This window comes from Papaver somniferum, chromosome 11, assembly GCF_003573695.1.
Source record: "Papaver somniferum cultivar HN1 chromosome 11, ASM357369v1, whole genome shotgun sequence".
Classification (NCBI taxonomy): Eukaryota; Viridiplantae; Streptophyta; class Magnoliopsida; order Ranunculales; family Papaveraceae; genus Papaver; species Papaver somniferum.
This window is the reverse complement of record NC_039368.1, coordinates 39,256,633-39,328,721: the sequence shown is the minus strand read 5'-3', so window position 1 is coordinate 39,328,721 and position 72,089 is coordinate 39,256,633. Positions and strand designations below refer to the sequence as shown.

The 72,089-nt window shown below is 37.8% G+C and overlaps 2 protein-coding genes and 1 pseudogene across 3 annotated transcripts; 1 reads left to right on the top strand and 2 right to left on the bottom strand.

Moving 5' to 3' along the window:
- The first annotated feature begins 20,747 nt into the window (after positions 1–20,747).
- Positions 20,748–30,275, top strand: LOC113322148 (chromatin-remodeling ATPase INO80-like). Of its 2 annotated transcripts, XM_026570184.1 has the most exons (21): positions 20,765–21,075; positions 21,288–21,375; positions 21,619–22,484; positions 22,578–22,778; positions 22,909–23,019; positions 23,622–24,049; positions 24,145–24,253; positions 24,339–24,419; positions 24,498–24,670; positions 24,930–25,055; positions 25,260–25,421; positions 25,535–25,592; positions 25,955–26,185; positions 26,337–27,047; positions 27,164–27,421; positions 27,520–27,627; positions 27,793–27,887; positions 28,022–28,178; positions 28,545–28,736; positions 28,896–29,054; positions 29,536–30,275. In XM_026570184.1, the coding sequence occupies exons 1-21, from the start codon at positions 21,016–21,018 to the stop codon at positions 29,857–29,859; spliced, it is 4,698 nt and encodes a 1,565-aa protein (XP_026425969.1). In that variant the 5' UTR covers positions 20,765–21,015; the 3' UTR covers positions 29,860–30,275. The 2 variants fall into 2 exon arrangements, with proteins under 2 accessions (XP_026425970.1, XP_026425969.1); XM_026570185.1 differs by lacking the exon at positions 21,288–21,375 and having other exon boundaries at positions 20,748–21,075.
- An 8,097-nt stretch (positions 30,276–38,372) lies between these two features.
- LOC113321274 (style cell-cycle inhibitor 1-like) lies at positions 38,373–41,684 on the bottom strand. Its single transcript, XM_026569174.1, has 4 exons — positions 41,542–41,684; positions 41,360–41,458; positions 39,902–39,957; positions 38,373–38,983 (listed from the first exon to the last, which is right to left on the bottom strand). Exons 1-4 carry the CDS (start codon positions 41,594–41,596, stop codon positions 38,747–38,749), a joined length of 447 nt encoding a protein of 148 aa, XP_026424959.1. The 5' UTR covers positions 41,597–41,684; the 3' UTR covers positions 38,373–38,746.
- Positions 41,685–41,893: 209 nt separating this feature from the next.
- LOC113320560 lies at positions 41,894–47,399 on the bottom strand (annotated as a pseudogene).
- Positions 47,400–72,089: the final 24,690 nt, after the last annotated feature.

Here is a 72,089-nt window from a genome sequence, read left to right as displayed (position 1 = left end):
AAGGCAGATGGTGAAGTACTAAGTGACGAGGACATGGAGGATATCGAGGATACTGGACTCAACCCTCATTTGGATGATATTGAGGAGGATTTTGCCAAAGATAACCCTAGTCCGGTCCGAGCTTCCTCAGTTGAGGGTGAGAACCTTCTTGTTAGCACTAGTGCTCAGTTGGTCAAGCTTGTTAGTGTTCAAGCCCCTGCTTCTACCTTGTCTTTGAAGATGCCTTCGTTTTCTGCTCCTAGCAAAGCTTTTACCGCTATTTCTGCCACTGCTGGAGCTGCTGTTGTGGCTTCTAAGAGTCTCCCTTCGTCTCCTGCTACCTCCCTTCAATAAAGTGGTTCGTTTGCTAAGGTTGTTACCCTCACGGTGAGGGCTGGTAGCTCATATTCGCAGCAGAAGAAGAATGTTGTGATTTCACTAGCTAGATTCTCCTTCAATGCTGCTCCTGCTTCACTAGGGAATGCTCAGTCTGTTTTTACTGCCCTTGTTAGCAAAGATACTGGACCCCCACCTTCGTCACCAGACTGGACCGTACTGGGTAATCTTCCTTCTGCTGGTGACATGGATTTAGGCGGTACTCAAACTCTTCCTTCTGTTCCTAGCTCATCCACCATGCCGTCTTTTCGTCGTGGTGAGGGTTCAGTAGTCGTGCCCCATGTTCGTGCTCAAACGAACGAGGGAGTTGTTGCTAAATCTAGCCAAGGTAAGCTGCTGGAGAGCTTGAGCTTAGGTAGTTCTGATGATGCTATTCTTGAAGCCACCCTGCGGGACTCCAAGGGTCCCTTTTATGTTGGAGTTGATCATCATCATCTTGGTAGTTCTTTCAAGATAGCTTCGCAGCTGGATGTGTTATCTTCCTAGTATCGTGCAGCTAAAGACTTGTTCTTCGACCCTGATTGTCTTCGCTCTAGTCAGAGCTTTGGTGAGATCCGCAGGGGTAGCATCCAAGATATGGAGGCTTTCATGGACACCTACGCCAATTTCCTCCCTCGTCTTTCAGAATTCTCAGTAAGTGATTCTCACCTTATTGCTTTTCTGCTTAATTCGATCCTTAGTCTGCTCATACACTCCTTCGTTTTGCAGCTTTACAAGCAGATCGATGTTGACTATACCTTATTCAAGGTTTATAGAGCTAAGTGTACTCATTTGAGTGCCTTGTTGGAACGTGCTCGTCAAGAATATGCACTTGCTACCGCACAACGGCCTTCGTCGAGTGATGCTGCTTCTGTTGCTAAGATATCTTCGTTGGAAGATTATCTGAGGAAGACTCAGAGATCTCTAAAATCTTGTTTATTGGCTCTTGAGAGGGCCAATAATGCTGCCAAGGTTGCTGAGGATGGTCGCAAAGCTACCGATTCTGCCTTAGCTGCTAAGTCCTCTAAAGCCATAGGATTGTTTCTTCTTCTCCTTAGCTTTTTCTTCATTTTTGGTTGTATAGTCCTAAGAAAACCTTCATCTGCCAGCCGGTAGCTCTAGTGAACTTAGATATATCCAAGATCAAGTGTCCAATTTAACCTCCGACGTTTGGTATTATCCAAAGAAATCTGATAGGCTGATGAACGTAATCGTCCATAATGAAGCCCAACTTTCCCTCGAGTCTGCCCATAATGCTGACTTAGTGAAGCAGATGGCTTTGCTTCGTAAGGAGTGTCATGAAGCCCTTATCTAGAAGGAGAGTCTCATTTTAAAGCAAAAGGAGGACATTGCCTTAGTCGAGAAACGTCTCTCAGCTCAAGAAATTATTCGCAAGAAGTATCATGCCGATTTTGAAGATGCCTGTGTTTCCTTAGATAAGGTTACTGCGGAGGGTAATGTCTTAACTTCTGAGGTATGTTCTCTTAAGAACAAACTTGTCGATGCCAGCTCCGTGCCTTCTTGCATGTCTCGTGCATCCTTAGTAAAAAGGTTTGAAGAGTTAGAGAGTGTGTACCAATCTTTATCCTCTGAGAATGCTTCGTTATGGATAGATGTTGATGATCTCCGGATGGAAAGGGATACCCTTGTGGAAGATCTCGCTGCTGCTGAGGTGGATCTTGCTGAGGCTCAACATAGTTTAGAAGAATCCCTTAGCCATGCCGGAGGTAGCTTAGGATAATTATTTTTCCATAGCATCCTTTGTGTCTTCAACTGTTTTTTCTTATTGCCGATACCCTTCGTATGCGCAGGTCTCGAGGAGCAGTTGGTGGGTGAAAACGCCAAGATTAGCCTCCTTGAGGGTCAGATATCTGCGTTAGAAATATCTCGCCAGTTTGATGATGCTGCTAAGTTTAAAGCTGAGGCACTTCGGAAAGCTAATGATCAGCTTAGTGCTCAGATCACGGAGCTCCGTCAGAAGTCGGCTTCGGATCTAGAGGCTCAAGCTTCTCAGATAAAGGTGCATCTCGAGCGTTCTGCCATTGACTACATTAACGATGCTTTTAAGGAGGCTGAGCTTCAAGTTGATGGTGTTGTATTCCCTCGTCTTCCTTATCCATGATCATGTTATGCTGACTTTGTTTTCAACTGAACTTCTTTGTTGTATTATGCCCCCAGCTGAGGGGCCTTTTTTGTCTCCTTTCCTTGAAACAACTCTTTGTTATGTTCTGAACCTTTGTTATCTGCAACTTTTGAGACGTGTTAGTCGTATTTTGGTAGCACTATTATAGTACCTTTATTATTATATGTAGACGTGTTGTGTCTAATTATCTGCACATTCGAGTCATCACAAGGTGCTAAGGTATGTTTAACCTTTGGTGGAACATTCATCATCCTACCCAAAGTATCCTTTGGCCAGAAGGTACCGTGGTGGCGAGGGCTCTTACGTGGGTAATAATTTTCCTGTAACCCTATGTGTCAGCGTGATGGCTGCTTTACTTCGACAAGGTATCTCTCTTTGTGGGATATATTGCTTATTATTTGCATTTTAGTGGGATTCATTTGCCCTAAGGATCCGAGATTGACATATGCGCAGTTATGCCGTGCCTTGCCTCATCATCAATTCTAACGGCGGGTGTCTATTCTAACCTAGTTTGTATTTAATCAACGTGCACTTTTTCTTAGCAAAAAGTTTCTTTCATTGATTAGTTAGGTTTATAATACCTTTGATCAGGGATAGAACATGGTGGGCCATTGCCCCTTCCCTTCTTCTCCTGAGTAATAACCATTCACTTACGAGTAGTACTTCTTTAGGTACATTGCATTCCAAGGGTGTTGCAATACTTCTCCTTTGAGGTTCCTTAGGTAGTATGAACCCTTCCCGGAAATATCGTGTATGATGTAGGGTCCGTCCCATGTCGGAGCTAATTTTCCCCACTCTTTCTTCCTTTGATATGGTGGTATTTGACGTGGTACGTACTCTTCAACCACAAAGTTTCTAGGAATTACCCGTTGTTGGTATTCACGAGCCAGCCTTCGTTGGTAGTTCACCATCCTTTGGAAAGCCACTTCCCGCCTTTCTTCAAGGTCATCAAGATTTTCTAGCATAAGATCCGTTGTCAGGTTCTTTTCCCATGCCTCTGTTTTTGTTGTTGGCAGTATTATCTCCGTCGGATGACTGCTTCGGCTCCGTAGGTTAACAAGAGCGGAGTTTCTCCCATGGCCGTCCTTCTCGTAGTACGGTGGGCCCATAGGACATTGTACAGCTGCTCGCACCATCTTTTCTTGTATTCCCCCAGCTTCTTCTTTAAGTTCATTGCTATCGTCTTGTTAATGGCCTCCGCTTGTCCACTGCTCTTAGGATATATTGGAGTAGACTTGTTTTTCTGAATGTTGAAAGCGTTAAATAGCATGTCTATGTTTTTTCCTTCCAACTGTTTGCCATTGTCAGAGACTATGGCGGCTGGTATCCCGAACCTATAGATGATTTGCTCAAACAAGAATTTAAAGACATCCGTGTCCCTAATTCTGGCCAAAGCCCTTGCTTCCACCCATTTGGTGAAATAATCTGTATCTACTATAAGGTATCTTCTTTTCGATGTCCCCTCTATCAAGGGTCCAACAATGTCAACTCCCCATTTGGAGAATGGTCATGGGCTGATGACCGAGTTAAGCTCCGTTGCTGGTGCTTTAATATTCCTGGCAAAGCGTTGGCATCTTTCGCAACGCCTTGCTACGTTCTTTGCATCTTCGTCCATGCTTAGCCAATATTATCCTTACATTTTTGGCCTTGATCGCCAAAGACCTTCTTCCGCTATGATTTCCAGCTTCTCCGCTGTGTATATCATGCAGTATTTTTCTTCCTTCGGTTTGTGAGAGGCATCGCATCAGAGGTCCAAAAAATGACCTTCTATACAGTATTCCATCTCGTAGGCTATACATTGCTGCATTTGACTCGAGTTTTCGAGCTTCTTTGACATCCGCGGGTAGAGTACCTTTGTCAAGATACTGGTGAATTGGGATTCTCCAATCGTCTTCCCCTTCATCTTCGTTGCTTCCATCTGACATGGATTGACATTTGTAAGACCCGTATGCTTCGTTATCTGGTTCTTATATTCCTTCATCTTCTTTCTCTTTCTCTGATTCTCTCATGGCCCTGGTCTGGAAGGCTAGGGTTTCTTCAACTGCTGAGGTTAGTCCTTCTATCGAAGGTTCATAAATTCTCCCAATTTGGACCGAGGTGGTATTCCTGTCTCTCAGCATTGATGATATGAATGCTAAGGCATCTGCGTGTCTGTTGTCTTTTCGACAGACATGTCTGAATGTGACCTTGTTGATCTTTGATGCATGCTCATGTGTTAACTTTAGGTACGAAGACAGTATTGGATCCAGAGTTTGATATTTGATCTTGATTTTTCTAATGACCAATTGTGAGTCACTGGTTAAACAAACATCCGATAAGCCCAACTCATGTACTAAGCGTAGACCATGTATGACCGCCTCATACTCCGTGATGTTGTTAGTGTATTGTTCGAATTTTAATCTGAATGCATAGATAAGTCGGTCTCCGGTAAGGGTTGTTATCACAATACCTATGCCTGCTCCTTCTCCGTTTGAGGAGCCATTTACGAAGATTTCCCACCTTCGTGAATTTTGCGGTTCGAGGAGATCTTCTGATTCTGGATTATCTTCCTCCATTCCTGGGACGTCATCTATCTCCGCTTCGTCGTTCATAGGTAGGTCTGCTAGGAAGTCTGCTGAGATTTGTGATTTCTCAGCTTTCCTTGTTTCGAAGATTATGTGAAATTGTTTGATCATGACGTTCCATTTTGCCACTCTCCCAATTTTCTCCGTGTTGTCGAGGATTTGACTTATTTGAGCTTTTGTGAAAACTCGAATGGTGTGCGCATCGAAAAATATCCTTAGTTTCTATGTTTCCACTACTAAGGCATATATGAGTTGCTCCACCATGGTGTAATCACGCTCCGCTGAACTGAGTGTCTTGCTGATGTAATATACGGTTTTTTCTCCCTGCCATTGGTCTCGTACCAACACTGCGCTCACAGCGTAGCTTGTTGCTGCTAGGTATAAGGTGAGTATCTCACCTGGCTCCAGCTTATGCATAATGGGTATTGATGCTAAGTATTTTTTGATTTTGTGAAAGGCTTGTTCGCACTCTGCGGTTCCACATGAAACTGTTTCTTTTCCTTAGCGTGTCGAAAAATGCTTTGCATTTATCGGACGATCTTGCTATGAATCTTCCCATGGAAGCTAAAATTCCATTTAGCTTTTGTACTCCTTTTAGGGTTTGTGGAGATGTCATCTCCATTATTGCTCTGACCCTTTCGGGGTCTATTTCAATTCCTCAAATAGTCACCAGATATCCCAAGAATTTTCCTGAGGTAACTCCGAACGTGCATTTCTCCGGGTTCACCTTCATGTGAAAGTTCCTCATGGATTCGAATATCTCCCTTAGGTCTGAGAGATGGTTTTTTGCTGCTTTGATTTTGACGAGCATGTCGTCCATGTAGACCTCCAGTATTTTGCCTATCCATGGTTTAAAGATTTTGTCTACTAATCGTTGGTATGTTGCCCCCGCGTTCTTTAGTCCAAAAGGCATCCTTGTATAGCAGTATAGGCCTCGTGGGGTAAAGAATGCAGTATGCTCCTGATCTTCTTCCGCAAGGGCCATTTGGTTGTAGCCTGAGTATCCATCCATGAAGGATAGTCTTTGGTGGCCTTCGGTTGCGTTGACCAGTTGGTCAATGTTTGGCAGTGGATAGCTGTCTTTGGGGCACGCTTTGTTAAGATTGCTAAAGTCGATGCAAATGCGTACGCCTCCGTTCTTCTTAGGAACAATGACCATGTTGGATATACACGTGGGATATTTGACTTCTCGTATGAATCCAGCTGTAAGTAGCTTTTGCAACTCTTTTTCTACCCCTTCGTGGTAGATGTCCGCCACTTTACGTATCCGTTGCTTGAACGGTGGTATTTCCGTTATGAGCCGAAGGTGGTGTGAGACCAAATTTGGATCAATTCTTGGCATGTCCTCCATTGACCATGCAAAGACGTCCGCGTACTCTTTTAGTAACCTTTGTAGTTGCACCTCCTCTTCCTCTTCAAGTAGAGTTCCGATGTTGAGCATCTTTGGTTCTGCCTTCCTCCCGATGTTGATTTTCTTCGTTGGTTCCACCGGTGAGCAGATTTGTTGCTGAAGTCGTTGAGGAGTGCTTTTATGTAATTGTCATTTGGCGGAGACATTTGCGCCTGGAGTGGCGGAGGTACTTGTCTCCGGTGCTGAGACAGCTTTCGGTACTAAGGAGGATACATCCTGTACTTCCTTGGTGTTTACCTTGCGTCTTTGTCTTTCGCGTTGTTGAGCAGCAGTTATCTCTTCGTTGAGTCTGATTTCCACTAGATTGCATAGACTTGCGTCTTGCTGGTCACCTTTGATTTCAATTTCACCCATAGGTGTGAGAAAGCGTGGGTATTGGTGTTATGTCGAAGTTGTTCCTCACAATCTATGGACCCATATCCTGCCCATGATGACATTGTAGGGCGAAGGTGCTTCCACTATGCATAACCGTGTATTGGTTACTAAAGGTCCTGCATGTACCTGCAAGACAATTTCTCCTTTTGGTCTAGAGACTGCTCCATTGAAACCGTACATTGTGTAAGTGGAAGAATCCATTTGCTCCGCTGTCAAACCCATGCGTAGGTAGGGTTCGTAAAATAACACATTTAGCGAACTGCCCCCATCAACGAGGACCTTCGTAACATTCCATCCATGTATTGGAAGAGTGATTACTAATGTATCATTGTGCATTTCAACCTCCTGGTTGACGTCCTTTGTTGAGAAAGTTAATGGCGTGGACATCCATTCCTCCCAAGTGCTGGTAGGTGGTCCACTTAGCTTGAACACCTCATGGGATTCTATCTTCTTTCTATTTAGAGCTAACTCGAGGATATCTTCGAGCATTTCTTCTTGGCCTCCGTTGGAGGGTGATCATGTTGATGTATTTTCCATCCTGAGGTAGTTCTACCCTTTTCTTTGGGGTCTCCTCAGTTTCCGCTGGTTGTAGATGTACATACTCCATGAATGTGCCTTCGTCGATGAATTTTTGGATCACATTACGTAAGTGGTAGAACGTATCATTTGTGTTCCCATAGTATTGGTGGTATGCACAATACTCCTTGGCCTCCTTCGTTTTTTCTGGTTGCTTTCCCCTAGTATTAGGGTAAGAAAAGCCTGGCTTTGCTCCCTCCTTGCTTAAGATGTGAGAGAAAGTTGTCTTTAGCTTCGTATAGATTTTATCCATAAATTCTTCTCTTCCTTTGCCTCTTTTTCCGTCTCCGTATTTGGATCGTTTGTCCCGAGAGCTAGTTCTTCCCCCGGCTTCATTTTGTCGCTTAGGTATCTTCGGGATTGGTTCCAGAGAGTAGGTTCGTTGCGGAGATGTTGTCGTCTTTGCTTGTGCCCTGGGGTTGTCCTTCTGGATTTCTTCGAGTCTGATGTAGCGGTCTTGGACAATCCTGAGCTCGCCTTCGTAATCGAGGGATCTGTTGTGAAGCTCCATGAAGATGGTTGAGGTTCTATCAAGTCCATACTTATAACAGTTAATGCTAATTTCTGGATTGACTTTGCCGATTGCTTGGCACGTCTTTTGCCACCTGTCTGTGTACTGCATCAATGTCTCCCAGGGTACGATAGCTAAATCAAATAACCTATATAACCCTGCCTTTGTTGATTTGTTGTACATGTATGTCTTCAAAAACACCGTAGTCAATTGCTCGAAGGAGTCAATTGAGTTTGCTGGTAAGTTGTCATACTAGGCTAGTGCTAATCCCGTCAAGCTTGCAAGGAAGTACATACAGAGTACTACCTCATCTCTTTCTCAATGGGAAAAGACACAAGTGTAATACCGTAGGTGGGCCGCGGGATCTGAGGTACCGTTGTATGCTTGTTACGCAGGTACCGGGCATTTCAGAGGGATGGGTTCCCTTAAAATGCGAAAAGATAGTGGGGACGTGGTTGCTTCTTGGAGCACTTCTTCTAGTCTTGCGCCCGCGTGGCCAGTTTTTAGGCCTTGTATCTCCTTCCACATTTTCTCCATTTGCTCCATAACCATGTTCACATTGTGAGTATCTTTGGAAAATGCTTCGTCATAGTAGGATTGAGAGGGCTTGTATGTCGAGTCCATCTCGTCTGGATCGTGGTGCGCTCTCCTTGTTTCCTTAGGTTGATTGACCTTTGGTGGGTTGAGATCCACCCTTAGTCTTCCTGAGGTAGATCCGTTATCACGCCTCTTTGGTGGAGGGTAAGTTTGGGAACCTTCGATCTGTATGTCTAGCATACCTTTGAGGTTCTGGTTCTCTTGGGCCATTTCGTGTATTACATCCTCGATCTCCTTGTTACGGAGTAACAAAGCTTCTATTTGTGCCGCCATTTGATCTTCAATGTGGTCTCCACCTCCTTGAGGGGTGTTGTCGGCTGGATCTTCAGAGTTTTCCACTCCTTCATCTACGATTGGTGCGTCTGGATCTATCTGAATTGGGGTTAAGTTTCTCAACCCTCGTCCCATAGGAGCTAAGGTTCTGGGTAACTCTGCGTTGACCGCGGGTGGCTTTGTAGTGGTAGGATGCTCTGGTAACGTCATGCCGTAAAGTGGTTGAGCTCCCGATGTTTGCCCCATCCCTTCAGTCAGAATAGGTGATTTGTTAACAATTATTCTTCTTGCTATTTCGCTTTGTCCGTCCTTTGCTTCATTCCTTTGATTTACTTGAGACGGCTTTTGGGATCTTCCTCTGGTGATTGCTGGTCGTGAGCTTTTTGGTATGTCATTTGGTTTCTGCATGCCTTTGGCTTTTGTTACCTGCGGTCACAGAAAAAGCGAAAAAATCTGCTACTTGGGTACCTTTGTCAAAAGTAGCAATTAATGCTCTGACACAGAAGACAGCTAAGCAGTTTTTTCAGAGAAAGGACTGAAATAATGTCTTTGAAAGACAAGTATTAAATGTTTATGACACCCTTGGAAAAGACAACCTTAGACATTGAAAACCAATAAAAAAAGGGTGTCATATCTCGTGAAAAACAAGGTTATTAAATGCTTTAGAAGATCTTTCTTCCTTAAAATCTCACTGAGATTCCTCTGTCAGTCAAAGGTTCTCAGATCTGAAGTATGCTTTGTTAAAAAGGGGTTGTTTTAGTATAAAACAAAGATTTTTGCGTTTTGTGAGCACGCTTTTTTGTGAAATTTTTGTAGATTTGTAACAAGATGCGTTTTTAGAGGCTATGAACTCAAAAAACATACACACATAACGGATGAACAAATCGCTAAAGAGTGAGATTCATCGTTAAAAAATAGATCCCTTCGTTACAGAAGATATGTAAAACTTACATAAGATAAGTTAAAGTTAAAACTATGTCTAAACTCAAGCTCGTGAGCCAAACACGGTGGGCGGAAAACTGTGACTACTCGTTTTCCCGTAGTCTACGTAATGTATGCAGCTCAGAGGATATGATGCTAAGTAGTATCGATACCTCTGTTGAACTGATAATGCTAAGTAATAAAAGATATTCAAGATCACAATAATAACGAAGAACACAAATATAATGTAAAAGCTTCTAAGTTATCATGAGACACAAGAGATTACGTGGTTCGACATTTGTCTACGTCCACGGGGTAATGAGTGATTGTTTTGTATTATGTTGTGGTGGTTACAAGAGATCTTAATTGTTTCCCAAATTAATAGAGAGAACTCAAGTTGAAGTAAATCCTTAAGTTATAAACATTAAAGAGGTATAAGCTTAATACTATATCTTCTCTCCTAGATATTGAATATCTTTAGTTTGTTGGTAAGGCTTGGTATTTATAGCCCCTTCTGCTCCAGGTATCTCTTTGCTGCCTCTGGGTTCATCGTCTGCTGATATACCTTTCTTACCAATGGTACCTTCGTCCACCGCGTACCTTCTCCAGTCGTATTCCGCCACCTCAGATGGACCACATTCATTCGGGAACCACCCAACCTTAGTACAGGTTGTACCTTCGCTCACCGCCAGCTTCTGCCAATCGGGTTCTGCCATACCTCCTCTCTCCACGTGCCTTGGTTCATGCATGTAGATAAGAGATTTGTGCATTTAATGCTGATTAGATGCGTCATCTACCTTTGTCCCTTCGCCTGCCTCTTTGTAGACTAGGATTTTACTCTTCTCATCTTAACCGTTTAGGCCTTCTTTCTTGGGATGAGATAAAGTAGATTTGTGGAGGTATCCTTTGCTACTCGGGCTCCTCTGTTAGCGAAGGCTGCACAGTTGAATTTGTATGCATCTACTAAGATCGTGACACGTTCTCCACAGAATATTGGTATTCACACTACTGTTGAACCAATGGATGTACATGTTTGGGTACGGTTACACAAACCTAAAATCGTGCATTTCATTTGTGTGTAACAAGATAAGTTTTCGATCTAACGGCTGAAGGATATTAGCTTGAATCTAATCAGGTTTTCATCTAACGGTGAATATTGAATGCTTTGTTGCTAAGATAACATTGATTGCAAACCCTGATTTGAAAGACTATATAGGGGAGAACTCTAGCAACTGGGAAACCTAATCCCCACATCTCCTGTGTGATAATAGTTGTATTAGCTAGATTCGATTCTCCTTTAACCTTAGGTTTCTACCGAGACCCTGTAGGTTAATGACTCGAAGATTTCATTGGGATTGTGAAGCCAGGCCGATACTACTGTCTTGTAGTTGTGTGAGCTGATCTTGTTGTTTCTATCGTATTGAGTACAATCGTAACGATTGGCTTGAGATTGATATATCCGATAGGCAAGATATAAAAGTAATCACAAACATCTTCGTCTCATCGTTTGTGATTCCACAATATCTTCTTTCGCCGCGTCGATTAAGATTATTGTGAGGTGATTGATAATACTGAGCTGTTCTTCGGGAATATAGGTCTGGTTTATCAATTGGTTCCGTTTCACCTTGATTTATCAAAAGACGAAACAAAAACTCGTAGGTATTTATGTGAGATATAGATTTATCTATTACCGTAGACTTTTCTGTGTGATACAGATTTGTTTATTTAAGTCTTCGAATTTGGGTCGTAACAAATCTTAGTTGTGGGTGAGATCAACTAAGGGAATCAAGTGCGTAGTATCCTGCTGGGATCAGAGATGTAAGGAGCGCAACTTTACCTTGGATCAGTGTGAGATTGATTGCGGTTAAACTACAGTCCAGAACAAAGTTAGTTTATAGTAGGATAGTGTCTGTAGCGGCTTAATACAATGTGTGTTCAATCTGGACTAGGTCCTGGGATTTTTCTGCATTTGCGGTTTCCTCGTTAACAAAACTTCTGGTGTCTGTGTTATTTATTTTCCGCATTATATTGTTTATCTTTATAATTGAAATATCACATGTTATGCGTCTGAATCAATCAATTGGGAAATCCTACCTTTGGTTGTTGATTAAAATTGATTGATCCTTAAACATTGGTCTTTGGTACCGTTCAAGTGATTTCTCTTGTATTCAATTAGACTCGCAGATTTCTATTTACTTGAGTAAGAATTGAATCGAGAAAGAGAGATATAACTCTTTGATATAATTTATTAAGATTGAGTCTATTTGATTCTCTTGAAAGTATATTGGAGTTAGTCCATACAAATTTCTAATCGAAATATTGGGTGTGGTTGTTGTACCCCTGCTTTTTCATCGTCTAGACCGTCTTGGTGGATTCCACCAGTTTCATCTTGGTTCGCTCGAGCATATCGCCTGGTCACCATTGCCTTACCTGTGATATATGCAATAATGCTTAATTTGTCCATTCTTCTAGAAAATTGGGACCCTAAATTTTCAGGTCACATGCAATTACTAAATCAGTGTTCAGACTTGACAACTTTTGTACAGGAAGACTTTTCAGTAAATTTTGGAGACATGTGAAGATGTCAAAACATTCCCTACTTGCACATGGTTTCAGTGATGAAGAAAAGGTGTTTTATCTGTCTCTCTTTTCGAGAAAAATACCTCCTCCAACATGTTATACCTTTATTGGGAAAAAACCAAATTATGACGATTGAGTGTATCTTCCCATTCTAGGAAGTACTTCTCATCATCTTTAAACTTTTGATTTTGAATAAAATTTGAGTTTGATGAATGATTATGTACTCATTAACCCTTCTAATTGACTTAGAGTTAGATTTCTAAGAAGGAGATTATGGACTATCTTGAGTTTGATGAAGAACATCATGAAAAATTTGTCTTTTTAACTTTCATGGGATTATATTTCTCTTGTGAAGTCTAATGACTAGTATTTCTTCCCAGCTCTTTTATGGAGGAGATCGTTTGAGCATTGAAGTGTTTAAAACCTCATTTTTACTCTGATCTACAACTCTCCTGAGCGTCTTTAGGAAGACATAGAAATCTTAAAAGGACAAAAATTTTAAAGAGAATCAGTGAAAACGAGGTAGCTCTGTTGATTTTGAGGGTCTTCAAGACTCCACAGATCGCATGGATCGTGTTTGAGTCCGAGCTCTACTCATAAATTCTAACAGAGTTCTACACAGTGGTATGAAATCCACTTCTCTCATGGAGATTATGAAAACGATATAGAGCTGTTATTAGGGAGGTAGAATAGATCTTCATACCTTCATGTTTCTAACGCCAAAATGTAGTTGCATCTTTTCTAATGACTACACCCAAGTAAATCCAAAGGCTATAAACTACTGAAACATTCAAGATTCAAGATGAACAAGATGTAAATAATATGAAAAATAAATATTAACACAAGTAGGGGTGCACATACCCTACCCATATCCGCCAATCCTACCCTACCCGCCAGTGTTTTAACCGTATCCTATCCTACCCACTATTTGGCGGGTAGGGTAACGGGTAAAGATTTTCTTAACCGCCGTTAGATGGGTAGGGTGACGGGTAAATCTCGAAATTATCCTACCCTACCCGCCTACCCGCCTATTTATCTAACAGCCGTTAGTAGCCGATGATCTTTCTATTATTGATCATCTTTGTCGTTGGTTTTTTATTAATCAACTCAACCTAAAAACTAAATTCATTTTCGTTTCATCTCTTCATACTTCTCCTCTCTAACGAAGGGCCAGCACTGTTGCATCTCCTCCACCTCCACCTCCACCATCTTCTCAACTTGAGGTCAGAGAAAGTAAGAAGAGGAAGTGGACATCTTGGGTATGGGGGCATTTTACGACGAGTTTTGATGAAGATGGTATTAAATGGGGGAAGTGTAACCATTGTGAAGGCATGATGCTTTTGTTTGTTCATTTTTCCCTAGTTAGATTGGCAGTACCATTGGGTACATATTTAGATAGGATGGCTCTTATTTGCTGTGTTGTTGCAAGATTTCATTTTTGTTTTTTGGGAAGCATTTCTTGTATACACAGTCAAGGTAGTAACTAGTAACCAGAAAATCCAGAATATAGAAAACTAAAAAAGAAAAAAAAAACGGTTATACCCGCCACCCTATCCTACCCGACCCGCCAATTAATGGGTCGGGTAGGACCTTATCCGTTTAGTGACGGGTAGGATGGCGGATAAAAAATTTCTTACCCGCCAGTCAGCGGGTAGGGTGGCGAAATAGGCCATATCCTACCCACCCTACCCGTTGTGAAGCCCTAAACACAAGCATATAACGTGGTTCGGACATGAAGACATACGTCCACGGGAAAGAAGATGTTTTCTTTATTGATTATAAGGTCTTACCCTTGAAAGAACTATAAATGTCACTTAGACTTCCTGTTCTCTCTATCTCTATATATCTCTCAGAAATTATCTGCAGAAAGACTATCTAAATGTTACATATGTTGTCCATCTCCTTCTACATGGACTGGTATTTATAGGCAAATTAGTCTCGTGAAGGCCTGGTCTGGTGGAGCTATCGTACATCGTCTTTGCTTATTCGGATGGGTTCTATACTATCCCTCGTGATGGCTTGTTTGGTTCTCCCTCGATTCTCTCGCTCCACTGGTCATCGTATAGTTCTTCTATGGAGAACCTCGTGATGTATCACCTCTGGGTTGTAGTATAGATCACCTGAGCCTTCCATGGGTATGTAGATTCGTTCACGTCCGTTCTTATCCTTCATTAAATGCAGTCCTTCTTTTTAGACTTGACCGTCTGAGCGGATTAGACCACTCCTTACATGCGTCATTCATGTGACGTTGTAGAAGGCGTCTCGATTCAGACAAACTCTCCTTTTTAGAGTATGATTCGATGTATATATCTCCTCATCTTATCATGGATTCACCCCTTAAGATGTCGACACGTGTCCATCGGGTAATTTACCCTCATAGATATGTTGACAGTGAGAAATATAAGCAACTAAGGAGATATTTCGTAATCCATCCAAGTCAACATTATGAAACCTTTTTGAATTGTATTGAATTCCTTGTTTGAAAGATCCATCACATGAGGAAATCAGTGGGTTGTCTCTTAGATCTAAGAGACCTTTTCTTGAGAACCCATAAGTTTCTGACAAACTTTTAAACGGTTCCACGAAAGAGAATTTCATATCCTTCATTCGTGTCTTCCACCATGGGACCTTGAGGATATCAAATCTTGCAACTACGTTAACTGAATCAGTCATTAGATTCAATTCTTATAGGTTGGACCGTACCAAACACGGATTTTTAGATTTTTTCGTGTTTGCCTACTCTGATACCAATTGAAAAGACGAGGGTACCCAAATACACCAAAATCTTTTTGTTTCAACCTATAAGTCCTCTTACCAAGTGTGATCGTCTATGGACAAGATCGATATAATAAAACAACTTTGGTATTCACACTTTGTGTGATCGTCTATGGATACGAGATCGAGACAATACGACAACAATATAACTTGTGTGATTGACTATGGATACAAGATCGAGACGATACGACAATCAAAGTGTGCTGCTTGATAATAGGTTCGGTAATAACCAAACTCTATAAGATCACTATCAAGTATAACAAAGTTAACATAAAAGTGTATTTACTTTAAATTATATAAACAAATATAATTGCTGAAAACTAAAGTAAATCACACAGCAAGATTTTGTTAACGAGGAAACCGCAAATGCAGAAAAACCTCGTGACCTAGTCTAGTTTTGAATACTCTCAGAATTAAGCCGCTATAAAAAATATAATACCAACTTAGTATAGTTGAGACCAAGCAGACTCTCGGAGGTACTTAGTTCCCTCAGTATCCCCGAGCCTTCGACTTATAGAGTCACGCACGTGAATAGCAAGTCCTTTGGATCGTATTCCAAATAGCAAAGGAAGAATTTGTTTGGTAACAACTCTAACCAAACTTTTCTAAGGATAGATGTGTCGTTGACAAAGGCACTTCCATTTAATCTAATAAACTCCTTTATCTGGTTAGATCAATTTAACTTTAACTACCGAAATAGTCAAGTACAGATCGGCACTCAATCAAAATAGATCTCAAAGAGATATATTGAGAATGTCGATCTCAGCAACTAATCAATCGAATAAATTAGATTCTAGTTGGATCTCAGCCGATCAAGGTTTGTGCACACAATTCACAAGATACGAAAATCAATAAGAAATCTTCTTCGTCTTCAAATCTTCTTTAATCTTCAATAACCTGCACAACACCACTTGAATCTCTTGTGATCAATCACGCATAAAAAGGATTCTGTTAACAATGGATTATCACAAGATGTCTTTAGATCTAAAAGCAGTTCTAAAGATCTCGTCGATACTTCGATATAGTTTGAGTGAATTTTATATCAGAAGAGAAGATTCTCAAGAATAAACAAACTAGGTGCAATCAAAAGTTTTAACAACCATTAATCAATCAAATCAATGGAAAATTACTAACGCTGCAATCATCTAGTTTCCCACCAACGGTACTCGTAGAGCTTCTTGATCCCACATAAGTCTTTAAACGAGCAGTTGTAAAAGATTTCACCTAATTAGGATACTTTCTTCTCCGAATATACGGCTCCACCAGAAAAAACAAGAAATGAAGTTTGCCTGGCTCTTAGGATGGTATACTAGAAATACAAACTTAGGTATTTATAGGCTAAGGATGTTTGGACACCAAGGAATTTCTAAAACCTCTCAAGATATGGAATGAATGACAAAATTTGGTTTTCATAATTTCAATAAATGCTTGTCTAGTATTTCTAAAATCTCTCAATAGAAAATCTCCAATTAGTAAATGCACATTACTAATTTTTATTATCTAGAGATATGCATTTAATTGCTGGTAATTAAAGCATATAAAACAAAAAACCTTAATTAAAAGATTCTCAATTTAATTCGGCACATGATAACCTTTAGTACTAAGGAATATCTTTGAATAATAAATTATAAGAGTTATTGATCGTATTCAAAGTATGTTGACATCTTTTCACTGCAAATCCTTATTTCATTTTACATGGATTTTCATTCTTGGAATCGGTTATACCACACTTCCAAACAAGTTTAGAATTGATTCACCTGTATTCCAAGACTACTATGTGATTGATCAAATATCAAATCACATACATGGGTTCAATCAGTTCTACCAATCACTAGGATCGGTTATACCTAATTATGGAAATACTTGTGATTGGTCACATCAGTCATTAGGATCGGTTACACCAGTTACAAGGATCGATTCCATATACACATGGTATTACTTGTGATGGGTCACACCAGTTACGATGACCGGTTACACCAGTTACAAGGATCGATTATACATCCTCACGATCTGTCACACCAATTACTAGGATCGGTCACACCAATTACAAGGATCGATCATACCATCACATGGTGATTACTTAGGATCAGTTACACCAATTAATAAAAATCAGTCATACCAAATCATAAGTCAGGCATTGTGATTAGTTATACCAACATACATAACATAAGTTAAGATCGGTTATACCATCTCACACATATTGGTCATCCAAAGATTTGTAATGAATAGATGGATCAATAAGCCTAACGATTTCCCTTTCTTAACTTAAAACAAGTTCATGAATGTACTTCCTTTAAACAAATGTAATACATTGTTTCTTAGGATGAAATCTTCACCATAACCCATTCACATAATCATAACAATATATACAAGATTATGTCGATGTCATATCTAGGAAGTTCAAAAGATAAGCGTTATACTTCGTAGTCTAATTTCCTAATACTATGATCATGTCACATCACTAGAGTATTATACAATACGTACAGTATATACAGCTTCGCAATTATGTGTTTAATATAACACGACTTGGAAGATACGCTAGTAATAAAACAAGTTCAAGTCAGTATTACTAACCTCAAGTGGAAAGATGATGTCGTTGTTGTAGTTCGCTACTTCTTTACATTCTTCGGGTCTTCGGAGTAATACTTGTATGCCTCAACATTCCTAGACTTTATAGTCTAACCTAAACGAAATTGATTATAGTATTTAATCAACTGACTCTAGATGAGTTTTGATACTAAAATATGACAACCAAACTTCACATACAAACGCTTGGTGAGTTCAGCCGAGCTATGCTCTAACAGTATTCTTCAGTATTTGAATATGATAGTTCGTAAACCTAGATCTGGTTATCTTGATAATTTAGATCTTGGTTGATCCAACTGAACGAGGGATTTTATTAGATTAAACGAAAGAGTCTTTGTTGAACTAACAATAATATTTGATTTAGTTCTTGAGATTGATACACTGGTTACCGAAAACTGATTAATTTTGTACTATTTCGGAAGACGATCCAAAGGAGTTGAGTGCCTGAAATCAACACAACGGCTGAAGAAACTTAAGATACTAGACTTTATCTTAGGATTCGCTTGCGTAGGCCAGATTGGTTGTACACGCAAGGATACTGCAGATATTAGGTAACTAGGGGTAGATTACTTGGTCTCAACTATACAAAGTCGGTAGTGGTCTTTGTATAACGGCTTAACTCTGAGAGTATTCAAAACTGGACTAGGTCCCTGGGTTTTTCTGCATTTGTGGTTTCCTCGTCAACAAAATATTGTTGTGTGCTTACTTTACTTCTACATTATAATTATTCTTTAGTTAGAATTAAAGTAATTGCACTTATACGCTAATCAAAACACCTGGGTTGATCCTTATAGTTAGGTTCAATTTCGGACTTGTATTATATACCAAGTGTATACACCGTGGTTGCTAATTTCTTGACTATCCCTGTTTATATTAGATTACGCACGGTATCGGTCATATAGGTTGATATCGAAAAGATTGCGATGTACTTGGTACCCTCGTTATTTCAATATAAATACAACTTATTAATCATTTTTTTTATCTTGATGTTCTAGATACAAATATTTGAAGTTAACACAAAAGACTTGATGAGTGAACTTGAGATCAAATAACATTATCTTAGGGTCATATTTTTCCAGCACAACAAGATAACCTTGGATCGTCCAAGGAACTTGCTTAATAAATGTTTTCAAATCATCATCCTTCTTGAATTTCAAAACATATAAATTAGTACCTTCTTGTTGGATTTGTACATTCTTGTATTTTCCTGTGCTTTCGGTATACATCTTCTTGGACATCTTTCACTTTGAGTTCATGTGTTTTGCAATGATATTCCAGTAAAACTATTAGACTATTGGCTAGCCGCTTTATCAATATCCTATGCAGAAATTAATTGTCTTCTTTGAGGCTGTTTAGAGCCACTGCCAATTGTTGCACCTACCATTTTTTTTTATGAGAATAATTAGTTTTGGTTGAGAATTCTTAGATACTGTGAGATTATGTTTCTCACAATAGCCGCTTTTCCTCAAGTTGAAGATGATTAAACTTTTAGGTTTATGGTTTATGCGATTAATAAAAAGACTACGGTTTCCAAAATAGGATGTCCATTATCGATAAAAGGAAAATAAAATAGTTTGTAGGAAAACAAGCTTTTAAATTAGGAGGAGACTTAGAGCCTCGCTCGGTAGAACTCGCAAGTTTTTTTTTATCTCAAGATTGTTGTCAATGTTAGATGTACAAAACTACATCTTGACTTCTAGTCTACTAATCAGGTATCAAACTAGGATTAGGGTATGGTAATTGAGTATCAGACATCACGGAATAACCCTTGAAGACTAAAGACTGAAGAACAGAGCATGATTTTTTCACTTTACCACAACGTGAAAAGAATAAAGATCCAAAACCTCTTAAATCGGTCACTGCACCATCAAAAAATTCAAAACTGATCACGTTAGATCTTAGAAATCTCCTATATGTGTGGTAAGATAGGTCACACTCTGAAGCAGAGCAATAAACAATCGAAAAAGAATCGTTCACACATGGAAATTCCTTTCCATATATCCAACAATGGTAAAAAGTTTTGTCATTCACGACTTGAGCGTAAGAGAATTTCTTGTCTACAAAAATTCTTGCATCAGATTCTCGAAGGTGTTTTCATTCTCAAGTCTAGTGAGACGAAGAAGGATAGCTTAAAAAACGAACTTTTTCCTTGAAGAATTCCTTTTTTGTAATTCTTCATCACAATTTGCATTATCTCAGACTTCAACAGAAATTCTAACGAGACGGTTGAGACGTGGCATCAAAAGGGAAAAAAGGGAGTCTCTTTCAGGTAATTATACTCCTTTTAACTACAGTTCCTCCACGGAGTCAAACAAGATTCAAGATGGTATTGTTAGAGTCAAACAAAAATTTAAGGTAAAGGATTTCATAATCCATGATGAGCCAAAAGATGCTCATCACAACACAACCTTATTGTGTTGTGATCTGCCTCCTCCTTCTTAATATTTAGGTAGAAAATTTAAAAATTAACGTTACTGGTACCGCCATTGTAGTTGAAGAATATGATAATGGTAAGGCGTCATTTGTTTGAATAAAACCTATATTTGGAGATATTTTTTGTTGCAGTCAGCATAGTTTTTCGGTGTCAATTATTACAGTTGGTATGATTTTACGCTATTGACTGCAAAATAAAATAAACATACCCCTTAATCGTAGGGTATCCCCAAATGTGTTATCTCTTCTACAAGCACGATCATATATATTTATATAGTCTCCAATCTGTGGGGTATCCCCTGGCTTGAATATTTTTTTACTGATCCAATAATTATGAATGTCCACCTTTTTTTTTTTTCTTTTTGTTTTTTTGTTTTTTTGTAAATCTCCTTAGCCCCATTTTCTAATTTGAGAAGTCACTGGTGGTCTGTATACAGTCTCATAGGACTTGCGCACCTAAGTAAAAGGTGGCCAAGTGGCGAAGCTGAAACTGAATGTTCCAGACTTCCAGTTATGCACAACATGACCTCGCATGGAGGTTTCTTCCCCAATCTCCCAACAACTACCAAGTAGAATACTGTACACCGTAGCAAATACGTGGCGCACGTTAAGAATCAGTAAACCAAAAGCGCATTATAGTACTAGGCCTAGATTTGCTGGTTACCTTTTTGTCTCTTCGATCTTCTGCCCTCGCTCATCTTCCTCCTTAAACTTCTTCTTCTTCTATTCCCATTCTTATTCTTATTATCTTCTTTATTAATCGTCGTCATAACCCTAACCCTAGATAAATATAATGCTTTCTCCTCCCACCTCAAAATTTCGTACCAATCAGAGCACCTTCCAAATCTTAGTCTGTAATTAGAGTTCCCTCTATAAATTCTTAGTTTAGGGTTCCTCTTTGGAAACCCATTGATCAATGGAGTACAAGCGCAGCTCTAAAGAAGAACTTACGTTTTCCAATCTTTTTAATCTTGAGGTTAGTGATTTCAATTGTCTGTTTTGTTGTTGTAACCATCCAGATTACGTGATGTTAACTGGAACAAGTAATTTTAGGTAGGAAATTAGTTTGCTTTATTGGATTTCACTTAGGGTTTTGTGAAATTTTATGACTGTTTTGAGGACATTTGATTTTTTTTATTTTTTGTTTTAGTTGATTGAATTTTTTATTTTATCTATCTTTTATTTTAGTCTTTGATGAACTTTCAACTCCCACAACAAGATGATGATTTTGATAATAATGGGAATAGTAGTCAGAGTGAGAGCAGAGGTAGCCAAGGTAGGCTTATAACTATCCGTTTCCTTCTTCTTCTTCTTCTTCTTCTTCTTCTTCTTCTTCTTCTTCTTTTTTTCAAAGGAAATCATCACCATTGCTTTACTCTTTTTAGTTCGCGCTAGATGATAGATTGGCATTGCACAATTCACATCCTTTAGACTGAATTTTCTAACTTGCGAATTTAGTTAGGGAAGACTTTGAGAAATTTGAGGGCTAATGTATGTGTTTTGGGTGGTCATGAAACAGGTCGTAGGGCTATGACAGACCACAGTAATGGGAGTTTAACAAGGAAGACCACCAATAAACGGCGCCACATAGAGGGTGAGGCTGGTTCAAATTCATCGTCCAAAAGAGAGAGTGACAGTAATGATGAAGACAATGGCAGTGGAAATTATGGGGGACACATTTCAGAAGAGTGGTACCGTTCGTTGCTTGGTGAGCACATCCAGAAATACAGGATCAAGAGGTTAAAGGAGTCACCAGGGCCTACCTCGATTCGAGGAGAGATGTCAGTTCAAAATCGGATTCCTGGATCAAAAGGCAAGAAAATTGGAAGTGCAGAAAGAATGGTAAATGGGATGGAAAACTCAGCTAAATACACTCCTGAAATTAATCCCTTAAAGAATTCTAATCATTATGAGTCAGATTTCACTCCAGATTACGGGGTCGATAGGTTTCCTTCCTCACTCGATAATGCTTATCTCGATATCGGCGAGGGGATTACCTACAGAATTCCTCCCACTTATGATAAGCTTGCTGCATCCCTGAGGTTGCCTAACTTTTCAGATATTAGGGTGGAAGATTACTACTTAAAAGGCACCCTGGATTTAGGATCCTTAGCTGCTATGATGGCTAATGAGAGAAGGTTTGGATATGGTCGATCAGGAATGGCTGATCCTCAGCCCCAGTATAAATCACTTCAGGCTAAATTAAAGGCATTGTCTACCTCTAAGTCGGCCCCAAAATTTTCTCTCCAAGTCTGCGAAACGGGGTTGGACTCTTCTTCCATCCCGGAGGATGCCGCTGGAGCTATAAGAAGGTCTATCATTTCTGAGGCGGGTAATTTGCAGGTTTACTATGTGAAGGTGTTGGAGAAAGGTGATACGTATGAGGTCAGCATTCATTGCCCTAATTACTTAGTACTTGATTGGCTATGCATACCCCTTTGTTATTTTTTCATTAATGTATTTTACTCTCAATTTCAGATTATTGAGCGTAGACTCCCTAAGAAGCAAAAGGTTAAGAAAGATCCTGCCTTAATTGAGAAAGAAGAGATGGATAAAATTGGGAAGTTTTGGGTTACCATTGCAAGAAGAGAAATCCCAAGACAGCACAAGATTTTCTCTAATTTTCATAGAAAACAAATGACTGATGCCAAGAGAGTTTCCGAAACCTGTCAAAGAGAGGTATGCAATTTTTTGTGCATCTTCTTATTCTTATTGATATTTGTCTTCCCATTTTTTCTTCGATCATGAGAGTGAAATGTGATATATATTATTTGGTGTGCTTTATTGAGTGCTTATTTATTCCCTCCAGGTGAAACTAAAGGTTAGTAGATCACTCAAAGTGATGAGAGGAGCAGCAGCGCGCACTAGGAAATTGGCTAGAGATATGCTGGTGTTTTGGAGAAAAGTGGATAAGGAGCAGGTGGGGTTCTTTATCTTGTGAATCTTTTTATGAGCCTAGCTTGAAAGTCATGGTTTATAACATGGCCTGAGAATATATTTTTTTGTTACTACCTCCTATTGCCAGATTAAGAATTTTTAATTTGTTGTTACTTAATCCACTATTTATATATTTTGCCACAAGTATCCAACCTACCTAGAGAGTGAACGTCTCAACAACTTATTCTCTGGGTCAATTCTAATTGAGCTTTATAAGATTAGGGTGAGTTTAAAATGGAAGGTCATGTTCACAAGCTGTCATTTTCATGGTCCTAATGCTAAGTCTTCCCAGTGCGTTAGACCTCATGGGTGGGTGTTGGGATGGATTATCCGACCTATGCTTAGTTTTGTAGAGCTATTTAAAAATCTTAAGCTTATGAATATATTGCTTTCGTCAACGTGAAGTTTTAGGTATTTTAATCTGAGATATATTTTAAAAGCTTCATAAATTAGCTTGTTATGCGTTTTCTCTTATCATCTTTGATCATATGAAGTAAGCTGGCACTTTCTTAATAATTCCTTAGGATTTAGAGGAGGCTCATATGGAGATTTTTAATTGCTGGCCCTATATCCATTTTTTTGTAGGTGGAAGTGAAAAAGAGACTGGAGAAAGAAGAGGCAGAAGCTCGGAAGCGTGAACAGGAGCTTCGAGAAGCAAGGAGACAACAACAGAGGCTTGATTTTCTTATATCACAAACGGAGCTTTTCAATCATTTCATGCAGAAAAAGTCGATGTCACAACCCTCTGAAGCTTTGTCTATGGATGATGGAGAATTAAAAGGTCTGGAAGTGCAGCTGAGCACTTCAGATGATAAGAAAGAAGAGGAAGATCCCGAAGAGTCTGAAATGAAAAGGGAGGCACTAAAAGTTGCCCAGCTCGCAGTTTTAGAACAGATGAAAATTACTCGTACGTTTGACAATGAGTGTTCTAAATTGCGTCAAACAGCTGAGCCTGATGTCCCACCAGATGAGGCACCTATTGCAGGATCTAGTAGCGTGGACTTGCTTAATCCGTAAGTTTCCACTTTAAATTCCGTAATTTGACGATGATTATGAATACCTTCTTCTGTGGAATTATTAGATTTTGAACATTTTTTTGTGCATTCAGCTCCACCATGCCTGTAACATCATCTGTTCAAACACCAGAGTTGTTCAAAGGTTCTCTTAAAGAATATCAGCTCAAGGGATTGCAGTGGTTGGTCAACTGTTATGAGAAGGTAATCTGTGAGACAGAACTTTGGTTTTGACTGGATACAAGTTTCTTGTATGTTAACTTTAAAACTTCCATTTTTGAATTTTCAGGGTTTGAATGGTATACTCGCTGATGAGATGGGTTTAGGGAAGACAATCCAAGCTATGGCATTTTTGGCGCATTTAGCTGAAGTACTTATTCTCTTCACCCTTCAGTACAAATGAAGTTGCAATGGTCTTTTTATAACATGGTTTTTCTAAAATTTGCAGGAGAAAGATATATGGGGACCTTTTCTGGTGGTTGCACCTGCTTCGGTTTTGAACAATTGGGCTGACGAAATTAGTCGTTTCTGTCCTGATTTGAAAACACTTCCGTACTGGGGTGGACTCCAGGAAAGAATTATTCTTAGGAAAAACATCAACCCAAAGCGTCTTTATAAAAGGTAATTGTCTAATAGCAACATTTCATCACCTTGATTACGTGTTCCTTTTAATCTTGCTTTCTACTTAGTGGTTATGAGGTAACTCATAAGTTGGAGAAAGATCCAATTTTGTCATTGTGTCGGTCCTTCCACCTTGCAAATACATTATTCCTTTATGGTGGCGTTTAGTTGGAAAAAGCATCAATTGATATACTGCCCGCTCTATTGTATTATGGTTGATTGGTTAGTAGGGTTACTAACTATCTCCTTTATTTGACAGGGATGCGGGATTCCATATACTCATTACCAGCTATCAGCTACTTGTGTCTGATGAGAAATACTTCCGACGTGTGAAATGGCAATATATGGTATTAGATGAAGCTCAGGCAATCAAAAGTGCTAGCAGGTATCTCATAATGCTTTCAATATTTACTACTCATGTCGCGCTGTTAGAATATCAGTATAACGTTGATACTGAAGACTTGCATTCGAAACTCGACAGCACCTTAATTACTTGTATTTTTTTTTTAATTAATTAAGTTCACTGTGTAGGTCTATATCCTTTTGTTGTTTGTTGAGTTCTCATCTTTCATGAATGTTTGTTTTACAGTATAAGGTGGAAAACACTTCTCAGCTTCAACTGTAGAAATCGCTTGCTCCTTACTGGTACACCTATACAGAATAATATGGCAGAGCTATGGGCTCTTCTGCATTTCATTATGCCTACGCTGTTTGATAGCCACGAACAGTTCAATGAGTGGTTCTCCAAAGGGTATGCTTGACTTCTTTGTTTATGCTGGCCCATTTGAGTGTTCTTTTTTTTTTTTTTTTCTTTTTAACAAATATTAGCTTCCTTCAGTAACCAGTATTTTATGACATTATCAGCATTGAGAACCATGCTGAACACGGTGGAACTTTAAATGAGCATCAGCTCAATAGACTGGTGAGTTCTCTTTTAGTTTTGATGTTTCCCAATCAACAATCACGAATCGTTCTTTTATTCTCGGCAAGGTAAAAATAGTAAACATATCTCCAGATTTCTCTGGATAAAGAAACCCTCATCCTTCTGGTGTATATAACTCACTATTTCAACCTTAAATCGTGAGTTATGATCTGGACCAAGAGTATTTAGCATCACATAAAGTTTTATGTTTGATTTACACTTCTTTTAACCCAGTATGTTTGTTTGTTCTGTTGATCCATGTACGAGACATTGTAAACTAGGATTCTTTCCAGAGACCTTTGCTGGTCGGTTCTCCCAAGAAGGTATCTTACATGTCTATTGTGGTGTATTTATTTCTACAGCATACAGTTCTGAAGCCTTTCATGTTGCGTCGAGTTAAAAAGGATGTGATTACTGAGATGACTGGAAAAACAGAGGTCACGGTCAATTGCAAATTAAGTTCTAGGCAGCAAGCCTTTTACCAAGCTATAAAGAACAAGATATCTCTTGCGGAGTTGTTTGATACCAGTCGTGGACATCTTAACGAGAAAAAAATTCTGAACTTGATGAATATTGTCATCCAGCTGAGGAAGGTATTGTATTTTTTCTTACATGGGGTTTTCCTGGTCCGTACTCTATTTTGAAATCTGGTATCTTGACTAGGTCTCCTAGTGTATCAATGTATATAATTCTTCTCTATTTGTCGACTGAAGTATATAAATGATGTGTTTTTGTTCTTGTTAGGTTTGCAATCACCCAGAATTGTTCGAACGGAATGAGGGAAGCACATACCTGTACTTCGGAGAGATCCCAAATTCTCTTCTTCCTGCTCCTTTTGGGGAGTTGGAGGATGTACACTATGCAGGAGATCAAAATCCTATCACATACAGAATGCCAAAGCTAGTATATCAGGAATTCATCCAATGTCCCAAAATGCCTACCTCAACAACTGGGCGCGGTATCCACAGAGAATTGTTTGAGAAGCGTTTTAATGTGTTCTCTCCAGCAAATATCTATGCATCTATTCGTCCTCAAGGTAGAATTTCGGATCAGCGTTCTTTTAATGGTAAAACATTTGAATTCAGCCATTTGATGGATCTGTCCCCCGAAGAGGTTGCATTTTTGGCAAAAGGTGGTTTACTGGAGAGGCTGTTGTTTTCGGTTATGAGGTGGTATCGGCAGTTTTTAGATGAAACTTTGGACTTCATTATGGATGAAGATGAGAATGATGATTCTGGGTATAATCAACCTGAGAAAGGGAAAGTGAGAGCTGTTACAAGGATGTTACTGATGCCATCAAGGTCAGAATCAAATTTACTTAGAAGGAAACTTGCAGAATGTACTGGCCAGGACATGTATGAGGCTCTAGTTGTCTCTCATCAAGATAGACTTATGGCAAACATCAGGCTTCTTCATTCAACATATGCGTTCATACCACGCACTAGAGCTCCACCAGTATGGCTTTCTATTTTTTCTTTCTTTCTTTGTTCTCTCTTATTTTATTTTATTCTAGCTTTTAAAGCTCCTTCTTCAGTAACATCTATATAACTTTTCGCAACTCTCTTGGACAGATAACTGCTCACTGCTCCGATAGAAACCATGCTTATAACATGATTGAAGGACTACACCACCCTTGGATCAAGAGGCTGTTATTCGGGTTTGCACGCACGTCTGACTGTAATGGACCAACCGAGCCAAATTCTCCTCACCACTTGATACAAGAGATAGATTCTGAATTACCCGTCACTGAACCAATTCTTCAGCTCACTCACAAGATTTTTGGGTCTTCACCACCCTTGCAAACCTTTGACCCTGCGAAAATGCTCACAGTAATCTCCTCTCAGAATTTCCATATCAACTGTTCGTACCATTTTAAAAATTTAACCTGAATGAACCAGTAACTAAATGAATAAACTCTTTTTGTCAGGATTCTGGGAAGCTCCAAACACTAGATATATTGTTGAAGCGCTTACGAGCTGGAAATCACCGTGTACTTTTATTTGCACAAATGACAAAAATGTTGAATATCATAGAGGTATGTTTATTCTTTTATCTCCTTTTGTTACGTTTTTCTAGATACCTAAGTGTCTTCCTTGGTGTTATTAGGCATCCACAAATTTATGCAGTTGAGTTTTCCCTTGCTGCTATACTGTGAAATATTCCTTTTCTCTGGGGAGCTGAATAATTTATTTCCTTGCAGGATTACATGAATTATAGGAAGTATAAATATCTCCGTCTTGATGGATCCTCCACCATTATGGATCGACGGGACATGGTTAGAGACTTTCAGCGTCGGTAGGATACTTTCCTTGCATCAAATTGGTTTTTGTACTAGTGCTCATTTTGACCAGATTTTGATTATTGTCTCTAATGAAGCCATTCGTGCAAATCATGTGATGATTACTAAGAAACCGTGTCTTCTTTTATAGGAACGATATCTTTGTGTTCTTGCTCAGTACCAGAGCTGGTGGACTGGGTATCAATTTGACTGCTGCAGACACTGTCATCTTCTATGAAAGTGATTGGAATCCAACCTTGGATTTACAGGCGATGGATAGAGCCCACAGGTTGGGTCAGACAAAGGAGGTTGGTTTCCAATATCCAAGGATCTAACACTTGGATTAAGATTTAATACATCTGCTGGAATGTGCTTCTGTTGTTGTAGGTTGCAAGGAAGAATGTTCTGTGGAATTTTATCATTTCTAAAGCCCTGCCTAAAGATACTTCTCGTTTAGGCATAGAGTTGTATGCCTTGGAATTCTGTGTTATGGTTTTGTCTTGGCAAAAGCTGCTCTTATCTTCATTCGTCGTAGCCTTAGAAATTACTTGTTGTGTAGGATTCACTGCTTGTTTACCCAATTAGTCAAATCTCACTAGGTTATTAATGTATTAGCACGTGTGAGTGAGGGGCTTAGAGAATTTTTTTAACAAGGGTGGATCACTATCATGCAGGTTACTGTTTACAGGTTGATCTGTAAAGAGACAGTTGAAGAAAAGATCCTGCAAAGAGCCAGTCAGAAAAATACGGTGCAACAGCTAGTCATGACGGGTGGCCATGTTCAGGGAGATCTCGTGGCTCCTGAGGATGTGGTTTCTATACTTTTCGATGAGGCTGAGCAGAGAATTAGAGGACTCCCACTGCAGGTAACTAAGCTTCCAATTGAGATGGTCTACATGTTTATTTATTTTTTTCAAATTCTTGCAGTTAGCCTGCCTGGTATGTTGATGTTTGCAAATACTTTCTGATTGTTTTTGCGGAGGATCTGACTTATAGTTCTACTTTTACATTATTCCCGGAATTAGGGGAAGGATCGACAGAAGAAGAAACCTGGAACAAAAGGCATAAGGATCGACGCGGAAGGAGTTGCAACCTTCGATGATCTCACAAATATTACATCAAATGCTGCTGCAGCCGACCCTGTTCCGGTGCATGATAGTGGCAAGTCGAATAAAAATAAAAAGGTACATTAATTAGGTAGTTCTAATGTTCCTATCCAATATGTTTTGGTTTTCGTGATGTTTGGGCTAAGCAGGACAGATTTGTTTCTTGGTGGTTGTTGCCGCCATACCTAACTAGTCATATCAGTAGTGAATGGCTAACCACTAATGTTACTCTAACTTGATCAATGGTATCAGGATACTCGGGTGTTTCAGTAATCTTGAAGTCTGATTACAGTGTTACTTCTTTATTCTAGATTATGAAACCTATTCCAGAAATTGAGGCAACATAGAGATGGATCTTATTGCCATAACATTCGTTGTTATTATTCATACTTCAGTTGATGGAAGATTTGCTCATATATAGTTAAATGACATCGATGTTTATCTGAGTACGATTTGGGGATTCCTTTGCCTCGGGTGTTGAAATTAATCTGAATGGTCCTCGATTAATTTGTTGGATCTTAGTGATACTAACCTTGACAACTTTTTTTTTTGTGTGCAGAGGAAAGCCAACTCAGACAACCCAAAACGCAGGGGTTCTAAGAAACCACTACCAAACGCTGATTCAGTCATGGGTATGAATGAACACAATACAGTGGATGGCTTTCATGATTCCCCTGGGACCACAATTCCTCAGCTACCAAAAATAAAGAAGCCGAGGAGGCCAAAGAAAAGTGTAAATGATGACCTCGAACCGGTTCTTTCTGCACCAAACCCAGTTGGTCAAAATCCTGATAGCAACCCATTTATGCATGTCTTCAGTCCTGATGATTTTAGAGCAGAAGCTGAAGAGACTTCGCCTATGAACGACTCCCCAACAGGATAATAAGCTAGTGGGAATTTAAATTCAACCCACTCAGCGAGGACGAGGATTGAAGAGGGGGCGGAAAGGAGTTAACACGATAGGAGATCAGTTCGACCAAAGTAATCTTGTGCAGCTGCAATTTTAGCTACTTAGATTCTTCATCTTGGTTCTTCCATTAGAAAAGCTCGAGTTGCGGGGACATTCATATTATATGGCGCTCTACTGTGGAGAATTGCAAGCATTATTCAATAAGAGGAACCAATAAGAGGAACTTCTGAATCTTTATGGAAAAACGTGACCTGGGGAGCAAGTAAAGCTGTTTGATATTTGTATATATACCTGTATCAATGGTTTTTCATGATTTTGCTTGGAATGCCAATTTGTACGGTCGCTTCAGGAATATATATACAAGCAAAATCATCTGGAATTTTTTTTTACATAGGGGATATTTTTTTTACATAGGGGATATTTCATTAAACAAAAGCTCCAGAGAGTAACATTACAAGACCCGTAACAAAGTAAACCAGTTGCCGTAACGGCGACCCATAAACCGACGAGCTTCTACTAGATACTAATTGGAAATCCCCAGAACAGATCATAAGGGACAACTTGCAGACAACTAAAGAAGTCAAACTGATACATATGGAACCGACTCTGAGAAAAGATTCCACTAAAAGAAGTAGAGGTAACAAATATAGTTGACAAACATCAGAACAAACTAACAACGCGCCAACGAAGGCCAACTTATAAACAAACTGAAACAGACAAGGCCTATATAAAGGCAGGCCAAATCCCAAGCTCAAGAGAAATAGACCCGCCCGGAAACTGGCACACCACAACCCGAACCTGACACCAGCTTCACCGGAATCATCTCATGGAGCAAAACCAACAACATCACCCGATCGCCGAGAAAAGCAAGTCTTTTCACCACCAAATCAAGAAAATCCAACAGCAGCACCACTAATAGCTATGACCACCGCCAGAAGTTAGGATCACCGTCAGTGCCAGAAGAGGGTAGGAAGAGCATATGTTTGTGCAAACTAACCTAGATCCACGACTTCGAAAAAAAACAGAACCATCAACACCTCTAGGATGATGAAGATTCAACAAAGAGCATACATGAAAACAAACCAACACCCAGAAATTCCTTCCCACAAAAGATCATATGAAATAATATTTCATCCAAAAAAAACCCGATAAACATTATCAATTGACCTAATCAGAATAGATCAAAGAGATGGAACCACCATCGATTGAATCATGGAAGAAAAAGAAGAGAAACAGGCTAATTATACAAGATATACATAAGTTGCATACTTGATTTGGTCCTAAAGAACCCCATCAAACAGGAAACGAGAGTACATGGAAGATTTTTTTTATGTCGCAGAGGACAAGGGAGAAAGGACAGAAAGAGAGTACTTGCGATTGGTTACCATCATATGGAATTTTGCATCCAGATGTGCTTGTATAAACACACCACAACCACTCATTTCAAAATTCATTCAGAACCTATCTTCTTCATTATAATCAAATTGCTTATTTATATTGAGTCACCAAAACCCAAGAAGCTTTTAACTCTGCTACTACTGATATTCTAGATCTTTCCTCTCAAATGGCAGAAAAACTTACATTACCCATAAACCCTCCTTCAACTCTCACTGAACCGATTTTCATTAATAAAATTGTGGTAAATTATGGCCTTAGTTGAACATGATAATAATTGGAAATGGTGTATGGTTGGATATATTTGCAGTGAGACATTGGTTCCAACTTCTTCTATCAGACACCACATTTTCTCTCAATGACCATTAGCTCGAAGTCCAAAACTCACAACCTTGAGTGGCTTAAGAAACAAAGCTCTGATAAGATTTTTAGCTACAACGAATTTAACAGAGTTAATGAGCAGCGTCCATGCTTTTCCTCTGGATAATTTATTGTTCTCAGAGTTGTTCCTCCCACTGGTTGTTTGGTTAACTGTCAAATTTCTTTTGTTGAAGAACTAATGTGACTCATCCTATGTAATGTACCAAATGAATGTACTGAATTTGAAGATCTTCAAAAGCTTACCTTCAAACTTGGTGAGCTTTTGATTTCTTATCTCTGTTCAACGTGCTCTACTAGTAGGCATACCTCTAGTTACTAGAGGACGCATACAACCTATTTTGATTGAAAATAAATACTTCAAGGTACCAAGGTTCTTATGTACATCATGTCGTGTAATTGATCATAAAGATATTGTGTGTCCAAATTGGATAGCCAAACAAAAGGCAATCAAAAAAGCAAGATCATCTGGAACTAAATACACTCTACCAAAAGTTTCCAGATTGATTCCACCACAGCCCTCAGCACATCCTTCTGAAAAGGTTCCATTATGATTGAAGCAGATATAGTTTTGGATACTCAAAATGATATTCTTAATCAGAACAACATAAACAAAATTAAAGCAGCTGATGTTACACAAAGTACTAAAAGAGCAGATAAAGAATTATCGAAGCAAAACTTTCACGTGGGTCATTTCAAGAACATATCTGGTACTTTGAAAATCTATGATGTTGATCTTGTTCAAGCACAACATCTTGTTACTATAGACAAGGGACTACCAGTTATTTTCAAGCATATTTCTAGTCAGACAGACAAACTAGCTGATTCAATTCTTACTCATGAGTCATCAATCCCCGGTCCGATTCGTACTTCCAACTCAACTAGGCGTTTCAAGAGTTCAACTATTCCTTCTCAGAAACCAATCACTTCCAGAGAAGAATTTGTATCTATTGCAGCTGAGCATGATGCTCTTTCAAATCTTAAACGAAAAATCAATACAAGAGCTAATCTTCGGAAAAGAACCAGAGCTAGTAACTCTACCGTGGCTAGCACTGTTGTCATTCCCGAAACTGTTGAGTGTTCTAAACTAGACTACAACAATTTCTACCCCTCCCCACCCCCACCCCTCCCAACCCCCAACCCCCACCCCCACCACACACACACACACACCACCACCACCACCACCACACAAACACACAAAATTGGGGAATCTCCCTACCCTTAATCTTTCTAACTGTACCCTCAATACCCATTCTCTTTTCAATCTTTATGGTAGTTCCAATGAGCCTACTGGTGATTCTTCAACTAACAATGACGTCCGTAATAATTCTCCTCATAAGGATGTTAATATAGACTAAATGATTCCCAAGGAACTCAGCTGAATTGTGATAATGCTAATACACAGCGGAAAGGTAGTTTTGATTCCACCAATCTTGTTAATTCTTCCATCCTCCTTCCTTTAAATAATTCTACCGATGATCTGTCTCATACTCCTAATTATCCTGTTAATATTTTAACATGTTATGCTGGAATGTGCTTGGACTAAGAAAAAACACCCTACTAAAGAGCTTAACCTAATTTTTCAAAAACATCAACCCTGATATTGTTTTCTTGTCTAAAACAAAAATGAAAAAGGATATTGCGGCTAGGAAACTGAGAAACATGGGTTTCCCCTGCACTTTTAATGTGCCATGCATTGGAAGAAGTGGTGGTCTAGACTTGGCTTGGAAAAAGAAATTGATATTAGAAAAGCTTGGGAGATTAAGAATGTTTTTTTTCAAATGGGGGCTAAAAAAGCTCCGACCCCTAATGGCTTTACTAGCTTGTTCTATCAAAAACATTGCGATATTGTGGGGGAAGTTGTTGTCGATATGACACAAACTTGTTTTCGAACTGGACACATAGATAAAGTTTTTAACCATACCAATATATCCTTATTCCCTAAAGTTCCTTTAACTGAGTTGGTTTCCAAACACATACCTATAGGGCTATGTAATTTCATCTATATGATTTCGTATAAATTTCTCAAATAAATTAAAACTTGAAAACACTGGGGGTACCAAGATGCACCACCAACTTTTTCGTAGGAAATCTGTATGGACAAATTCAACACAACTCCGAGAGTTAAAACTCAATCAAGGAAAGTGTCTAGAGTTATGTCTCTATCTCTCTTGCGATTAGAACGTTTACAGAGTTGAATCCGTGAACCTAGTCACAAAGAGAGTTCTTGGACGGTACCAAAGACCAATGTCCAAGGATCGATCAAGTCGTATCCAACAAACTAGGTCGGACCTATCTACTTTGATTGATCAATGCACAACCTGTGATATTTCAATTATATAAAGATAAACAATATAATACGGAAAAAGAAATAACACAGACACCAGAAATTTTGTTATCGAGGAAACCGCAAATGCAGAAAAACCCCGAGACCTAGTACAGATTAAACACTAAACTATATTAAGCCGCTAGAGACACTAGCCTACTACCAATTAACTTCGGTCTGGAATGTAGTTGAGCCCGAACTCAGTCTCCCACTGATTCAGGTACAGTCACGCTCCTTATGCCTCATGAATCCCAGTAGGACTCCGCGCAATTGATTCCCTTAGATGACGTCACACCAACTAAGAGTTGCTTCAACTCAATTGAAGACTTTAAACCAAATATGCCTCCCACAAATTAAGCCTATATAATTGATTTCCTGATTTACGATCTAAACGGATGATCAGATCAAACGAAAGATCCAGGTGATGGAAATCGATAGCAATTTGACATAAGTCTGCATATCCTCAAAATTCGGACTTGTGCAACCCGAAGTGCAGCCTATATTATTATTCACCTCGCAAGTATAAAACTTGCGGAATCACAAAGTTGAGACGAAGAGAAATTTGTGATTACTATCTATCTTGTTCAAGTGATACATCAACAATCGAACAAGATCAGGATACATAAGTTATCAAGATAAAAGATAATTGGACCTGGCTTCACGAATCCCAATGAAGTCTTTGGTAGTTGATAAACCGTAAAAGGGTTTCTTGAGAGGACGACTCTAGATACAACTAGGACACACCAAAAAATAGTGTTAGGATTCAAAAATCCCAGTTGCCAAGAGTTCCCCTTATATAGACTTCAAAGCCTAGGTTGGTTTAGGTTTAAGCTAAGATAGCTTTGGAACCAAGCAAACAATATTCACCGTTAGATGAAAGCTTTGAATCTTATTCACATAAACAAGAGACACACTTTGGTTAGGTAAACCGTAACTATGTTCAACATGGTTAGCCGAAACCAGCCGGTTTGAACTTAAAAGCTTAATACTCATTTCCATGAGCACAAAAACATTAATCTCGAGTCACAATTATGTGATTAAATAAGTCTAGTGTTAATTAGAGAATTGATCAAATGCAAATCATCTCGTAGAAATAATTTAATCGCATTTGAACACAATCGACATAGTTTGTGAATGCAAAAAGTACAAATACATGAGCCGTTCGTGAATCGGTTGAGTCATGGTACGCGGACCGGTTTGCAAACTTATGAGCAAAACTGAGTTCCGGAGTTGACAGAACTTTTCAGTTCATGTACCGGTTTTCAAACTTAGGTGCAAGACTGAGTTCCGGAGTTTACAGAACTTTTCAGTTTGTGAACTGGTTTGGAAACCTTAAGACTTTACCGGTTCCGGAGTTCACGGAACCTTTTCAGTTTGTGTACCGGTTTGGGTACTAAACTGGTTCTAGAACGTACAACTGTATTGGTTCGCATACCGTTTTGGATACTTAAACCCTATTCCCTTACCACGGTTCTAAAATGGTTTGTATATGAATATACATATCTATCCGGATCACGAAACAAACAGATTCTCCCATGATGTGCATACGAATATGCTATCACATAAATCTCAAGTCGATATATAGATACTCCGCTACGTGTACGAATACATGTAGTACGGCTTCAGAAAAATAACAGTTATCTGAACATAATAGTATTATTTCTATGAATCAATTCGAAACATTCCTGAATAACATCAATGACACATATCACCGTTCCAGACTATTTTCGAATAATAAACTTGAATGAATATTTTGATTCCGAACAATAAATTATTCTCCACCGAAGTTGATCAAGTATGAATAAATGTCCATTAAGATTAGTCATTATATTTCGAGAAATTCGTAAACTAAATAATTAGTTCTCGACTCGAAATTTTTGTCTATGCAAGCTAGTCTAATTAGTTATGCGACAATTTTCTTAAGGATAGAAAGGTGAATATAACTTGAGAAATAGGTGGTTCAGTCTTCACTTACCTTTTGTTGATGAAGTTCTCCAAAAGTTTCGGTTGATCTTCGCCTTCAAACGATAGAACGCAAATGATTGACTGTTTCTTTTCTCAGCCACCTCTATCCTAGACCAAGACTTAACTAATTGTAGACTAGAAATCAATATAGTTTTGATAACTAAATTTGACAACAAGCTTGATATAGCAGCACTAGTGAGTTCGAACGAGCAATGCTCTAACAAAAACCATTTATGGATAATCTAATTTATCAAAATCAAAGTGTCTTTATTCTTAAAAGGTTTATCTCTGATAACATTCTGTTTGCTAATGAGACCATTTATATTGTTAATCATCACAAAGGTAAAGATGGTATTGCTTCCATCAAGCTTGACATGTTTAAGCCCTATGACAAGTTGGCATGGTCTTTTCTCGAAAAAGTTTTTAAAAAGATGGGTTTATCTGACCACTGGGTCAATCTAATTAATCAATACCTTTCAATTGTGTCTTATCCAGTTTGCTAAATGGTAGCACTACTTAACTAAACCAGAAAGAGATCTGAGACAGGGAGATTCTTTATCTCCTTTTACTCTATATTATTTGCTCTGAAGCCTAGTCTTCCTACATTGACTCTTTGACTAGAAAGGGGTTAGTGGAAGGAATTAAAGTCTATAAGGACGCCCCTAGTATTACCCACCTCCTTTGATGATGACTCTTTGTTGCTTTCTAAAGCTACTGTCAAAGATTTTCGAACCATAAAGGATTATATTTAAAAAAAATATTGTTTGGCTTCTGGCCAGGAAATAAACTTTGATAAGTCCGGTATCTTGTTTAACAAAAAACTGTCTGAGCATTTTATGTGTCATCTTTCTAATATCCTTGATATTCATAATCGGGATGTAGGTGAAAAATACCTTGGTACTCCTATTGCCTTCCATGCTTCCAAAAGTGTTCAGATTTTTATTTCGAAGGCTGTTAGAACTGTAACACCTGCTATGATTGTTCTTCACTCTTGAGTGCATATGCGTGACTATACTAGATGTTCCGACCCTCATGAGCCTGTTATGGATGCTCTTATTCTATGCCCTTTGCTAGTCATGTTTGGTCCATATCTTCATTATGTGTGAACATTAATGCTTTCATGGATAAATCTTTTATTGACTGGCTTGTTTTCTGGTTGGTTGATCTTGTCACTAAACTGCCTAATGAATGCCTATACGTCTGTTTGTTACTATCCTTTAGTCCATTCGGGGCAGCAAAAACAATCTTGTCTTCAATAATCGTAAGGAGTCCCGTTCTGCATTTATCAATAGATCCAGAGCTATGCTTTTTACTAGGAAACCTAACTTACAGATTTCTTCTAGTATCATTATTGGTCATAATGACAAATGAACCCCTCACCCACACACCCACCCCTTTGGATGGATAAAATGTAATGTAATACTGGTGGTGCCTTTGATGAAACTTCTTTGAATAATGGTGCAGGCTATGTGATGAGGATTTCTCCAATAAAGCTTCTTTTTGTGCATCAATAGTTTTTGATGTTGAATCTACAGCTGAAGCTGAAGCCAGAGCAATTTGGACATTTCTGAAAAAAGCAGTGGAACAAAAATTTACTCATATCATCATTGAAAGTGATGCAAAGGACCTCATTGACCAATTTTCACCTGGAAGGTTTGAGGAAAATCCAAGAACGGATGCTATCTTTAAGGATATTCAGTATTTTGCCTCCTTGTTTTGAGGCATGATTATTTACTTTTCAACCTAGGATATGCAACTCTGTGGCTCATGCATTAGCACAATTGGCTAAAACAAACAATTCTACTATGTACTAGTTTGTACCTCCAATTTCGCCTTTATCAATTATTGAGGGAGATCATTAGCCTTTTTGAAGGCCGTCGTCTATCAAAAAAAAAAAAAAAAAGGAAAAAAGAAAGGAAAAAAACTCGCACAGTCGAAATTGGGAGGTTGAGTATCCAGATTGGGAAAATTAGGCCCCCGAAAAAGAATGCATAATGCATTCAAGAAATATAACCTGCAACTGTCAATCCTTTTAGCCCCTTGATTTAAAATTCTTAGAAACTATGGTAAAAAATAGCATCCAAGGAAAAAAATGATGCAAAGTTCGCATATCATACATCTAGAAATTATAGGCTGCAACTACACGTCCTAAAAAGAGTATCACATCAGCCTGGCATACCGGAGCAATTTAGGTTTTAACAGTTCAAAAACATTTTAATCTCACGAACTTTACATTTTGTTTTCTACCAGTGAGAAGCATTCCTGTTGAAATTCAAATTTCCTGCTACACCTGCATCCCATCTAATTATCACTCGTGTTCAATTTGGGAACAGATTTAAAAGCTATCGTCTGTCCTTGCGTTCTTGTGAAAAATCCACATAAAAAAGTTCCCTGGAAAGGCGTTTCCAGCTTAAACAGTTCCTTGAGGAAATACTTGTCCATCCTTACTAACTTAGATTCTAAACTTATAGTTGATTAGAAGCTAACACAGCAAATAGTTCTGCTTCAAAGAAAGAAAAAAAAGAAAAAAAAGGTTGAAACTTACATAGAGAAAGCATGTAACAGAGGTGCTCTAATGACCTGGATATGCAAACTGTTCAATTATATTTTGATCGTAACCCAGATTCTTGATTTGGAGTTGACTACAGGCTAACTCAAAATATTGGAAGAACATACGAGGCCAGTCAAAAGACTATTTAGACGCAGACTGACAAACCAAAAGAACATGTTAAAAGGTACCCTAAGGATCTGGATATGAAAGAGGCCTGCAAGACTAGTGGGGTTTCCTAGGACTGCTCAAGAAACCTTCTCAGGTCTAATCTTCCAATTGTGAGCAGTTCGTGGGGCAGTTGAAATGCCTTTGTAGTACCGTTCTTCAAGCTTTCCTTTGTTCCAGACCTTGATGAACTCCAAAAACAGGTCATGTGAAGCTTCAGATGAAAGATCACTGAAAAACTTTCTTTTTTCTTCTTTCAACCAGGTTGAGAACTCATTATTCTTTGCAAAATAGTCCTCCTTGGAAAGCTCTTCCCCCTGATGTTTTACAAAGAACTAAAATTAGAAATGGCAGTTCACAGATATCAAACTGGACAGCTCATTCTTTACAATACAGAATCTTTAGAAGACATGATCTAACTTTGTATTAAGTGCTAACTAGTTTCATCTAGTGTGGAATCATAAGCAGAGAAATTAAAAATCCCAAATTATACTAGCACATATGATCACATAGAAGTTTTCAGTTGTTACATCCAACTTAGTAAACTGGTATGCATATCTGTGGACCCTAAATTTTGTCTTTTGTGATAATGGTCTCATCGTGATGTTAATCATTTATACAAGTACACCACAGGTAACAAAATTGGTTGAAGCTATACTCCAATAGATTGTCCCTCCCTCATTCATTTGAGAAGACAGAAAAAGATATAGATACATGGAGACTAGAGCGCCTTCATCTTATCTTGTGGATAAGCAGACACCAGACTGGCATTTTATCTTTGTGTCTAGATATTAGAACAAAACTCCCAGATAGTGAAGTTACTGAATAATAATTGTGTACTGTTGCAGCACCAAAGGCAACTTGTGATGTTTGGTAGCATTTGCAGCTAACACCTTCTCCTCGAGCCTATACGACCCCCCTTATGCAGTCGGTTAATAATATGGACAATTTTAGTTTGCCAACCGCTGGCCGAAGCAAATCTGATTAACTGATGTTTCCTTCACAAAGGTCTAACAAGTTTAATTTACTTGTAATCTTCTTCCTCTCCTTACATATGTGATACTTCTTATTCAGGTAGTCATGACCTCACAGGTTTCTAGTGTTTTATTAATACTTGATCACCTCCTATAAAGTTCTGATTGATACTTGCATGACTATGAACATTCATATTGTAGAGGAAAAACACGATTCTAAAAACACTCTTACAACAATGTATGATAACTAGAAGAACTCACTGGGAGAAGATTGTGTCTGCGACGTTTATTGTCACGCTTCTCTTCTGACTTCTTTACTGGAAAACAAAATATTCATTAGTCGTTAAGACATGTAACCAAAGTGATCACAAGTATATGACAAGCAGTTAAGGACAGCACTTATGTAGTTGAACTAAACTTATGCAATATCTAAAATTAATATTTCGATATAATAAACTGAAAAGCACTAACAACCATAGCCAAAGACAATATGTATACTAAGGAAAAAAAGTTCGAGCTCCGCAAAGAGATAATGGCCAAAAGTTCCCCTCAAATGGATTTTAAATGGGCGCTAAATCCCGGCTTACTATGTCGACACTCTGTGGTAAAGAAACACCCAGCGGAAGTTGCTATAGCCTGATAGATACAAAATATAGGATGGTGTCCTATTATTAAGCAAAAAACAATGAAAATCTTACTTACCATATAATCCATAACAAGAGTCGGAAGTCAGAAGCACATAAAAAATGATAGAGAACATCCAAGTACCATCAAATTTTTTAGAGTTCTGAAGGATCTCATTCCAAATCAAAGAAAATATAAAGAGGATATGCAGACTATAATCTAGCAAACAAAATGTATACAAATATGTTTGTCGTAGCTACAAAGTCAAAGTGACACTTAAATAGAAAACCGAAACAGAAGACATCTAATCATTGAGTACTCTGGTAGATACCAGACTAGAAAGTAATATGCGGTGCCACGTAAGTAACTCACTGAAAGGGGAACAAGGAACAGTGTAACCCATTTTGGATCCTCTTGTTGTATGTGTTAAATCACGACACTTGTAAAGTGAAGGGTTCTTTTAATTTTCATTGTTAACAAGGCATTAAAGTTTGGGTGACTTCCTTTTGTGCAAAATCATCCATCTCCAATCTACCCTTACAATCTCCCTCTACTAACTCTAGAGAGCAAAAACTTCTTTAAAGCTAATGGGTTTATCATAACCCAGTCATTTGATAAAAGTTAGATAAAAAGATTCTTTGAGAGAGATGAAACAAAATTTATAAACCGGGTATCCCATCGTAATTCATATCAGTTAGAGGGGAAAGGAGAAACTCAACTAGTTTGTATTCAACAACATGACGAAATTCCCAGTTTCCCACTCAAACTACAATAAGATCTGGAACGTTTGTATTCAACAACAGCAAATTTTCTAATTCATCTACAGACAGCGCAAATTTTTACATATTATACGAAATTAGCTGAAATTAGTTGATGGCCATCTACATGTTAACAAGAAAACCACGACCATTCCTAGAATTCAGCCTACCCCAACAGTCTCAGTATGCAGTATATACATATAACTAGCAGAAGAAAACACAAAACCTAGTGAGCTTCTGAGTTATCGATCAGAGATTCTTAGAAATACAAATTCTTCATACATATAATAAACTTCTAGGATCAATAATATATTTGTAGAGAAATAAGAATAATAACCTTTCTTATCAGAATGTTTAGAATGCTTGTGGGATTTCTTGTCTCTGTGGCTACTACTGCTGCTGCTTTTATGCCGTTTATCGCTTTTAACCTTGTCATCTACGAAAAAATAAAAAATTAATAGTTGGAATACGGGGAAACCCTAAAAGTTGGATAGAAGCTTTAGTAACGGATTAAGATACCTTCTGAGGATGATGAAGGTGAACTTCTTTTCCTAGACTTCTTCTCGCTCCCCATTCTGATTCGTTCTAATTAATCAATTAATGTCGCTGAAATACTAACATCGGACTCCTAGACTGTATTTCTTTTGCTTTGGGTCTAGAGAGTAGAGGCTACGCCCAAGCCAAGATGTACCCGAAGGCCAAAGCAAAAGGGCCTTATGGCCCTTATCGCTTTTGTCATACGGACTGCTCTTTGTTTGGTAAATTACGTCGTAGACTGGTGCCGGACGACTTTATAAAAGAGGCATCCACAAAAGAGCGTTTGTTTTCTGTATTTCATTTCATCATACAAGCCTAACACTGTAATGGCAATAAGCTTCAATTGACAGGAAATACTATTAAAAATCACAGCGTATCTGGCTTGTTTTATCTTCAATGCAGTCCACTACCAGTAGTACATATCACAACATTCGAATTGTTACATATACAGAATACAGTGCTATACAATCAGCTTTAAAAGACGTGACCTGCTAGATTTTTAGCTATCCTCACGTAATTTTGTTCTAAGTATTTTAAAATTTGCTTGTAGTTGTTAGTACAGCTATTCATTGGGTACAAGCAGGATATTCTCTGTTGATTTTGGGGTTGATGTGTAACATGTGTCGCACAGTGCCCTGGTACACAAGTATTTTCTGTGTCTGCGACCCTGCAAATGGTTGATCATCATTTACTTGAGAGAGTGGAGTTTGGAGCTTGTCTATTGATGACTATCATATTACATCTTCCATCACCTTCGGTTCCATGTCTGGATAAGGTAACCACCGTCGTCTTCTGAAAACACCCGTAAGTGTCACGTCTAACACAAGCACCAGACCATTTTGCTGGAATCCCCAAGAGAAGGAATCAATCACAGACTATAGTATGTATGTGTACCTACTGCAAATACCACGAACAATTTAGTCAGACTGATGGTAGAAGTGCATTTGGAACATAATTTTAAAAGTGCAAGGGAATTATTTTTGTGGAAACTGAAAAAGGGGTTACATTTAGTATGTGCTTCTATCCCCAAATCATGCTGCAGGGTAAAAGGCAGCATTACCGTTTACTAAAGCATGCAGTTGTCTTCTCACTGCATTAAAAACTTGCGTATTTCATTGTTTCCCCTAGAAAATGATATCTTTAGAGATACTGTACATCTAGATATTAAGCATTTGAGAAGAGCCAAAGTACCTTATGCATTTGGAAACTAATGCAACCTCCACCAGACTCCAGTTTGTCCCAGATTATTTACTAGAAACCAATGCTTCTTCTATACTCTTGATCACAACACTGAGATTACTACCATTCTCAAGAGCTTTAACAGCAGCTCGATGCGCACGTTTATGCCACTTGAGAAGGTTGTATGATTGCAGGACAGACCACCTTGCCTGATTTGACATCTGGATGAAATAATAAAATCAACCACTAAACAAAGATTTACGATTTCCAGAAAGAAAAAAAAAAGTAGAAAACAAAGATTTACTAATCAACTTGTTAAAGAGTATATAGAGATTCCTTGCCGAGTTTAACAAGATACTAACTTGTGCAACGGATAGTGGGGGTTGCAGAAGAATACATATACTCCTGAACAGGTTTTCATCATTTTCTCCACCTTCTGCCTCTCCATATACAAGAGCTTCAGCTGCAATTCCAGCAAACAGTACCATACAGTACCTGAACATTTTCGATTAGATTTAGACATCTACAAGCGCTTGTACATGCACATAAATTTTTATATTGGTATAACCGACCTGTCAAAAGCAGCAGTGCTGAGTCGACCTTCACCAAGCTCTTTCTCTAACTTCTCATCCCAAAACTGAGTACCTGCCTGTAAAAAGTATGCTGAATTTAGTTTACTAAATTAATGACTTACTTTTATTCATCATCATGAATATAATAAGAGGGTTGGCGATATGTCAACTGAGGTATACAGCACCTAACTAAGGTGGTATACCAGATTTAATAGCTTAACGGAACTCTTTCTTAAGACATTCAATCTGTTTTCATTTCCAATTAGATTCCTTAATTGGGGAAACATTTACAAAGATATCAAATCCTAAATATAAGATCCAAAAACTTGCGCCACCTAAGTAAAGTAAATTCATCGTCAGAAAACCTTTAGTTGTCGGATTTTATTCGTACTTGTTGAGATACCTGCGCTCCTTTTATTATAAAAAAATAAAAAAAACCTTGCATAAGTCAACTGTTCTATTGCAATACGGCATCCACAGTAAAAAAGCCATTTGATGCTAGGACTCGCACACTGAAGAAGGTGGTTCAGATGGCGACCATGGCCTACTGCCAATTGAGCCTATTCCGGAAAAAGAGATGTAGTATCCGCCTTTGTATAAACTAACCACCCCCATTAGTAAGTGCCTAAGTGGGATTTAGATTAAATGTGGGGTAGTAAATTGGCAGTAGGGCTAGCAATCTCACGAGGTCATGAGAAACCAACTCGATCCAAGCAAAATGGTTTGACATCCATGATTTTCTGGGTATAATGTTAAAGATTTCAACAAGGCTCTTTACAAGTTGGCTACGGTGTTGTGCTCTGGAAAGTGATCGACTGATTCATCATAATGTAAGCTTTTATGAGAATGCTTTGGCTGCATCATTAAATTGGTATTAATACTATCCCTATGTCTCTTTCCTTTCTCTCCTTCACGAGTTCATGTTTCTCGGGTACACTCCTTGATTAACAAGTCGTTAAGTGAAATGCCAGATCCTTTCAGAAAAGTAGAGTGAGATAGAGATAAAGAGAGACTAAAATATAAATGTAGGTGGAGAAATACCTGGCCCTGGATCCCCATCTGCATTGCAACAATTGGGTCCAAGATCACCCCACGAATTGGACATCCCATAAGATAAGCTTAAGTTACATGTAAAAATAGAAAACCGAATTAGCAAATATCAAACTTAAACTTCCCTAAGCCTAAATGTAAAGTATGAAAAATGAATGATAAAGTTGAAAACCTTGTGCATGAGTAAGAACATGCACAATGCTGGCCACTTTCAGCGACTTGCATAAAATAAATAATACGCAACGGTGCGCCTGTTGCTAACTATATTTAGCTATAGAAATGTTCAAGAGGGAAGCATAATGGTGATAATGCATTATGTTACAAAAATGGGACACACATAAATCCAGGTGAGGGGCGTTGCTTGTTTTGAAGTAAGGGTTACATTCAAGTAGGATTTGGAAGTTGAAATTGTTTATCCCAAGAGGCTAGTCTTGCTTGTGGTCAACCCCTTACAAATTGAGTATGAGTGGAGTTGTGCTTGAAACTAAGTGCAGAGCCTGCAATCACGACATGAGATCCAGGACACTAGACTGGATTCCGAGTATCATTTGGGCTGCCAAGGGTTTTGAGCTAAGCCCTGGCCCTTTTTCGGAATTTCCAAAATTGGCATTTTCAGATGGCAACTTTGTCAAGTATGACTTCTGCAGTATGAATGTATGATATATTAAAGACAATGCTAAATTAGGCTGATTTCCAGGTGTATGTATTGGTCTCTAGAATTTTGATTTAGGCTTCATTGTTCTGTAGCCACAATTTGTTTTATATAATGAAATGATAAAATTTTGAGTGAGAAAAAAAAAAGTCTTCTTCTTTAAAGTGCAGCCCATGATTTATACAGAACAATTAGAGTTGACAATGGTGTTCTTAGCAATCTTTCTCTTAGCTTATAATGGGTATTGAGCATGATTGTCATCTGACCATACGAAATTTCAAATTTGGCAATTGCCAACTAAATGGGCACCGTTTCACCCACTAGTAAAAGGCATATGGAATTTAAAATACTTTCTAATACTGGCTCATAGCTTCATAAGTCTCTTCATTGTATAACCTACCCGAAAAGTGAAAAGTGCGCATGCAAGTAGGCATGAGTTTACAATCCACCTAGCCCCACAAGAGCACTCATCTTCAGGGTCCAATTTAACCACCAGTTTCAAATTCCAAAACTAAAAACGCCTAGATTGCAAAATCAGTCATTCTTACCCCGTGCTTATTCTACAGGGAGTCGATTCTAGCAATATTAACTTAAAAATAGCATCCACCATTTTGGATGCTCGAAAGACGACTAAAATATCTGAATTGCTATGATTTGGCTATTTGAAAGTAATACTGAACGGGAAAATGAGTACCTGTAAGAAGATGCCCTGCTTCATGAACTAGAATCTGGCGCTTATATGGAGGCCAATAAGTGATAACTAGATATTTGGGCCAAGCAGGAACCTCCAAGAAAAATAGAGTCTAACATGGCCAGCCCCAATATAGCGGTGAGGTTAGGTCTTACATCTATATCCTTGGAAAGTAGAAAGGATACCCCTCCAAGAAAAGCAACTAAGACAGCAGTAGAGGTTCCAGAAAGACCCCACTTCTTCGGGGCAAGCTTAGACGCTGTGGAGAAAGTATGCTGTAGGTGAGACTGTGAAAAAAGTCTATCTTATCAGGCATCTTGATATTTCAAGTGTTGTAAAGAATAATCAATCAGAGGTCTCTATACCTTCCAAACCAGTAGAAGACTTGAGAATTGTTGGCGTAACATCTCTTGGGCCTTCCAGCACTGCCATCATAATATACTGACAAACAGATCAGGAATGAAACACAGAACTGCTGAACAAGAACATGTACATTTTCCGATCAAAACACATAAGCGCGAATAAAAGGCTTGGTTATTAGCTGATGCAAAGTGAATACAGACGGGAGTAATCTCCAATAAGCTGACCTTAAAATAATTTTAATTCAAATATATCCTCCAGATATGTTTATGCTAGTTACACTGCACCCTTTAATGTTCAAACTATTTTGGATCATTCAATCTCTCCTGAGAAATCCCACATGCCCAATACATTTCACAAGTCCAACTCTATGTCCATTCAAACAGAATTTTCTTTATAGGAATACGAATGACTATTTTGCAATAGCAATGCCCCAGTGGGCATCAAGTCCTTCAATCACAACTTATAAGATTCAACAAAAAAGTATGACATTACAAAAAAGGTCTTGTAAAACAAAAACTTAGGTGATTAACTACAACAGCATAGAAAGGTAATTCAGCTTCCAAACAATTTGACAAATTTTCCTATAGCAAAAGCTCAGGGAAGGGAACAAGTAGTAGCAAGATTTTATCCAATTCAATGAACTTCGTACAGTGCCGACCAACAAAGCGTCTGGGATGCCCAGAAATCAAGGTTATCTTTAGATGGTCAGTCCATGATTAAACAAAAAATTCTTCAAAATCAACTTCAAAGCATTTTTAAAAAACAAATAATTGGGAGGAGAGAATTTTTTTACCAATATTCCTGCACTTTCCGAAATTTGATAACAAGCCACGTTATTGAAGAAATCTATAAGTAGTTGCAACAAGCTTCATATCATCGGCATTTAAACAAGCATCCAAGACTTCCCAGTCTTTTTCTGGCCGTAACAAACTCAAATCATTATCAACATCTAAATAAGGATCAATTGAAGCAGAAGAAGAAGATTTTTTTTGAATTTGAGGGTTGTCGAGTGATTTTAAGAATCTAAGAGCTCGAGCTAAGTCTTTTTGTTTAACTGCTTCTTCATAATCTTGCATTCTCTAACAGCTCTAGTTCTTATAGATTGTATTATTAGTTTTCTTCTCTTACGATTTGTAGAAGTTAAAACTGAAATTTATGGTGGGTTTTGAAATGATGAGAATCGAGATTTTGAAGATGGTGAGTTAGTAATTGAAGGTGAGAATATTGTAAGATTCATCAGACTAGGGAAGCAGAGAGCCATGGGGTAAAAAAGTCTCTTTGGGAAATGAATAGTTCAGCTCCGGAATAACACAGCAAAACATACAATAGTTTTTGGGCCACTCCGTTTTGATAGATGCCAAATCGGAAAAACCAGTATATTATTGGTCCCACTTCTTAATTATTACTATATTTTGGACCCGTGCTATGTTCGGGCATCTTTTTCTTTTAACCATATTTTTGATTTGATAAAGCTCGGTTTTGCCTCGCCCCGTCCCCATTTGATGTGGAACAAACTAAATTTGCTAAATTAGCCCAAAATAAGGAGCTTAATTTGTTGAGGAACAAAAGAAATGATGATACCTTCTTAGCTAAATTCGCAACAAAAGAAAAAGATGAAAAATATATAAATCTCCATCTTCGGCTTCGTCTCGCCTCGTCACGATTTAATTTGGTGTGGCTCTGCTACGCCTCGCCCAACCATATTTTTGATTTGATAAAGCTTGGCTTTGGCTTCGCCTCGCTTCCCCGTCCCGATTTGATGTGGCTGATACATTTTGATTCTATGACGATAATATGTAATATACCGATACATTTTGATTCTGTGGTCTTTTTCCTTAGTGTAGTATGGGATGTCGTCAGAATATTAATCCATCACTCTAAAAGATTATATTTAATCAACTACATCCTTATCGTCTTTGTGTGGGTTCATCCGGTAGTTACAATAACTTGGCAATGTTGATCAATTTTTTTTTGCCGCAACAAGTGATACTGTTTCACCATTTAGAACCTTTTTCATAATTTTATTAATGGGGATCTGTATATTTTCCATCGTTTTTTTGTTGTGAATTTAGCTAAGCAGGGATTATCATTTCTTTTGTTCCTAAACAAATTAAGATCCTTATTTTGGGATAATGTGGTTAATTTAGTTTGTTTCAGATATAATCTTCATCCTCATAGCCATGCTTCTCAGCATACTTCCTGATCCTCTGTTATCTTCATAGAACAGAACTGTGGCACATACATAGAGCAGAAATGTACAACTTTAGCACCATCGGCTGGTAGGGTCTCGTCATGGAAGGACATGGAAGTCATGGGATCCAACGACAAAGCGAACTGATTCATCCATCGAAACTCGAATCTTTCCTTGCTCAATGCATCATCCCAGGCTTGAGCACCTGGATGACCTTTAGCTAAATCGGCTGCATGAGCATCTTGTATGCGATAACCCCAGCCTTCACATAACAAAGAAGTGCGGTTCCAAGAGCTCCTATATTAGCAGCTCCAATGGCCGAGGTAAAATCTAGCAATGTACAAATAGACAGCAAAGTTTAGGTTTATATTTTGAATTTTGGGTTTTGAATATCGCTGAGAATGATAGACCGTATTAATATTAGTCCGGAGCTCAGGAGCAGAACAACGTTAAGTTTTTGTTAGTTTTCTATTTGATCATGTATTACTGAATAGAACTCGCACCTGATCACCACATGCTGCTTCGTAATTAGGATTTGTTAGCTCTTCTTGTGTATTCATCTGCAATAGAAAAAAGTTTCATTATGAATCTTGGCATAGCAAAGATTTTAGCACAGTTGCACCAGTTGGACATGATACAGTGTATTCATAAAGCTGGCAATGTTCAAAGTACATCAAAGTACAGTTGGATACATGGCATCTGGTTTCGCATGCTTTACAGTAATATTCTACTGATATATTGATACCATATCTAACTCATGAGCATAATGATTTTTAGTTGTTGCTAGTTCTCAATTTCCTTGTGGATGGCTTCAAAAAGTTCTCAACTGCTGACCACTTACAGCTTTGTTACCAGGATTTGCTAGTTCTGCGTCTTCCATGGGTGGCTGAACTATTTCTCTTTCTTTTTTTTTTTTTTTTTTTTGATAAAATGCCCATCTAGGGAAATGCTGTTAATAAAATACCCACATTTTTTTCGTAATTATTTAATATCCATGAATTGACTTTTTCCGTCGACTCACAGCCGTTAGGGGATGCCTGGCACTAAATCAGCTATGTCAAATGACATCCTAGCCCCTGAATCAATTGGATCAGTCCGAGTTGGAACGGTGAGACTTATTCAACGGGTGACACGGTGTAAAATTTACATAGTGTTCATCTTCTTCCCCATTATTCCAGAACCCTAAAAATCTCATAATAAACCCAATTTCAGAAATTACAAACTCCAAACATCAAATTGGATCAATTGAAGATCGTAAATAGTCAGTCGATGTAAAACTACAACTACCCAATTGACTAGACTGCGACTGCAATTATAGAATCACCAATTACAAATCAATCTCTTGTCTATGGATATCAGACAAGGAAACACTGCACACCTGCAATTCAACTCAAATACATGCAAATTTATTTCAACATCTAACCATTCTCTATGTGGCAGCCATAACATACCCATTCATTCATTACCTATCTCAGTTCACATATCAATTCGTATCAAACCCTAAATTCAAAATTAAACAGAAACTCTAATTCTCTAATTTGGAAAAGAATATGAAAATCCTAAATCAAACGTTTTTAAATTACATGTTTTTTGAAGTTTGATTCAATTACTCGAAACAGTACCAATATTAACTCCGTCATCATCTTACCAACATAATCAAACCCTTGTTTCATCAAAAGAATGGTTAAGAAGAAGAAAATTTTCTTCTGATATGTGAATAGTATTGTTAAAAAAAAAACAACATAAATCATTCGAGTACTTCTCAACAATTACTCTAACAAGCCTTGATTTTCTTTGTCTATCAAGTAAAAAAATGGATGTTCACGAGCATCCATCCTGGGCTATCATGGAATGGTTAGCAAAGGAAAAGATAATGAAAAGAGAGAATATGTTGTTTGGTTTCGCACGTATTTAGCTAGGGTTTTAAGTTCTGTTTGACATCGTGCAAATGAAAGGTCGACGATCATCCAAATTAAAAACCTAACTTTTGAGCCGTCCGTTAATCATGGGCTAATTTGTAATTACGCGCACCATTTTATCATCTCGTGTTATGAGAAATTGAGAAATTGACAAAGTAAACTAGATTTGACCAAAATGATGGAACCGGATGGAAATCGTAACGGCATGGGCACTAAATAAATTATGAAAATTCGTAAATATTTTATTAAATACATTTCCCTACATGAATATTGTTTTAGTTTTCCCTTTTTTTTTCCACTGGCCATCCTGCAATTATATGAAATGTAAGACATTAATAAATAATTTATTTGTGAATACATGTAAGCATATGCATTCACTTACCTGTATCCGAGATTGCATTCTAGATTCTTCTGTTTGAACACGTTGCTCAATACCAACCACCTTGGCTTTTGTAGTCCCTAAGCCAAACTGAAATCACAGAAAGTTGTTGTCAAAAGAAAAAAAAATCACAGAAAGTATTATCACCAAATTAAGCCCTATTGTGTCAAAATGTAGTGTCTATTATCTTGTCCAAAGACTAAATGTACAAGTTATTTAATACTCCCTCCGTTTTTTTAATAGGCCAGTTTCTATAAAAAAAAAATTCAAAAAAATAGCCCAGTTTTTTAATTGGGAAAGTCAAATGTTATTTTAATTTTTTGGGACCACTTTTCTCTTAACTTCTTTTGATGACAAGTGTCATGTGAACTACTTCACTTTATAACAAGTGTCATGGGAACCATTTCACTTCACTTCTTTTATTGACAAGTGTCTTGAGGATCACTTTCAATAATTAGTTCTCTTAATTTCCTTAAATTTCGCTAAAAGTAAAACTGGCCATTAAAAAAGAACGGAGAGAATAGTTAATAATAATCATTAAAGACTTATATCCAAACAATAAAACAAAAACCATAGAGCGTAGCATGGTCATTATTCAATTAACATCAAACGTATGCAATACATTGCACAAATATAAATCACCTTGTTAGCGATGTTGTTGGAATGGTAGTCCAAATCCTCGTACAGACCTTATCCTAAGGTTGCACAGTATATATAAATCTTAAATCTTATGAGAAAAACAATAAGCACTGCTATGAGAAGCTCAACCATAAATTCAGTATATATAGCACTGCAATGAGAAGCTTAACCATAAATTCAGTATATATATATATATATATATATATATATATATATATGTTAGAATACGGACATCCAATTCAAAACCAATTAGTAATAAGTGGAGTGGCCCATAGAATTATAAATCGCAGGATCTTAGATAATCAAAACAATGTGGGACTAATAATTTCAACACGCCCCCTCACGTGTAGCCTCGTTGGGTCTAACACGTGGACAATTAAATCGGGTGACGCAGAGTAAAGGCGCGGTCAAATGACTCGTCGCAAATAACCTGCTCTGATACCATGTTAGAATACGGGCATCCAACTCAAAACCAATTGGCAATGAGTGAAGAGGCCCTAAGAGATTATAAAACGCTGGATCTTAATTGCTCATACAATGTGGGACTAATAATCTCAACAATATATTACTTACGTGAAGGTATGAATTAGGTGAAGAAGAAATGCATATTTATTCGTAGGGTTTCCACTACCAATAGAGAGGCAAGGGTGACAGTAGAGTTTGAAAATCTTGTCAATCCCTTAGCTCATAAAAACTTGTGCTTGTTTTGTGTTTAAGAAAGTTAAGAATATAGAACAGGATATGATTAAGTCATAATTGGATAGTCAAAGGAAGAAGCTTGAAAAATCAAAGGTGAACAAAATTAATACCTATATGTACAAACAGGAGAACAAAGAAAAATCTAAGCTAACTGAAATCTTTATACAACATCTTTGATTCTCTTTGCATGTTTCCATGTATTAACGAATACAAAAAAGAAATCATTAGGAATCAGAAAAGGTGGATAGGAAAGGATGCCGCAAAAAAAGAAAAATAGGGTTTGCACTTTGCACATAAGAGAATTAGGACTTGGAGATCAAACAACAAAGGATGGAGCGGTAATCATCATCTACGGTGTTGGATGTGCACGAAAAATTACAAAATATATTAGAAACCCTCGATTTCTGTTGCACTTCATGTTGTTGAATCAGAGTATCTGGCAAACCGTGTTGAGGTGCAATATCAGTCGTCAATGGACCGAGTGTATAAAATCACGAACACAAAAAATAGGGTTAAGGTTTTGTATTAAAGATCATCATACCCTAATCCTGTCCAATGCATAATTTACGTCATTAGAACAAAAAAAAAACACAAAAAAAAAAGAAAAATACTATTGGCAAAATCAACTTAATTTAATTAAAACTGATATTACAAAATACTAATCATGATAATACGTCAGGATTTGCTAGTTTTCTCTCAATCATGATTTGCTAGTTTTCTCTCAAAATACTTAGTGATCTCCTTGCTTACTTCCAGTATTTGATGATGAAGATCCATGATTTGCTGCATAAGAAAAGCCAGGTTTAAGATTTAGGTTTAATGCTTACGGAATTGCAAATACGGTGTTTTGCAAGTTATAATCCCTTGACCAATGAAGTCTCGCCAAGTGTCCTATTCAGGTTTAATGTGCAAACTCTTCTCTAATTAAACATCCAAACTCTTTTCTCAGCGATTTTACAAACTCTTTTCTCAGCGAATATCGAAGCTCTTTCCTAAACGAAGGGTGGCGCTCACCCATTCAACGTGGGGGCTCATATGAGTTAGGATTTTAAAGGAGTTAGATAAAAAAAAATTAATCCAAAAAAAAAGAGTTAAAACAAACCTTAAACTGATAACATCAACTCAGAGCTAGTTCTCACTTCTCATATAATCCAGGTCAAAGGTTTTTTGTATTTGATAGTAGACTTGCCCTACTAATATCCTGAATATTTCTTGGGCTAAAATTGAAATTGTCAGAGATAATAGGAAACAATTTGTTAACGGAATTATGATCCCAAAACCTATTAAAATTACAGGATGTGCTAATCAAAGATAGATTGACAGCTAGATAGTTATCTTTTTTTTCATGGTTGTACAACACGTACCAATCTCAAAAACTTATTTTTCCTTCATGTATCAGGCTAAATCTCGATTAATCTTCTCAACATGCAAACTTTTGATCAACTATATTACGTGTCAAGAATTTGATTCGAATTCCATTCTGCTACCTAACTTTGCTGCCCAATTGTAAGCTTTTGTTGCTGCTCTTTGCTTCATTTCGTCAGTGAAACCTTGGCCAAAGTTTGAGCCCCTTGCTCCTCTGCATTTACCTGTGTGATCGTAGAAAATCAGGCACATGCCTAAATTGTTAGTTGCATTATTTAGCATAATTGTTGCATTGATTTTCAGTGTTAAAAGCATCGAAGCTTTCCAATAATTTGGCTTTTTGCTTCATCTTTTGTGTAATCCACATCACATGATTTGTTTTACTTTTGTATCTGGATGCTTTATGAGTATTTATGAAGCTTATGATCTCTTTAAGAATGCTTCCTGCATTTGGAATTATGTTCTGAAAAGCTAGGGTACATCGAGCTTTCGATATATGCATAAGATAATTGCACATAGTTCAGACCAGCCAAGAGTGATTTCTCTTTTATTTCTGATAATTAAGATATATGTGAATGAAGAGAGCAGTGAATGAAGAGGTCAAATTGGAGTCTATCTTTTGGTAATAGACTTCATATGGGTCAAATTGGAGTTCTTGGCAAACTTGTTGAGCTAAAGGGCAGTGAATGAAGAGGTGGGATATCGAATCCTTTTGACAGTTACAGATTTTGCAGGTGTCGTCTATATAGTTCAAGAACTTTCCTACTTTTTCCCCTCTGGGTAAGATGGAATATGCAGATTTCCACAAGAAGATTTTAATGGATAGCGATGTTTTCAAGTTCCAGATAGCCATCCAATTTCTCTTATTATTATTTGACCCAGATTGACCATTCTAGTTACTTCCCTGTATAAAGAGTTAACAGTGAACTTTCCATCTTTGGTTAGTGGCCAAAAATCTTTATCCTCCTGCCAACTTTTATATCAGTATTTAATATTTAGTTAGTGATATTATCATTAAACAAACTATGAATAAGAGGCATATTCCACTGATTATTGTTTGTCAATAAATTATCCAACTTTTCCAGAGTAGCAGGAAATTTATTTGTTTTGAGGTTGGAACTTCCAAACCTTTGACCCAATTATCATGTCGGATGTTTATTTATATCCTGACCCAACTTCCGGTTTCTCAATTCTTTGAATGTTTGATATGCCGATGAGGATATCTTTCCAGGCCCATGAATCAATAGGTTTGGGAATGACTTACATATGTACTATGTCCCTCTCAGTAAAGTATTTAGCTTGCATCACCTGATTTCCAAGTAGGTAGTCCATCATTATCCAACCCATTTTGGAGATGATAGTACTGTTGAAATTTTCTAATTTCAGGAAGCTAAGGCCTTCTTCTTCTAGGTATTAACAGACAACAGTCCAGGCTTTCATATAAATTCCTTTAGATTTGTCATCTTATTTTCCCTAGAAAAAACCCTTTGGATTTTGTTCATTTCATCAGTAGTGGTTTTTGGTATTTTAAAGGTACTCATCTAATAATTGGCCATTGTAAAGGTAACATGTTTAATTAATACCATTTTTTCAGAAGGATTTATTTTGTTGTTCCAACCTGCCATTCTATATTTGATACTATCTATTACAGGACAGACAACTTTTACTTTTAATTTGTTGGTAAATATAGGAGATCCAAAGTATTTATCATTTAGAGGAATTGGACTAACTTGCATTATTGCAGTAATGTCCATTCTTAACTGAGAGAGGTGTTATTGCTAAAAAGGACTACAGACTTAGCTAAGTTTGTCATCTGACCACAATTACTGAATCGAGCTATTAGATTTAGCATATTTTCAGGCTAGTTTTGTTGGCTTTGCATAAAATTATACAATCATGTGCAAATAATAAGTTGCTTATGGAGGGAGCATTTTTAACCATTTTTATCCCATGAAGGTTTCTTTTTGTTTAGCTTACATCAGGGTTCTAGAGAAAACCTTTATGCGAAGTATAAATAGGTAAAGGGATAGAGGGTCCCCTTGTCTAAGCCCTCGTATGGGTTTGAAAAACTCACACGGAACATCATTTAGAAGTATGGCAAGAATATTGGTAGAGATGCATTGATTTATTCTTTTACACCATTCATCAGAGAGTCCCATCTTGACTAAAATAGCCATCATAAAAGGCCACTCAACACTATCAAAGGCCTTTGACATGTCTATTTTTAACCTATCCATTCTCGTTTGTCCCTTCTAGTTCTCATATTATGTATAACTTCATGGGAAACCACAATATTGCCATTTATCTGTCCTCTATGTATAAAGGAAAATTGGTATGAGGGGATTATTGTACTCAGTAATGGCTTCATTCTTTGAGCAATGATCTTGGAAACCAACTTATATGTAATATTGTATAGAGAGATGGGTCTGAAATCCCCTGGGGAGGATGGGAACTGAACCTTTGGAATGAGAGATAATAAAGTAAAGTTTATGTCCTTTAGCATATACCATGTTTCAGAGAATTTTTGCACTAGTCCAATGAGATCCTCACCAATTGTTTCTCAGTTATCCTTGAAGAAGTTTGGTGGAAAACCAGTGGGACCAAGTGATTTGTTTCCTTTGATAGCAAACATGACACCTTTTATTTCACTAGGTTTAGGTTTCATGACACCTTTTATGTCACTAGGTTTAGGTTTCTCTAACATGACTTCATTTTCTCTATTAGTTATGGTTTTAAAAATCAGATTTATCAAGTCCATATTGATCTTTGGTTCTGTGATATTAGTCATATTCTTGAAATGTTCAGTTATACAATTTGAGATAGTTACCCTATCATTAAGCTAATTCCCATTTTTTTTCTTTCATGGTGTCAACTATATTCCTTTTTATATCTAGTTCTAGCAGCATTACGGAAAAAAATAGTATTTCTGTCACCAAAATGATTGCATTGTTTCTACTTTTGCTTTCCAATAGTTTTCCTCTATGTTTTTCCACTTATTTAAAGAAGTTTAAAGTCTCTTTAAAGTGGTAAACATCTGTCATCTTTATGTGCCATATTTTCTATGTTCTTCTTTATTATTTCTATATTAATATTATGTTGAATATTTCCAAACGTGTTTATATTCCATCTATTAAAGAGAATGCTTAACAATTTGTAATATTTCTAGCAAAAGAGAAACTTATAGATCCTTGTTGAGAGGCGGTCTCCAAGTTTCACTTATTACTCTATTGCAGTTCAGGTGTTCCATCCACCCACCAAAGGATTTAAAAGGATAGGCACCGTCTTTCCAATCCGGTTAGTCTTTAGGATAATAAGATCATTATCAGAGCCTCGAGATATTAGATGGTATATGGTGGATTTTGGAAACACTTCAATCCATTTCTCATTGCTTAGGGCTATGTCAAGCCTTTCTTCAACTTTAGAGATGCCAGTTCTTTGGTTGCTCCATGTGAAAGGATAACCACTAAATCTCATGTAATACACAATATTTTTTTATTTATGTTTTAGGTTCCCTGTTATGGCTCATTCGGTATAAGATGTATATAAAAGCCCAATATATATATATATATTTATAACCAAATAGTTATTTCATATGATTTTTAGTGTGGCGCTTAAAATGATGCATAAACTTTCTACGTTTTGAAATCAAAAGAAATTAATACAAATGAAATTTAAAGAAATAATTGTAGTAATGTGTTGCATGTGTATGGAGTATTTATTGGGCCTGAAGAGAGGGAGTCCCTTTTAGAGCAAGTCTTATGGTGGAATCCAAGTTATTCCAAGCAAGGAAAAAGTGTGGAATGTCAATAGAACTGGCAACGGATAGCCAATATCCAAGATCCGTTTCCGAAAATCCGACATCCTATAGGATTTAGTCCGGCATATCGGATATCAGAATCGGATATTCTATCGGATTTTACCTCTTAACGATATCGGAATCGGATTACGCTGCTTCTGTTAGGTTAATATCCGACATCTGATAATCTAGGGGTGTACTTGTAGTTTCCTACCCCTAGGTATTATTTATGACTGTCGGAGAATCTAATACTCTCTACTGAATCCCTATTCTCTAGTCTCTCTATCGACGGCAGTTTAGAAATTGAAAAACCATTTCCATTATTACCTTCAGCCTCTACAGCTTCGTCTCTCTTGGAAGTTTTGGTGGAAGATAATTTCTGGTTCTCGTCGTCGTAATCTTTTGCTCCTTTAGAGCAAATGCAGCCCATAATCTTGACGCACGGTCCCCAGCACAGTATCGCCGTAACATTTAAAATTCCCGTGTTACTTTCAAATATGATTCTATACAAGATACAGGAGGTTTGGAGGCATCTCGTAGGAGGTATCCGTCTTTACCTTGGGGTCATCCATGCTTATATTTTTGGCCAAAACAGCAAATCTTCCATAACTACTTCCCTGTGTTAAAGAAACTCTCACAGATATAAAGGTTGATATTATACCTTGTTGCCGTGAATTCTTATTCCTTTACGTTACTTCAAATCTAAAGAAAATACTAAAAAGAAAGATTTGTTCATTCTTTAAATCCTCGCGTTTTTAGGGGTCATCCGAAAGGATTTAGGGGCCATCAATTAATATCCAGCCAAAGACTCTAGTTAAGGGGTACCCTATATGATATTGAAGTTACATAAATGCCCTTCTGGTAAAACTGTATAAAAACCAAATCAAAAAAAATTCTACTCATTTCAACTCTTCTTCTTCCAGTTTCATATTATCTTCCGATTGTGGAAGAAAAAAAACTTTTCCTCGTTCTTGTGTTCAACCGAAACATCGCCGCGAATCGTAAAATCAAAACATCGTCGATTCGTTTATAAAACAATGGATAAGGGAAATGAAACCCACAGACCTAGAACCAAAAACGTTGCTCGGGGTATCGATCCAAAGATTGGGATTTTAGTAAGAAATAAAGAAATTGTTGCTGCAAATGAAGAAGAACGCGAAGAACGCGAAGAAGAAGTACCCGTCGATGTAGTCGGTGGTTGTGATTCCGATAGTCAAACACTTCGTCAACTTCAAATGGCCCCAATTAGATAAGAATCTATCATTTTTGGGGTTTATTTCGCTTTAATTCGACGAATCGAGAAAAAAAAATTCTAGGATTTTCGGTTATTTATCCAGATTCGGGCGATATTCATGCTTATTTACTTCCGAATGTAGTCGTGTTCTTCATTTCTCAAGAACATCGACAGTATTCGGGAGAAATATTTGATGGTTATCGGCCGAATATTGTTGGCCATATCTTCCTGGATACAAACTGGTAATAATCGGTAGTTTAATGAATTTTTTGGCTCCCGAATATATTTAAGTAGACACACAGTATTCGGAATTACACTCACTACCGAATATATATATATATATATATATTGAAAAAATCTCAAAATTTCTGATATAGGAAAAATCCCATTTTGGGGCCAGTATTTATTCGGAAGACAATATAATGTTTTATACCTCCGATTGTGTAGGATAAAATTTTAGAGTTTCTGAACTCCAGTTGATGAATATTCGGTTGTAAACATGTTTGGTTATATTCCGATTGTTTTTCATTCGGGAAAAATATGTGTCTTCGTACTTCCGAATTTGTTCATTCGGGTTATAGTTTTGTACTTTTCTTCCGATTGTGTAGGATGAAAAATTTAGAGCTTCTGAACTCCTATTGATGCATATTCGGTTGTAAATATGTTTAGTTAGCTTTCGATTATTTTGTATTCGGGAACAGTATGTGTCTTCTTACGTCCGAATGTGTACATTCGGGTTATATTTCCATACTTTGTCTTCCGATTGTATAGTTTGTAAATATTGTTCCTTTCTTTGTTGTTTAGACAAAGTCGAGAAAGGAGGAAGAAAGTGACAGCTAGTGCTAGGAGGGAAGGGAGTGCCAAAGATAATTCAAGTGCTCAACAAAGCTTACAAGAACAAAGCAGTCAACAAGGAGTGCAACCAAGTGCTGAACAAAGTGTAGAGCAACAAGGCAGTGAACAAGGGGTGCAACCAAGTGTTGAACAAGCCGCTCAACAAAGTGCAGAACCAACTGCTCCACAAGTTACACCCCACCATGAAATTGAACCAGTTGATCCAGTGCCAAGAGTAGAAGAAGAAGGACAACCAAGTGGTACCCAAAAAGCCAAAAAAAAGAAAAGATGGTGTAAAGAAGGATATTGCTAAGAAAGCATCACATCTTGTCCCTCAGCACTTGCAGAAGAAGGGTATTCCAGCAGGCACAATCCTTGGCTACCGGCGGATGGACGAAAATTGCATTTGGATACAAAGACTCATGGGCCAGAGAAATATACGAAACCGAGGTAATAAAATTACTATTTTTTATTAATGTATTGTCTATGTGTTATATCGTAATATTTGTATTAAGGATTTTTTTTATGTACTTTAATAGGATCATCAAGATGCGGTCCGTCTACTCAAACCTACCGCCGCACCAACAAAAATGCTTGCGTGGCCTTTATCCGGTGAATGTGAAAGGTTCAAGTCAATTGTTGCCGACTCGGGGTTAGCTAATGCCGCCGAGAATTCATTGTTGGACCATGATCGTGTGTCCATATCGGCGTTCGTGGAGAGAATGTATCCTGAGACCGATACTTTCCATATGCCGTTTGGGGAGATGACGATTACTCCAGATGATGTTGTACAGGTTCTTAACCTTCCCGACCAAGGCACAGCTGTGAAGTTTAACTACACAAAGCAGTTAAGTTTGGCACAACTTTATGCTCTAACTAAAAAGTTCTTAGGTTGGGATGAAGAGACAACAACAGCAGAGTTTAGGAGGCATGCAAGTTACAGAACAAGACATATCAACATTACAGCTTTGATGAATATGTTCCGAGTCACCTTGGAGAAGGAAAAGAATGGAACGTTAACTTATGAGCAAGTGAACCACGCTGCCACCGCATATCTCCTTTGTGTATTGGGATGTGTCATATTCCCCAATACTTCAGACAACCGGATCGACGCCAACCTTATACAACTTTTGGATCCTCTCCATGAAGTCGGTGACTATTCTTGGGGCACGGTATGCCTAGCATTCTTGATGGAAGAGTTGAGAAAGGCTTCGAGGCTAGGAACCTGCCAAGTTGCCGGGAACGTGGCTCTATTGCAGGTTTTTTCTTTAACTCTATAACTCGCTCTATAGTTATTCGGTAGACAATACATATGATGCATATTCATAACTCCAAATGACGCATATTCGGTAGGAAATGATCCATCTATTTTTCCGAATGTTGGTTATTCGGTGGCTAGGTACTTATTTTGTTTTCCGATTATATATAATCCGAAATATTCTTTTGATATTAGAACCGAATATACAGGCCAGAAAAACTATAGGTTACTGAACTCCAAATGACGCATATTCGGTAGGAAATGATCCATCTCTTTTTCCGAATGTGGTTATTCGGTGGCTAGGTACTTAGTTTTATTTTCCGATTATATATAATCGGAAATATTCTTTTGATATTACTACCGAATATACAGGCCAGAAAAACTATAGGTTACTGAACTCCAAATGACGCATATTCGTTAGGAAATGATCCATATCTATTTCCGAATGTTTGGTATTCGGTGGATAGGTACTCAGTTTTATTTCCGATTATATATAATCGGAAATAATGTTTGGAAATTACTACCGAATATACACAATCTATTTACTAAAACTTGGTTTCTTATGTATATAGGCATGGATCTATGACCACTTCCCTATCCTGAAGTTGGCCGGAGAGAACCCGGGGTGGTGCAAAGGTACTCCTAGAGGAACAAAGTATATATTTGAAGACAACCGTTCTAGGACAAAAGAGCAGCAGTTGATTCGCATGAGGGAGATTTTGGACCAATTGAAGGCCTCAGACGTATGCTTTGATCCATACAAGGAAGATCGAGCCAGTGGGCATATAAATGTTCGGTCGGACTTGTCCCTTTATTTTGGACCATTGTGGCACCCCACAGGATATGTGATGTATAACCCCTCTAGGGTGATGCGACAACACGGGTATATACAACATCAACCTGTGGAAAAAATGGGGGATTACTACAAATTGGAGTTGGAGTTGTGCTCTTCTAGTGGTGATAATCTCACGATTGTTCACACAGGCCCACCTACTGTTCTTAATAACTGGGATAAGAGGAATGACTTCATTATCGACACTGGTAGACGAACCACCCGAGGTGATGAAAATTCTCCAGACTATATGAGTTGGTACAACAAGATATCACATCCTTTGGTTATCCGTGAAATAAAATCCAACACTACTGCGGCGGGTTCAAGTTATAATTGTATCATCAAATACAAACCAGTTGGTTATGATAGACTGGTGCGTGTTCTTATATTTTTGTTCATTTTATATTATTCCTATAAATCTTAGGTAATTACCGTTTGATGTTATGTCATTACGTATAAAAAACAGGTGAATAGGTTCAAGCGTGTTTCCAAAATGTTAACTGCATGCATGAAGAGCGGATATCCCATGCCAGCTGAGAAGATCAAAGAGGCTAGAGATCTAGTTGATAATATGGATAACAAAGATTATGCTGCCCAGTTTGGGGAGAAAGTCACGAAGAGGCATCCGCCCAAGGTGGCAGTATCAAAGACGGGTAAAAGAACTCGAGCTTCATCGAGCGCTGAAGGTGCTCCAACTGAAGGTGCTCAAACCCGTGGTCGTACAGGACTGGGAGGTAGTCACGGTCGTAAAGTAAAGAAGAGCAGATAAATGACAATGATTTGTGTTGTACATTCAGAAGTTTGGGTAACTAAGTTAGACAAGTTCAAATGACAATGATTTGTGTTGTTAGACAACCCATATTCGGAAGTTTGGGTAACTAAGTTAACTTCCGATTATTTTGAAAAGTATCAGCTTTTCCCAAATTTTGATTTTTGGGCCATCGTACATTCGGGACTTTACAAAAAAAAATTTATCCTCCGAATATTACAAGTTCAAAACAAACCATGCCATGGCTCTAGGTGGTTCCAAGGGCCAATATAGAAGGTTAAACAACCCATATTCGGAAGTTTGGGTAACTAAGTTAACTTCCGATTATTTCAAGTTCAAAATTTGAAAAGTATCAGTTTTTCCAAAATTCTGATTTTTGGGCCATCGTACATTCGGGACTTTACAAAAAAACATTATCCTCCGAATATTACAAGTTCAAAACAAACCATGCCATGGCTCTAGGTGGTTCCAAGGGCCAATATAGAAGGTTAGACAACTCATATTCGGAAGTTTGGGTAACTAAGTTAACTTCCGATTATTTCAAGTTCAAAATTTAAAAAGTATCAGTTTTTCCCAAATTCTGATTTTTGGGCCATCGTACATTCGGGACTTTACAAAAAAACATTATCCTTCGAATATTACAAGTTCAAAACAAACCATGCCATGGCTCTAGGTGGTTCCAAGGGCCAATATAGAAGGTTAGACAACCCATATTCGGAAGTTTGGGTAACTAAGTTAACTTCCGATTATTTCAAGTTCAAAATTTGAAAAGTATCAGTTTTTCCCAAATTCTGATTTTTGAGCCATCGTACATTCGGGACTTTACAAAAAAAAATTATCCTCCGAATATTACAAGTTCAAAACAAACCATGCCATGGCTCTAGGTGGTTCCAAGGGCCAATATAGAAGGTTAGACAACCCATATTCGGAAGTTTGGGTAACTATGTTAACTTCCGATTATAATATTCGGAATCAAAACGTGTATCAAAGAGCCCGATTCCTACATTCGGAATCAAAACGTGTATCATTACCAACCGATTATAATATTGCGACCGATTAAATCATATACCTTCACAAAAAAAATTCCAAAAAACTTGTACAAATTACATGTTCAAAAAAAAAACGATCAAACATCGTCATCATCCGAGGGGATCAATTCGAGTAACTCAGCGGGAAAGTTGTTGTCCATAACGCGATCCCAATCAACCATGTTGGACTCATATTGTTTCACCCAATCCTTGCAATGGTTCATCGGGAAGTAATCGTGCCACTTACTCAACGGAGGTAACAAACAATCTTTCTTTACTCTTAAACCGATAAAATGCATTTCATTCACAAATGCCATTCCGAATCTTCTATCTTTAACCGACTCGTCGCAAGCCGTTCTTGTGGGTGCAAACGTCATGCTAAGTCCATACATAGGAGGAACAAAGAAATGTACCACGCAATTCAAAACGTCCGCTAGGAGATATCCAAATTTAGGCATTGGCATCCAATACTTGGATCCAATTGTCTTCAATCCCTTTAGGCACTTCACACACGCAACTAAGTCTTTGAACTCTTGTTCTTTGTCGTATCTACCTCCTCGCCTCATCATCTCCATATAAAAACCCTTTTCCTTTACTAGTTGTACCGCCATCTTATTTCTTAAATATTGGCATTGGGTGACATCTTCGATATCCGCCTCTCTAAAGTAACCCATTTGTTCCGTAGCAACGTGAAACCCACAATTTCCATCCCCATCAACCTCGTCAGTCGACAAAACAAATGGAATGATAAGTTGAGGGAGTTGTTCCAAATACTCTTTGTATATTGTATATGTGGATCGATTTGGTCTTCCATTAAGATCTCTAGGGCAACTAAGAGTACCTTTGTCCTCTTTTATAGTAAGAATTTCCATTGGTTGGGTTTGTTGCGAGGCGTTCATTTGCTCAAATACTTCTTCGACAACATTGGGTTGACTTACTTGAGAAGGCTCTGTAGAGATCTTTGTCCTTACTTGTCGGGTGGTTGGTCCACTTTGATCATTTCTTGGACGACCTCTTTTCTTAGGTTCCGGCTCATCTTCAAATTCCGCTTCCGAACGCTCGTGCCTAGACAATATTCTTTTATTAGACAAATACTCCTTCAACTCTTTTCTTTGGATGGTCCTCGACACTTCGGTGTTCGGACTACCGGTGTTCTTTTGCTTAATAGGTTCATCAACCTCCCTTAAACAAGGGTGAAGGGCTTCCTCCAAATTATGCATCAATATTTGCTTTTTGGTGCCGTTTGATGTAGCGTAATGCTCGGCTATTCGTGCACACAATTCCGACTCAAATAAAGACGGACCATCAACTACCGGGGTGTTCAGAGTGAAATTTAATTGCTTCCAAAATGGATGAATATCATTGATGTCAATCACTTCAACATACCTACCCAACTTATGACGACACGGGAGTCCAATACCTATCATATCCTTGCAAACACAAACCGTATTCTCGTCATCATAAGTTTTATATAACTCCAATTGTTTCATCATGCGATTTATTGCCCATCTTGAAACTTTATGAACAACTCCCCTTAGAAGCAATTTTTCCTTAATATGTTCCATCGGGAATTGGTGTACACTAAATTGCATACATTTCCTAATCTTTACGAGATCACGATTGGTGAATTCATGGATTGCTTCTTGGATCGACATAACTCCATTTTGACTACCAATTAGTATTTTCTTTAGCCGACCATGAGACCCCTCCGCAATGCTTGTCGCCTCGTTCTTGAAGTTACGATATTCATATGTCCATGCATACACAAACCTCTCCTTAATCGTTAACCATTGTTTTTTACAATACTCAACCGGTTTTGGGTAGTCCGTGCCGTATTCATCCTCAAATTTCTTCAAGTTACATTCATAAATTTCCCCGGTCATCGACCAAACGATTTTTTCCCATGCTTTCATGAACATTTTCCAAATAATTCCATCCTCCTTCCACTTTTCTTCAAATAACCTATCATCGTCCTTACGTTCTTCCACGGTTAATTTACTAATGCGCTCATCCTCTTACTTTGACCTCTTGGTACCCTTCCTTGGTCTTTTAGCTTGGAAATGATGATGGCAATTGGTTTTGAGATTGCATTGAATGTGCCACGTAAATTGCAAGTTTTGGGCTTCCGGAAACACTACCGCTATTGCATGCATTAAGGCTTGATCGTTATCCGTTACAATAACCCTTGGAAAATTATCACCGTTATAAATGGACCTCAACGTCTCCAACATCCAAATGAAACTCACATTGTTCTCATGATCCATTAAACCCCATGCAATAGTAAACGTGTTTTTGTCCGAAGTATGGCAAGCAATGTTCAACAACGACATGTTATACTTGTTTGTCTTATAAGTAGCATCTATCAACAAAATTTGATGAAAGCATTGAGCCAATTGGATCATTTCGGGATGTGCCAAGAAAATACGAACCACTATACCATCCTTTTCTTCCCTTCTCAATGTGTAGCCGTGTAACTCCGCTAACCACTACGATTGTTGCATGACCGTTCTACCATCCCATTCAGTCCTTTTGATCGTAGCTAGGGACGACTTAATTGTATACAAAGAAGACAAGTTGTCGGGGTCGTACGCCTTTATTTTACTTAAGATCGCACTCGCTTTTTGGATCCGCATAGACCTCACCGTCTGCATTTGATGTGGTTTAACTTGGAAACCATTACATGTCCAATTAAATCCAACGGATCATCATGGTTGTGACAACCATTATCAACTTTATACATTTTATACTCTTTACCTTTAATACCATCGGGCTTATAGAAGACAATCTTAAATGGGCATCCTATCTTCTTGGTATTGCTTCGGTATTTCCTATTCGTCTTCCGTACGTACTTACTATTCTTTCCCTCGTGACTCTTTCGCGTCCCACCTCGCTCACAAATCATTTCAAATCGAGTGTCACTAACATGATTATTTTGAACTACCACGCACATGTTATCTTTTGCCTTGTTCATAAGCCATTCCTTTGCCTCCTTCTTACTTCCAAATGTCTAAACGTGCATAAAACAAAACAAATACAATAAGCATAACCATTTAACATATAAATTTTGAAGAAAAAAAAAAGTAGTAATGAGTATACCAAATCGTTTGCATAGTATAGGGAAGTATCGGGCCTCAAATAGAAATCATCAACAAACTCTTAAACGGCCTGCATATGAAAGCAACAAATTATTATACAATAATCGGAGGTTATTAAATAAGTCAAACTTCCGAATATACTATATTCGGAATCCTATCGGTTACCCAGAACACCCGATTTATGCAAATGAATGTACACAGTTTACTGAGTGCAAAAAATGATATAATCGGAATCTAAAATATATAGTAAAACAGTCGAATATAAATAACTGGGAGATAACTGTAATCGATAAACATCCGATTTTCAAGTTTTCGGAAATTTTATTTTGAGGCCACTGTTATATTCGGCAGTCAAATAATGTTAAACTATTACCGATTGTAAAGGATAAGAATACTGAGTTTTGAAATTTTTTGAGGAATTCGTTTTTGGGGCCATTCAGGGGTAAATAACTCTACATAACTACCGAATGTAGATTTTTTTGGAAAACCAGTTTGGGGTTTTTTCTCATATTCGGCAGTAAACTACTATCTAGGAACTACCGAATATACATATTTGGTACTCAGTATGTTATATTCGTAAGTTTATTCGAGAAATTATCTACCGAATCTGGGTAGTTCATGGCATTCAATGCATGCAATAATTGGTTTTTCTTGTTTACAAAAGCACACAAACGCATGCAAATCGAGTATTTGAGTTTCTTAACACAATACCTGTGTTTTACATGCATCGTTAGCTTCAATATCAGGCGATTCCCCATTTTCTTCCATGAAAGGGTCGTCTAGGTTTTCCTCTCCACAAAAGTTTGGATCATTCAACATATACCCCAAATCGTCTTCACCATGATTCTCACCTTCTTCTTCATATCCATCCATTTTTGTAGTGATAAAATGGGTTTTCCCTTTTTTCCTTCACCTTCTTCTCTATAACTCTAACAACTCAAAAATGAAAAAGAAATGGAAAAAATGAAACATAAATCATTCTAATACTGCACCGACTACAATCGGAAGTCTGGGTAAATTTTTGTCTTCCGATTGAAATCGGAGGATAAAAATGTTATCATATCCTCCGAATATATAAGGGTAATTTTGCCATTACGAATTACGCGAGATAAGGGCTGGCTAGATTTTCCCTTTGGGTGACCTTTTTTGTTTTATTGTTGGCCCCTAAATCCTTTTGAGTGGCACCTAAAAACGCAAGGCTTTAAATATTGATACCTGGCGTACCACAAAAGGTTAAGAGACATATTTCCTACGACTGATGGAAAACAAAAGCAGTCAGTCCTGTTTTATTACATAGACAGTTCAGACCTTGATGTTAATTTAAAAAATTCCATGGCAGGTTGATCCTTTCGTTGATCTGATAGAAGATACAAGGCTGCACGTTGTTTACGTGACTACAAATAGTGGAAAACTAGCATATGGATCACAGGAAGATGAAGAGGTCATGTCAAAATTAGAGAACTAAGTGCAGCTCATCGTTTCTGTTACGTTCTTTCATAATGATTAAGATCTTGAAGACTTTCCATTTATCTTTCCTTCTCTTCCAATTTCTTACTCGATTCTTCTATCTTATCTCTGTATGCCTGAACTTGTGGTATGAAAGTGCAAGGGATTGTCTTGTGCCTATCGGATTTTAACGGATAAAAATCCGATATCCGATAGCTTAACCTTAATCTTAACCTTATCGAATTGAATTTTTTAATATCCGTTGGATATTATCGGATATCAGATATCCGCTAACCCCTAACCTTAACCTTATTGGCATGACCAATATCCGACGGATATTTATCCATTGATAGTCCTAAATATCAAGTCTAATGGCTTCCAAATTGGGATCTTCCACACTTTTTCCAAGGGACATTCCAAGGTTTTGTGGAATGCAGCATGGAATCCAAATAAAAACGCTAAAAAGAATAGCGTAAAACGCTAAAAAGAATGACGTCCAAAAATATCAGCCAATGATTAGTTTCTTGATTTAATAACAAACACCGTACACTTGTCATGATCCCTTCAAATACGTTTTTCTTAAATTAAAAAAAGTCCGAAGAACATGTGGGACTCTTGCTAATCCTGCCACGTGAGTGGTAGTGGGTCCCTTGTCTATTATAAAAAATTGGAAACGCCAATTCAATTAGCGCAAAACGCTATTTCTTTTAGCGTTTTGGATCTTCCACCATTAGAATTGCATTTCCATGATCCATTCCAAATGGTGAGGTGGCATGGAATTTGGGAGATGGAAATCCTCCACTATAAGACTTGCTCTTATGGCCAGATTTTTATACAATGAAGAGTAACGCAAATGTTCAATTTGATTAAAAAAAGTGGAAAAAAATATTCTTAAAAGATTCCCATCACACATAAAAATTTTGTGGCTTTTATTTTCGTTACTTTTTTCATGGACAAAAATAGCCCTTATTTGCTGAATCGCATCTCTTTCTTTTCTCTATTTTCCAAACTCCACTGTTTTTTCAGCTCGAAACCAAAATTTTATTCTCTTCCATCACCGTCATCTAGCGCCCCCTTCAACTCCAGTAACACCGTCGCCACCATTACAATGATACCACCCTCGCCAACAAAGCCTCCTCCACCGCCAACGCGCCGCCACTACCACAACCTCATTTCTTCAACTACCACTATCACCAATACCATACCACCAGTAGTATCATAACCAGAATAACCACCACCACCACCATAACCAGTACCACTTACCTCGCCACCAATACCACCGCCAAAATATAATTTATACCCTTATAACCACCAGAAGCTTCGGCGCCACCTCTAGCGACAACAACTTATCTCTTCACCTACCACTACAGCCACCGCCACGGCCACCAACAGAAACTCCACAATCACCAGCAGCTCCGCCACCAAGTCTAGCGATAATATCTCATTTCTTCACCTACTACAACCATCACCACTACCACCAGAAACACCACTGTCACCTAGCATCACCGTCACATACAAATTTGCTTGCGAAAGTTTGACTCCAATGATAATAAATCGTCATCATAACCAAAATAACAACACCTATGCCATCAACCATCACAGCCACGATAGCACCACCTTCGCTGTCATCACAACCACCATAGCCACCATCCAACATCATCACCGCCACCACCAGCAACACCTCCACAATCACTACCAGATCCGTCACCACCTTTAATGACAACACATGATTTCTTTACCGACCACCACCATCACCATCATCGTCACAACCTCCGCCACCTTCACCACCTCCAGCGCTGCCACAACCACCACCACCGTCAACACTCCCACTTCCACCACCAACAATAACACCTCCACAACCACCAGAAGCTCCGCCGCCACATCTAGCGGTAACAATTCAACCATCCACCACCAGATCCATCCTCAAACCCATCTTCTAATTCCATCAACTATCTTCACTGCATCACCACTCCAAAAGACAGCAAAACCTAAATTAAGCCCCATGAACCACTCCAAAAGACAACAATTCGGTATCACTGTCAACATCAATTGGTAGCAAACTCACCAGTACCCATTAGTATCTGCAATTTGATTGAAACTCCATAAAGTTGATAATCCTATTAGAAAGTTTGTTTGAGAAGGAGGAAGAGAGGTAAAAAAGAGTTGCAGAGAAATGAGGAGGCAAAGAAAGAGAAGAAGTGAAGTGGAGGCGGATTGAGTGAGAGATTTAGCGTTTCTTTGGGTTTGAACTTCTTAAATATTTTTGTTATACAACTTACAACAAATGTTTGATGTTTTAATGTCTAACCTTCAGACACGTACAAGTGAAAATGAGTGAGACTCTGTTTTCTACAATCTGTGTCGCTAATTTTGAGACCATGTGAAGGGTCAGGTGCGAATAGAGTACTAGATAATTTATATTTAGTGGGCATTTTTAGGATTAAATTCTCGGTTTTTGTGGACCAAAATTATCATAGTATCTTATGATACAAAATTATATGAAATTTCTATTTTTTTTCTTTTTCTTTTTGCCGAATACCATGGAATTTAATTCACTCATAAAAGTTGATCGACAACATGTGGAATAATAACATTAGTGGCGTTGAAGTATAACGATAAGTACCAATTAGTCCACCAATAAGACAATATTGAAGATTTATGTAAGCACCAGCTTTGTGTATTTTCTAATGGGTACTGGTGAATTAAAGGATAATCAACTTTTTTAACAGTCTCATTGCAACGGTGTTTCGTTTTTTTTTTCGGTCGGTCATTTTCACCATCACCGCCACCATTATCCTCTAAAACCACCATAGCCCTTTTCTTAGGTATTTAATTGTATTGCATGTGAATGTGGAAAAGTCGGTAAAGGTCAAAAATATTTAATTTTATTAATTTTATGATTTTCTTAAAGAGTAGCGGAAGAAAAGTTAATTAACATAATTTCATTATTTAAAAATCGGATCAGTCAATGTAAATGACGACATTAATTTAGTTTAATGCATTTTTGTTAAGAGTGTTAAATAAAATCTGCATGGTTCTTAGTTTGTATATTTGTGTATCGTAAAGAGATGAGCCAACTAAATAATCCGCCCAAAAAAAACATTTCACTCTAATATTCGGTTAATGGTAAAATTAAATACCAATTAATGGATGAACTGAAATATTGATTTAATTATTCTGTATATGTATATCTGGTTAGAGATGGTGAATAAAAGAGCAAACCATTTTTCATCCCTTTGTTCTCTCTTTTTTTTCTTCTTTTGTTTCCCTACATACCTTAGAGTATTAAACTCCCTCCACTACAAGAAACTTAACCTATTGCAACACCCAAGGACTTTGGCATAAACCCCTACTAGTGCCGCGATAACCTATGTAGCAAGAAGTTTATTGCAGTACCTAATTTTTATTGCTGCAGCAAGAGATTATACTTCTTTTTCACACTCTTTTCATATTGTTGTTATAGTTGTGTGGCAAAAATTACATTTTGTAGCAGTTTATTATAGCTTTTAACTACATCTGAAATTTTCTTTTACAACACCTATTGAAGGTGTGGCAATATATAATGTAGCAATAGGTAGATTTTCTTGTAGTGCTCATATATAATTCCTTATTATATTTTCTTATGAATGATTTGGACAATAATATTGGCATGGTTTATGAAATGGAAGAAACATGTTGTTCTATGATGTGATTTATGAGCTTTATTGGAGATTTTAACTATAAGATGTGAATTAAAATTAAGGCAGGTTTATTTACTAACCCATATTCTCATCATATTTATATATGATTTCTTGGTTGAAAATGATATATTCTTATTTTGTTGTTTTTGTGAATTGTATAATTGTTGTTTTGTGAATATACATGACTTAAAACTGGAACTTGAGTTAATTGTAAAAATAGTTTACAAAAAGAAGGTTCACGTTTTTCCGTTGGATGGAACCTGGTTTCATGTTAACGGCGGGTAATGATTCCCGAGAATGAAATGGGTAATGATCTCCTGATTCATCGATGGTGACTATCCGTGCCGAGTTAAATGAAGGTGGGTGTACAAACCAAGGACATTCATACCGTGAACTCAAATACTAAAATGAATTGAATAATAGTTTAGAATTGTCTCGGGTATTGTGAAAATATAAGCAAAATCGTAGAATGAATATTTTATTTAATTTGTTGAGATTTTTTTTCTGAGGACGGAAAAGTATGTCTATTGATCCGTCAACTCATCCCAATTGACTTTTTTTTTTCTTTTGCAGATTTCATAAAATAGTGGAAGTGGAATTCATAAGTTAGTTAGCTTGATGATTGTTTTGTTTTCTTGTCATTGTTTAAAATGTAATCTTATTATTGGAGGATGTTGTGAGTGGATTTATTTCATTTTCAATTAAATTCATGTTGTTGTGGTGGAATAAATATATAAAATAAATTTTTTTGTTTCATTCGGACCCGTAACGCTTCGAGTTCGGATCTCCATACGGGTTCAACCATTGTCTGGTACTCGGAGTGTTATATTTCATATCTTGGAGACTCATGTCAGCAATA

What these genes read in the sequence shown, in the direction of transcription:
- LOC113322148 (XM_026570184.1), top strand. Translation starts at nt 21,016, where the DNA reads ATGGAGTACAAGCGCAGCTCTAAAGAAGAACTTACGTTTTCCAATCTT. An exon ending in TGGTCAACTGTTATGAGAAG is followed by an intron (nt 24,254 to 24,338) that starts GTAATCTGTGAG and finishes TTGAATTTTCAG; the next exon opens with GGTTTGAATGGTATACTCGC. An exon ending in AGCATCAGCTCAATAGACTG is followed by an intron (nt 25,593 to 25,954) that starts GTGAGTTCTCTT and finishes TTATTTCTACAG; the next exon opens with CATACAGTTCTGAAGCCTTT.
- LOC113321274 (XM_026569174.1), bottom strand. Translation starts at nt 41,596, where the DNA reads ATGGGGAGCGAGAAGAAGTCTAGGAAAAGAAGTTCACCTTCATCATCC. An exon ending in TAAACATTCTGATAAGAAAG is followed by an intron (nt 39,958 to 41,359) that starts GTTATTATTCTT and finishes TTTGTTTTCCAG; the next exon opens with TAAAGAAGTCAGAAGAGAAG. An exon ending in GCAGACACAATCTTCTCCCA is followed by an intron (nt 38,984 to 39,901) that starts GTGAGTTCTTCT and finishes GTAAAACATCAG; the next exon opens with GGGGAAGAGCTTTCCAAGGA.